Raw genomic sequence first — 72,089 nt, 5'->3', positions numbered from 1 at the left:
GTGGCCGGACACCGTTACGCGGGGCAGCCTATGCCGAGTGCCGAGATTTTGCCGAGAGCGTGGCACTCGGCAAAGAAGTCCTTTGTCGAGTGCCCTTTTTTGCCGAGTGCCGCACTCGATAAAGAATGTCTTTGCCGAGTGCCCGATTTTTGATACTCGGCAAAGCAGTTTGCACTCGGTAAAGGCTTTGTTTCACGTAGTGTATGTTGACGAATTGGTCCAATTAACAAACTATCAATTTCAGGATTGTTTGGCCACTGTCGACAGAAAACCCAAACCTCTGACTTTAGTTTGAGGAAACAGTCTACAAACACACGCAAAATGATTAAATTCATAAACTAAAACCCAGATGGATTGAACTAATCAAACACAAGAGCATGCACAGGATCAAACTGCTACTACTACTTATCAAACTTGAGGATCGTGGCGAGCCGGCCTGCTGGTGATGCCGTCGTGCAGCAGCAGCGCCCACAGGAGCGTGATGACCTCGCCGCTGCGCTGCGGGACCTCGATGTGGGCCTTGACGTTGTCGGAGGGCGCGACGTAGAGCAGCATCTCTGACCAAAACTCTGCCAGCAGCTCCCACACTGCGGCTTCAGCTTCAGCTCCGTCTCCGGCCCCGGCCCCAGCCTCTCCTTCTCCTGATCCCCACGTTCCAGCCTCGTCCACCAGCAGCTTTCCGAGCCTTGAGCCTTTTCTCAACACCTCGTGCGAGCTCTCGCTGCCGAAACAACCAATCAGGTGATGGTAGAAGCCTCCGGCCTCCTTGTCAACACCCCTGCTGCGCCACGACAGCAGCGTGGGGTCGATCTTCTCCTTCACCTCCTTGTAACGACGTTTTGTCCAGGCGGCGTTGTCCGGCAGCAGGTCAGGAGCCTCCACCACCAGGTACGCCGACGCGCAGTAGCGCGATAAGCTGTCGGCGCCTTGGCGGTCCGCTTGGAGGAGGACGAACTCGAAGAAGCACTTGCAGAGGAACACTTGATCTGAAAGAGGCTGGTGGCGATGCACCACACGAGGATGGCGTCGGTGGTGGTCGTGAGCTCGCCGCCAAGGCACGCCCAGGTGATGTCCTGGTGGAACGCTTCACACAAGCGATGCGCTGCAGCCGTGCCAGCCCTGAGCTGCCCGCCGCTGCTCCGGAAGGCGCGGAGAACGGAGGCCTTGGCTTCTGGGGCCACCTTGGTCACCGGCATGCTTTGCTTCTTGAGCAGCAGGTCGATCTGCCCGATCTCATCCTTCCAGTGCGCTTGGGAGATGGGAGTAATAGAAATCACGTGCAAATGCGAGCTCAACGGCGATCACTCTGAAGATCCTCTCATGGTCGTCTTCCCTTCCGAGCAGGCCGTCACGGACGAAACGGAACGCCCAGCTAGAGCCGGCCTCGCTGGGCTGGCACCCGGCGAACCGCCTGCGCAGGCACTTGAACAGAGCGAAGGAGAGGCATAGATCCCTGAACCGCTCCTGGGCAAGAAGAAGAGGGCCACTCTCTGTCTCTGACCAGACGCGGTCCAGTGTGATGAGCATACTACTACGTGGATCATCCAGAGCGGAACGCTTCACACGGTATCCCAGAGGGCTTTCTTCCATGTCCTGTTTGCTCTCTCTGGTCACTATGAGACGGGGTACTAGTAGCCGCCGGGACCGGGACCAGGAGATGCTCCTCCTGGAGCTGCGCGATGTAGCCGTCGATGAGCTGCACGGCCGAGTGCCCAGGACACGGTCGCCCTTTGGAAGGAGACGTACCTTAGCACCATCCGGCAAGCTCCAAGAATCCAGAGCGGCGACATTTATGTCAGCACCACTGCTCCGGATGTCACTGATCGAAGCTGACGGCGGTGAAGGCAGCCGGGCTGCTTCTGAAGCTGGCCCAAGGCCCAAGCGTCAAGCCCGACCCAACAATAGATTCGCTGGCCCTGAGTGGGATGTGTAGCTATAAGCTTGCTGTGCGCGTCGGAGTCTGTAACGAAGAATAAAAAACTCAAACTGAATCCAAAGAAACGTTCCTCGCCGCTGTTCTTCTCCTACCTCCGGCTTCGTCCGGCTTCCCCTTCCTCCTCCCTCCTCTGGTGCTAACAATCTGGTATCAGAGACTCGTTCTCGCAATCCTGGACAACCACCCTCCTTCCCACCCCCACTACACCCGCTTCCAGAGATCCTGCGGCGTGATGGATCCCAACTTCGAGCTACGAACTGGCGAAGCTAAACCGCCGCTTCGACGAGCAGGATAAGCGCTGGAGTCGGCGCTTCACGGATCTGGAGCATGGCATCTCCGAACGTTCGTCATCCACCTCCGCCCGCCTCGATGCCCTGGAAGCCGCGCGCTCTTCCTCCATGGACAAGCTCTCATGGCGCGTCGCCGATCTAGAAGCCGCGCCTGCGGATCCCCAACCTCTCGCCACGACGACCCGTCTCGCCACCCTCGAGGCGAACTACGCCGACCCCGACGCCGAGTTCAGCAAGCGCCTCTCGGCCATCGAAGCCCTCCGTGTCGGCTACTCCAAGGACGCGCCAATCGACCAGGTGGCGACTCTCGAGGCCGTGGCCGCCGACTTCGCCGCGTGGAAGCCGGGCGTGGACGGTCTCCTCGACGACGTCCGCATCGCGGTCCAGAAGCTCGAGTCCCACCAAGGCGGCCGGGCAGCATGCTGCCGGGCTCACCGCCGAACTGCCCGTGGTTGGGCACCGCGTCGACTTGACTCCACGGGATTCGGGATCCGGGGTCGTCACGACCTAGGTCCTGTCCCGGCCAATGGTACGTTGCAACACCCACCAACCCCTGTCCGTACATCGCAAGTTCTGCCGCATGGTCATGGTTTTGCTCCTGTTTTTACCCACGTCCTCCTCCACCGAGCACCCAACCCACATGCATTCTTCGGCTATTCTCCACCTCGCCCCCTCCACTTGATCCTCATCGCCTTACAAATCCCAGGCAAACTGCCTCAAGTTCCCTTCCCTCTTCTCGATGGCGACAATCCCCGTCGCCATGGGCGAACCTACAGTTGTGCCCGGGTATTTCTGGGCATACCCTACATTTTTTGGCAAAATTTTAATAGTTTTTAGAGGTATATGTATGTATAATATAGTTAAGGTGTTAAAATTGTGTTTCTTTGCCATTTTATGGCTGTAATTCACGTGTAAATGAAAGCAGCCCACAGGCCACGCCTATCTGGACGGCCCATGGCCCATCTAGCCTTTCCACTCACTTCCCCACTCCCCCAAATCCACCGTAGGGGTAGGGCAGCTGCCAGCAGCTTCGTGCTTCGACTGATTCCGCGAATCGACGGACGCAGAATCGCGTCGCGCCGCTCGCCCACGCGGCCGCTCGCGCCGCCGCTTGACACTCGGCAAAGAAAATTTCAAAGCATATTTTGAAGCAGTAAATTAATTCAAATGAAAAAGTTTTCAACTACAAAGTTGTATAACTCATCAAGATGTACAATGTTTGTTTTGGTCTTTTCTTCATATGACAAAGTGAAAGTAAATTTGTTCACAAATCTAACATATCTCCCTTGTAGTTTATGAAACTACAAGAGAGATATATAAGATTTGTGAACAATGTTAGAACGACCATGTCGGATGAACAGATGACCAAACAACCAAAATAAACTTTGTAGATCTCGAAAAGTTATGAAACTTTGTAATTGACAACTTTTTGATTTGAAATCATCTTGTCATGCAAAACAGCGTTTGAATTTCAAAATTTTAAAATTCAAATTTTGTAAACGACCTCGGATGGAAAAACTTCCTAAACTAAAAGTGTAGATCTCGAAAAGTTATGAAACTTTGTAGTTTACAACTTTTTTATTTGAATTCGTTTAGGGCCTCAAACATGCAATTTACACTTGACAAAAAATCCTTCTTTGTCGAGTGTTTTTTTAACACTCGGCAAAGAGGCTCTTTGCCGAGTGTTTTTTTTTGACACTCGGCAAAGAGCTTCTTTGCCGAGTGTTATTTTTTTTGACACTCGGCAAAGAAAATTTCAAAGCATATTTTGAAGCAGTAAATTAATTCAAATGAAAAAGTTTTCAACTACAAAGTTGTATAACTCATCAAGATGTACAATGTTTGTTTTAGTCTTTTCTTCATATGACAAAGTGAAAGTAAATTTGTTCACAAATCTAACATATCTCTCTGGTAGTTTATGAAACTACAAGAGAGATATATAAGATTTGTGAACAATGTTAGAACGGCCATGTCGGATGAACAGATGACCAAACAACAAAAATAAACTCTGTGGATATCGAAAAGTTATGAAACATTGTAGTTGGCAACTTTTTGATTTGAAAACATTTTGTCATGCAAAACTGCATTTGAATTTCAAAATTTTAAAATTCGAACTTTTCAAACGACCTCGGATGAAAAAACAACCAAAATAAACTCTGTAGATCTCGAAAAGTTATGAAACATTGTAGTTGACAACTTTTTGATTTGAAAACATCTTGTCATGCAAAACTGTGTTTGAATTTCAAAATTTTAAAATTCAAATTTTGTAAACGACATTGGATGGAAAAACTTCCTAAACTAAAAGTGTAGATCTCAAAAAGTTATGAAACTTTGTAGTTTACAACTTTTTTATTTGAATTCGTTTAGGGCCTCAAAATGCAATTTACACTCGGTTTAGTATAATATATTAGGAACTAAAACGGAATCCAAACATAAGTGAGAGTGTGGTGTAGTGGTAGATGAGGTACGTGCACAGCGGGTGGTCTCGGGTTCGAATCGCGTCGGCCGCGTAGTCATGAAATTTACCTCCATCGATAAAAAAATTCCATTTTTTTGGGGTAAAAATTCTCATTTTTTCGGGTTTTTTTCGGTTTCAACTTTGCCAAGTGTCGGCACTCTGCAAAGGCTTTGCCGAGTGCCCGACAAAAGACACTCGGCAAAGACGCCTTTGCCGACGGGTTATTTGCCGAGTGTTATTTACCGAGTGCAGCACTCGACAAAGCCTTTGCCGAGTGCAAATTGGGCTTTGCCGAGTGCCTCTGGCACTCGACAAAGCCACTGATTCCCGTAGTGTGCTCGCCGTCGCTTGGAGGTAATAAAAAATCAAATCCCTTTGTTGTATGCGTTGGCAGACTAGTATTGCAATCTTGTAGTATTTTTTGTAAGACCTTATATTACAGCTAAAGAATTTGTATTGTTATGTATGCAAATTTCAAACTTATTTGTTGAATTTAAGTTATTATGAGAATTTGTAGATATATTATATTTTTAACTGAATCATTTACGGAATTTTTGTATTAGATTATACCATATTGGATAATAAAGTTTTGGTTAGGCATACCCTGGATTTAAATCCTGGGTCCGCCGCTGCCCGTCGCTGGCGTATACTTCAAAATGTATTTCGTTGAACCCTCATTGTGGATTAGTCTTTCAGAGATGCATTTTGATGGTCCTGCGTCCCTATGGTGACAATCTGTTGAGTCCCAAATGTCTGATTGGACTTGGGATGATTTCTGCGCCCAAATTCATGATCGTTTTGATCGAGATAGGCACGAGTCCCTTGTTCGCCAGCTATTCCATGTCAAACAAACCTCTACTGTGACTGATTATCTTTCTCGCTTCACTGAGCTCATGGATCAGTTGAAGGTTTATTCGCCCAAACATGACCAACTCTATTTTACCATGCGGTTCATAGATGGCTTGCATTGTGATATTAAGTCTGTCGTACTTGTTCAACGCCCGAAAGACTTTGATACTGCTGCTACCTTGGCATTGTTGTAGGAGGAGGTGGCCGTGACTTCTTTAGTTACTTGGCCTCTATTAAATTGTTATTATAAGAGAGTGTGATACGCACTACCGGAAACAGCATATTTACCGAGTGTATTCTATCGGGCACTCGGCAAGCAAGCTCTTTGCCGAGTACTGCAAAAAACACACTCGGCAAAATAATGGTACTCGACAAACAAACTCTTTGCCGAGTGCTGAAAAAAACACTCAGCAAACTAAGAAAAAACACTCGGCAAACAGAGACACTCGGCAAAAAACCACCACGTGGCGTCAGTCAGTGTGTCGGTTGTTAGGAGTTTGCCGAGTGTCCGTTAGTGGCACTCGGCAAAAAAATAAATTTGCCGAGTGTTTTTTTTTCTAGCACTAAGCAAAGAAATAAGTTTGCCGAGTGTTTTTTTGCACTCGGCAAATAAATAAGTTTTTTTTTACTTCTGGCCTTAAAACTTTTTCTACTATCCACATACAGCATGTGATACTACATGTTAAGATTTGGAATATTTCTGTCACGTACGATCTATCACGTACGATCATACATGGAGGCCGTGGTAAAAAATTGAGAAGGTTTCGCATAATCTGTCACGTACGATGTTTACAAACTGAAGTATCTTAAAAGAAGAATCGTAGCGTTGAGAAGGATTCGGTAAGATTTGGAGTCAAAGTGACGATCGAATTGAAGTTTGACTTCAACACTTTTTGTATAGGCAATAGCGAACATAGATTGATTCATGTGTAATTTTGGTAATTTTTTAATCTGTTTGACAATTTTAATTTATTAAGTGCAATTATACAATTTTAATTGATATAAATTGAATTTGAGCTATAACTGCATGAAATAATAAGTTTTTTTACTTCTGGCCTTGAAACTTTTTCTACTGTCCACATACAATATGTGGTCTCCATGTTAAGATTTGTAATATTCCTGGATCTATTTGCTATATTTAATTAATTTATTGCATTTCGAGGAATTTTTTGGTATAAGTCAAATTTGAACCGCAAGTGATTCAAATAATAGAATAAAATAAGTAGAAAATGATATTCATGTTGTTTAGTCCAATGTGAGGCCTTACCCGGGAAATGAAAAGAAATTCCGAACATCTTGTTCAAGAAACACGACCACGAACGTGTGGCCAAATGGTTTTTAAATTCTAAAAAAAACAAACGAAGTCTGAAAATCATGAGATTTGTTAAGATCTCGTGATATCATACATGGAGACCGTGGTAAAAAATTGAGAAGGTTTAGCATAATCTGTCACGTACGATGTTTACAAACCGAAGTATCTCACAAGAAGAATTGTAGCGTTGAGAAGAATTCGGTAAGATTTGGAGTCAACGTGACGATCGAATTGGGGTTTGACTTCAACACTTTTTGTATAGGCAATATAGAACATAGATTGATTCATATGTAATTTTGGTAATTTTTTCGATCCGTTTGATAATTTTAATTTATTAAGTGCAATTATAGAATTTTAATTGATATAAATTGAATTTGAGTTATAACTGCATGAAATAATAAGTTTTTTTCACTTCTGGCCTTGAAACTTTTTCTACTGTCCACATACAACATGTGGTACTCCATGTTAAGATTTGGTATATTTCTGGATCTGTTTGCTATATTTAATAAATTTATTGCATTTCAAGGAATTTTTTGGTATAAGTCAAATTTGAACTGCAAGCGATTCAAGTAATAGAATAAAATGAGTAGAAAATGATATTCATGTTAATGAGTCTGGTGTGAGGCCTTACCTAGGAAATGGAAACAAATTTTGAACATCTTGTTCATGAAACACGACCACGAACGTGTGGCCGAATGGTTTTTAAATTCTAAAAAAAACAAACAAAGTCTGAAAAATCATGTGATTTATCAAGATCTCGTGATATCATACGTGGAGGCCGTGGTAAAAAATTGAGAAGGTTCCACACAATCTGTCACGTACGATGTTTACAAAATGAAGTATCTTAGAAGAAGAATCATAGCGTTGATGAGGATTCGGTAAGATTTAGAGTCAAAGTGACGATCGAATTGGAGTTTGACTTCTACACTTTTTGTATAGACAATAGAGAACATAGATTGATTCATGTGTAATTTTGGTAATTTTTTTGGATCCATTTGATAATTTTAATTTATTAAGTGTAATTATATAATTTTAATTGATATAAATTGAATTTGAGCTATAATTGCATGAAATAATAAGTTTTTTTTCACTTCTGGCCTTGAAACATTTTCTACTGTCCACATACAACATGTGGTACTCCATGTTAAGATTTGGTATATTTCTGGATCTGTTTGTTATATTTAATTAATTTATTGCATTTCAAGGATTTTTTTTTGGTATAAGTCAAATTTGAACCGCAAGCGATTCAAATAGTAGAATAAAATGAGTAGAAAAATGATATTCATATTATTGAGTTTGGTCTGAGGCCTAACCCAGGAAATGAAAAGAAATTTCGAACATCTTGTTCATGAAACACGACCACAAACATGTAGTCGAATGGTTTTTAAATTCTAAAAAAACAAACGAAGTCTGAAAATCATGAAATTTGTCAAGATCTCGTGATATCATACATGGAGGCCATGCTAAAAAATTGAGAAGGTTTTGCACAATCAGTCACGTACGATGTTTACAAATCAAAGTATCTCAAAAGAAGAATCATAGCGTTGCAAAGGGACGGTCGGATTAGGGTTTGACTTCAAAACTTTTTGTATAGACAATAGAGAACATAGATTGATTCAAATATAATTTTGGTAATTTTTTTGATCCGTTTGATAATTTTAATTTATTAAGTGCAATTATAGAATTTTAATTAATATAAATTGAATTTGAGCTATAACTGCATGAAATAATAACTTTTTTCACTTCTGGCCTTGAAACTTTTTCTATTGCCACATACAACATGTGGTACTCCATGTTAAGATTTGGTATATTTCTAAAACTGGTTGCTATATTTAATTAATTTATTGTATTTCAAGGAATGTTTTGGTATAACTCAAATTTGAACCGCAAGTGATTCAAATAATAGAAGAAAATAAGTACAAAAACGATATTCATATTATTGAGTCCGGTGTGAGGCCTTAGCTAGGAAATAAAAAGAAATTTTGAACATCTTGTTCAGGAAACACGACCACAAACATGTGGCCGAATGGTTTTTAAATTCTAAAAAAACAAACAAAGTCTATAAATCATGAGATTTGTCAAGATCCCGTGATATCATACGTGGAGGCCGTGGTAAAAAATTGAGAAGGTTTCGCACAATCTGTCACGTACGATATTTACAAACCAAAGTATCTCACAAGAAGAATCGTAGAGTTGAGAATGATTCGGTAAGATTTGGAGTCAAAGTGACGGTCGAATTGGGATTTGACTTCAAAACTTTTTATATAGGCAATAGAGAACATAGATTGATTTATGTGTAATTTTGGTAATTTTTTGATCCGTTTGATATTTTTAATTTATTAAGTGTAATTATAGAATTTTAATTGATATAAATTGAATTTGAGTTATAACAGCATGAAGTAATGGAATAATATTCCTAGAAAAATCAAATATATATTGTTCAGTGAATTTGAGAAGGTATTTTCAAAGTATATCGGAACAAATTGAGAAAAACATGTTATGGAAAAGAAGGAAAATAAAAAAAATAAGTTTGCGAACTTTGCCGAGTGTCCCTAAGATGGCACTCGGCAAACATGGGGTTTGTCGAGTGTCAGACCTAGGACACTCGGCAAACAGCTTCAGGGCCCGACACACGTGCAATACTTTAGGATTTGAAAATGGAAAAAAAAATAAAACAGGTTTGCCGAGTGCCCGCGATCTAGCACTTGGCAAATCTGTAGTTTGGCAAGTGTCAGAACTGGGACACTCGGCAAACAGCTTTACGGGCCCCACACACACATAGTAGTTTAGGTTTTGAAAATGAAAAAAAAACAAAACAGGGGTTTGCCAAGTGCTAGGTCATGGGCACTCGACAAACCTCCCTCATAACCACCCCCAGTGCCGCACCCGGCCGCACACACACACGCACACACTCACACACACAGCCGCGCCCACACCAGCCCATGCCGCCAGCCCCGTGCCCGCGCCCGCCCGCACTAGTGAAAGCTCTAGTTTGGTTTTGGTGAATTGATGAAACCCTAAGTGCTAACCTAGTTCATCAAGTGATCATGAGATAGGTAGCACACTTCAAGTAGAGAAGCAAATGAAGATCATAACATGACAATGGTGATAGCATGGAGATGATCAAGGGCTTAAACTTGAAATGAAGAAAGAGAAAAACAAAAGCTCAAGGCAAAGGTATAAACCATAGGAGCTATTTTGTTTTGGTGATCAAGACACTTAGAGAGTGTGATCATATTTAGGTTTGATAGCCGTACTATTAAGAGGGGTGAAACTCGTATTGGAATGCGGTTATCAAAGTGCCACTAGATGCTCTAACTCATTGCATATGCATTTAAGATCTAGTGGAGTGCTAACACCCTTGATAATATTTGTGAAAATATGCTAACACATGTGCACAAGGTGTGTGCACAAGGTGCTTCGGTGCTTTCGGGAAAATGAAATGCCTATTTTCTATTGCGCCGGATGCAAATTCTTGGTGGTTGGCACATTGGAGCAAGGGTGGAGAAGATAGAAGTGAGAACAGAGCTGATGCCAGCGTCGGTCCAGTGACCGGGCGCTGGATCCAGAAGCACCGGACGCTGACTGCCTGCGTCCGGTCGCGTTGACTGTCGGTACAGTGGCTAGGGTTTACCACCGGACGCTGGCTGTGTCCGGTCGAGGTGGACCGGACGCGTCCGGTCGAGGAAAACCAGGTTTCGACCCTTACTGTACTCGACCGGACGCTGAGGTTCCAGCGTCCGGTCAGTTTTAACCGGACGCGTCCGATCGTGGTCGGTACCTTACTGGAAACGACCGGACGCTGGGGGTTCAGCGTCCGGTCAGTTGAAGCTGCTGCGTCCGGTCAGCGTCATAGCCGTTGGAATCTGACGAACAGCGTTTGAAGGCAATGACACGTGGCGTCCATCGGGCGACCGGACGCTGAGGGCCAGCGTCCGGTCAGTATGACCGGAGCGTCCGGTCAGAGCGCGTTTTGCCCAGTGAAGGGGTATAACGGCTCTATTTGATTGGGGCTCTATTTATAGCCCCATGGCCGGCTCAAGGGATAACTCTTGCACATTTTCATTGACATAACAACCTTGTGAGCCTAGCCAAAGAACTCCCACTCATCTACATCATTGACTCATCATCATAGTGAGATTGGGAGCGATCCAAGTGCATTGCTTGAGTGATTGCATCTAGAGGCACTTAGTGATCGTGTTTCGCTGCGGATTTCGCTTGTTACTCTTGGTGGTTGCCGCCACCTAGACGGCTTGGAGCAGCGAGGATCGTCGAGCGGAGGTGGTGATTGTCTCCGGCTCCGATCGTGGTGATTGTGAGGGGTTCTTGACCTTTCCCCGGCGGAGCGCCAAAAGGTACTCTAGTAAATTGCTTGTGGCTTGTGTGATCCTCATCTTGTGTTGGTTGTGCGGCACCCTATTGAGGGTTTGGCGAGTGATGCCAATCAGCGCGTGAACCTCCAAGTGAGTGAATCGCCACAACGAGGACTAGCTTGCCGGCAAGCAAGTGAACCTCGGTAAAAATCATTGTGTTCATCATTTGATTCCGAGGTGATTGGTCATCATTGTTATTCATCTTCGTGATTGATTGGTTCATTCATCTACACGGCGGTATAACCCTCTTGATCACTCTCTTTACTTTACCGTAAACTAGTTGACAAGCTCTTTAGTGTAGCTAGTTGTGAGAGCTTGCATGCTTGGTTGGTGTGGCTCTTTAGTTAGCCTTTGAGAGCACACTAACATAGGGTAGTGTCATTGCTCTTGTGTGAATTGACACTATCTAAACTAGAATTGTGGTAGGTGGCTTGCATTTTTGAGTAGGCTAGCGCAACACTCGCTTCGCCTCATAATTGTCTAACCATTTGGTTAAGTGTTGTTGTAGAAATTTTTATTAGGCTATTCACCCCCCCCTCTAGCCATTAGGACCTTTCAACTAGCCCCCCGGTGCTCGGCCTCCCGCACCCGGCGCCCCGCGCCCGGCCCCCGGCCCCTGCACACCGACAATGCAGGCTCTGGTGCCCGACCTCCCGCGCCGCCGCTGGCCCCCGCCCCTGGCGCTCGGCCTCCCGCACCCCGGCGCCCGGCCCCCGCGTGCCGACGATGCAAGCTCCAGCGCATGGCCACCACGCGCCGCCGCCGGCCCCTGCCCCTGTAGGTGCTTCTTCACCTGTTTTTATGTTTGTTTGTTTCTACAGCAGGGTGTGAAAATCCTATTGTATGTAGCAAAGTGTGTTTCTTTCTGTGAGGCTGAAATTCTATCACGTTTTTTGAGTTGTCTGTTTCTTGATATGTCATTTGTGATTACTCATGAAGGCTAGTTTATACATCATTCATACGAAGAAACATTGTACTGCGCTATTTGATTGCTATTTTATTGCTTCTCTTTTTTCTTAGCATGCGTTACTTAGAGATGTTATTGCTTCTGTTCAAAAGAGAATGCCACTGTAATTATCTAGTTATTCATGCAGGGCAACTGATTGATTTTTATTACGAAAAGATTGAAATGATTGCATTCTCTGTTTTTTATTGTATTATATCCCTGTTCATCAAGTTAAAGTTAGGAAGATTGCACTAATGGGTTACTCCCTCACTTCCCTGGTAACTAACGATTCAGTTCAACTGTGCACTTGGGCTCTCTGCCTTTTTGAAAAATAGAATAAAAACACTATCCTGATGTAACCCTACAATTACGTACCTCCCAGCAACTCTACAGCGCCGGTGTATTGTAATTTGTGGCGTCTACTGATTTTTTTTTGGACTAATGCAAATCAGAAGCACGCATTGCAAAGACCGGGTCAGCATAATTGACAAACTTCAAATTTAAACCCTATGCTATGCAAACATCAACACTTTGCGATGCAACCACCGCACCAGATTAGGCTGCAATATCACATCCGAGGAACAAAGAATTGTACTTCGCAGTGCAAGTGCAACCATCACAGCAGATCAGGCTGAGATATGCGCCTCCACTAACCACATACATGACCCTCACTCAAAAAGTTGCAAATAAGTAGAATGCAAGGAACAAAGAACGGCAACCAACAGAATCCATTCAGAGAAGAACCACGAGCTAATCGTCGCAGGCAACCACAGCGGTTTAAGTACATCCATTGGTTAGATCAAAGGTGCAAAGCGTCCTACATTCCCAAAACAGGGCAAGTTACTGAGCAAAGGCATCGGTTAACAACAGTTAACATGGTTACAGTCATTATAGCTAGTGGGGTCGAGCTTCTCAGCCCTCATTCTAAGTATGTTTTTGTTTATTTTGCATCTATTTTGATGTATTATCTGTGCTAATTAGTTTACTCTTTTTAACTGCAGGTGATTGAACAATGGTGGGCGGTATGATGAGGATAACGTCGCTTTACTCAAAAGCGACATCGACGCGTAAAGGGTGCGATGCAGCTGACGGGTACGGAAAGAGACCTCAGGGTAGACCCAAGGGTCGAGGGAAGTGGAGGCAACACGAGGCCACCGTCGCCTGTACCTTCGTCGCCGTCTGAGTTACCTTCCGCTCACTCATCCTCTGAGGAGGAGAGGTACAGGTGGAGGAGGAGGCAGGGGTGGAGGAGGAGGCAGGGTGGAGGAGACAGGGGGTACCTCTTCCTCTACTTCGTCGCGTGTGTGGTTGTGAGGTCCCTCGACCCTCCCGAGGTGACCGATACCTCTTGAGAGACGCCCGCTGATTCGACCCGATGGAGACAAGTAAGTAACTTTATATGTTATCACTAATTTTTTGTTTGATATATTAAAAATTACAATAGAAACTAATAATTTATCTTAATCACTTGGGCGGGGGTTGGAGGAAGGTCGGTGGGGGTGATCATGCACACCATGTGAACGACATCCTTGGGCTTTTGATCAAGGAAAAGTTCCCTGGCTGGTGCAGTTCAGCGGAACTATCGAGCCGGCCTACACATGGGCCCACTATGCCGCCGTCCCCGACACCCCTGATCGGGATGGCAGGGTATTCACCGACAAGGCGCAGCGTGTCAAGGCCAAGCTTTGGGTAAGTCTTTCTCACACTATATTGCTCAATACATCACATTGATTGGACATTCTTGAAATAATGACTGAATACATCGTTTCTATATGCAGGATTTCTTTAGATGCAAGGAGGGATACGAGGCCAAGACGGATGTTATGGCTGACAAAGCCGCCAAGAAACTCGTCAAGGAAATGCACTACGAGGTGCGCATCTAGGCCGTGATCCAATACCACGCGGAAATTCTTAGAGAGAGGATCCCTAAAAGTGTAGCAAGAACCATGAGCCTGACCCCGAAACAATACCTGAAGGTAAATATAGAACATTAATACATATTTTTTCTAAGATTAGTTACGCTTAATTTTATATTCTTATATGTCATATACTTGATAACGTAGGTGCCTCCGTGGTGATGCGCCTACAATCTGTAGTGCTGGGCCCGGATGGTGGACAGGTGGTGCAACCCCACGTGGGAGGAGAATCATAACGCTTGCTGGGAGCGGCGTTTGCTGATGCCGGGTGCACCACACCATCAAGGCAACCTCAACCTCTTAGAATATGTGGCTAGATGGGTACGTGAATTCATTTCTTTATTATAACGCTCAACTCTGCATAATTTCTAATCATATTACGTTTTTTTGCAGTCGGCGGCACATGGTGGCGAGGCTTGCTCTAGTTCATGGCATATGCTTTGGCCCATAAGGACAAGGCGATGGCCGACGTCGCCTACAACCCAGAGGACCCGCCCTCGACGTACAACAACGAGTTTGTCCATAGCCGCCTTGATGAATACACATCGATGGCAAGGGTGGTCCATGGCCCAGAGTACGATCCGAGCACCCATGACCTTGATGGAGAAGTGGTCATTAGGGCGGGAGGAGGCAAGAAGCATGGCCGGTTCTGGATTGGTGACGGCACAATGGACACGGTCAGTACTCCCACTCTCTCCTAGATTCGAGCACGGAGCACTCATTCCAGCCCGGCGATACTTTTGCATTGCATTGTAACATTGCGATGAAATATTATAGGCTCAGCTAGAACAAGAAACGAGGCGCCGGGAGGAGCTAGAGGACAAGATGGAGGCAGAGCGGCAGAGGGCAGAGGCAGAGCGGCAGAGGATGGAGCCACAGATGTTTGAATATATGAGGGGTGTTTACGCTACAATCGGTCAACCTCCGCCATCGATGCCAGTCCCTCCTCCTCAACCTACTCCAAATACTGTTTCAAGCACTGTGAGTCACTTTACAACCTTATAATCACCGTTTCTAGTTTATGCAGAATTAATCTTACAAAGATGCCCAGACACTAGAAACTTAGTGACTAATGTACCAACTAGTACTTAAGCAATCATACTAGAGCACAATGCAACTGAGAAGATATTGCTGATAGTTGCAAGGGTTATACTAGTTACGCAACAGAGAGACCATACATGTTGCTTAATCTTGTCTCACACATGCAATCTCTTCTCCTTCGTGCAGCATCAATCGGCGGCATCGAGTGAGCCTCATGACCTAGCGTGGTCGCAGTGGAACTCGTGGCCTAAGTGACTACTTGTGATTTTATTTGCATTTGCATTTGTGGATTATCTGTGACTACTTGTGACTATTTGTGGTTGTGAATGAACCTACTAGTGATTCTGAAGTTTATTTGCATTTATGTGTTGTTGATATATCTATATGAACTACCTATGATGCTTATTATGAACTATGTGTGATGCCTGTAATGTTTATTTGAGTGGTGTATGTTATACATGACCGGACAATAAAAACAGGGAATATATGGTCGCTTTGCCAAGTGTTACACTCGGCAAAGAGGTATTTTTGCCGAGTGCTAGGGTAAAAACACTCGTCAAAGCGGGCACGTGGCCAAAATATGTGCATTCTGGGATTAAAATGTCTTCTTTGTCGAGTGTCCGCGCTGTGACACTCGACAAAGAAGCCAACATTTATATGTTCTGGGCCAGTCTTTGTCAAGTATCCAGTATTTGACACTCAGCAAAGATGGCAGGTTTGCCGAGTGCCCGGGATTTGACACTCGGTAAAGATGGCAGGTTTGCCGAGTGTCCGGGATTTGACACTCGGCAAAGAAGGCATGTTTGCCGAGTGTCAGATATTGGACACTCGGCAAAGAATTCGGGTTTGCTGAGTGTTAGGTCCGAGACACTCGGCAAACGCGCCGTGACCGTCTCCGCGTCGTCACGTTACTTTTTCCGCCGAGCATCGGTTTCAGCTCTCGGCAAAGTATTCGCCGAGTGTCCGATAGAAAACACTCAGCAACGAGACGTTTGCCGACACTGTAGATGGCGTGTGCTGTTTGTCGAGTGTTACACTCGGCAAATCTTTTGTCGAGTGTTTTTTGGTCTTTGCCGAGTGTCTGTGGCACATGGTAAAGTCACTGTTTCCGGTAATGACGAAGGCTAGATTAATTGTTAGTCCACTCGTCGTACAGTGTTTTTTTACCCAAGTCATACATTGGTTGTTAGTCCATTAGTCTATATATAGGACTTAACAAAACTAGTTGTTGGTTACCTGGTCATAGTCCATCAAACTGGTTCTAAGTTAACTACTTGCAGCAAATTTGCTCGTGCAACCTTCCATGTTTGACCTTCCTTGTCGGGCTCTGTTTCCTAGCATTTGTTTCAACATTCTCCGCGATCCGTTCTTGAGCTCTGAGCCAGCGTCAAAAGGCCACTTCTTAAGAAATATCAAAAGATGAAGGCAAACATATCCAAACTAATTGCATCATAAAAATGATATATTTTTATACATTGGATTTAATTATCTGATATAATGTTTTTCAAAAAATAGCAGGAGCACTGTTACAGTTCCTTCGTTCTAAGATGTTTTTGTTTTTATAGATACATAGTTATTGCTGTACACTTAGATATATAATAAAAACAACGTACTCAGAAAAGTCAAAACGTCTTATATTTTAGAAATGAGGGAGTATCATTTAAGTAACTGACTAAACTAGAATTTTACAACTGTTTATTACTACCTCCATCTCTCAATAAGTCAATTTCTAAAATTGTCTTAAGTCAAATTTGTTTAAGTTCGTCTGATTAAAGATCCCAAAAATTTTAGACACTAAATTAGTATTATTAGATACATCATTTTAAACTATATTTTCATAATATGCTCATTTGGTGTCATAAATATTTATGTTTTTCTATAAATTCAGACATACACAAAAAGATTAAACTTAAATAACTATAAAAATTAATTTATTTAGGTACGGAGAGTACTACGCAATAAGAATAATACACAAACATAGCACAAAGGGATCGGAGCCACCTCATTCAGAAGCTACAGGAAGTCCACAAGCACATCTCATCAGATGGACCTCATCCTTTTTATGAGCCCTAGAAATCCGGCACAATTTAACAGGAAAAATGAAGATGCAGTACAACATCATCATTAGTTCATATAGCTCTAGCGATAGTTCCTCTAATTGTTTTCTTCAGAAGGGCTTTAGTGGAAATAAGCTAGTTGAAAGGAATAACTTAGTAACAAGAGTCCTCAATATTAACTCACAAGTTGGAGGATTTATGTTCTTTTGGCTCCTTAAAAACAATGGTGAGTTCATAGTAAATTCTATGTATAAACACCTTGTCAATACAAGTAGTAAATAAAGTTTCATAGGATATCTGAAATTAAAATCACTAGTGCAAAATATATTTTGCTGACGCTTACGATTTTTTTCACCGGCGGATCATAATGCGTAGGCGCCACTAGAAATGACACTATGGGACCATGGCTATGAATCGGCAGTGTAAATTCATCTTTACTCGATGTGTTCTTATCACTACCGGAATCCTCAAATTTGCCGAGTGTTTTTATGTTTGCCGAGTGTATTCTCTCGGGCACTCGGCGAACAAGATCTTTCTCGAGTGCTATGATAAAAACACTCGGCAAAAAAAACACTCGGCAAAGAGGTTGGTTTGCCGAGTATAAAAAAACACTCGGCAAAGAGGGGGTTTGCCGAGTCTCAAAAAAACACTCGGCAAAGAGGGAGTTTGCCGAGTGTAAAAAAACACTCGGCAAAGAAATAAAATCTTTTTTTCTAGAAAAGGAGAAGAAAAAAATGAAAAAAAACTTTGCCGAGTGATCAGATCTAGAACACTCGGTAAAGGAATAAATCCTTTTTTCGAAAAAAAGGAGAAGAAAAAAAACTTTGCCGAGTGCCCCGATCTGGGACACTCGGCGAACAAAAAAATATCTACATAACCCGGCCCCCAGCGCCCCTCCCCTTCTTCCTCCGCACCCTCCCCTTCTTCCTCCGCATGCCCGGACCCCAGCGCCCCCTCCCCTTTTTCCTTCCCCCGGCCCCCAGCGTGGGCACCCGGCCCCCAGCGCCCCTCCCGTCCCTCCCTCTCCCGGGCCACCGCCCCTCACCTCTTTCTCCCCTTCTCCCCTGGAGCCGCCCCTCTCCGGCCTTCTTCTTCCCTGGCACCGCCCCTCCTCGGCCTTCTTCCCCGGCACCGCCCCTCCCTCTCTCGGATCCGGCCCTCTCTCTCTCGGATCTAGCCGGTGGAGGCCGATGGCGGTCGGATCTGGGCTCTGGTGGTGGCGGGCGTCGGGCTTCGCCCCTCCCGGCCTTCTTCTTCCCCGGCGCCCCCCTCCCCAGCCTTCTTCTTCCCCGGCGCCGCCACTCCCTCTCCCGGATCCGGCCGGTGGCGGCCGGATCTAGGCTCTGGTGGTGGCAGGCGACGTGCGGCATGGCGGCGGGCTTCGTGGTGCTGGCGTGGTGGTGGTGGTGGTGGTGCGTGGGTGTGCTGGCGGTCGGATCTAGGCGCTGGTGTTGGTGGCGGCTGTGGTGGGCGGCGGCCGGTGTGGCAATTGCTTTTTTTTATTTTTTGTGGAAAATATTTATCGAGTGTTTTTTTTGGCACTCGGCAAAGTCTTTTCCGAGTGCTCGAAGAAAAACACTCGGCAAAGATTCTTTGCCGATAAAAATTTTACCGAGTGCCCTTTGTTGAGTGTTACACTCGGCAAAGGGTTTGCCGAGTGTTTTCGTGCCTTTGCCGTGTGCCCCCGTCCCGGTAGTGTATGTCGACCACTAGTAGAAATCATGTATTTGTATTGACGGTTCTCATAACCTACCACCACTAAAGATGCAGAATACTAGCGGTTTTCTAAAGTTAGGGCCACTAAATCATTAGATTTTTTTTTTGAATTTTTCAAATGATCTCAGATGAAGAAATGATCCGAATGAAGGTTGTAATACTTGAAAAGATCTATAACTTTGTAGTCGACTACTTTTTCATTTGAAATTATTTAGAGCCCAGAATTATGTTTTAATATTAATAACTTTGAAATTCATATTTTTTTTAATTTCTCAAATGACCTGGGATAGAAAAACGATCAAAGGCAAAGATGTAGATTTTGAAATGATTTAAAACTTCCTAGTTGATTTTTTTCATTTGAATTAGTTTAGGACCTCAAATTTTTATTTCAAAATCTGGTAGAGTGAATACGAGAATGTTTGTGCTGTTGAGTCACAACTCGCATGTGACTTTGGAGTGCAATAGTTAAGAGGTAAAGGGGAGTAATGTGTGAGGCCTGAGGTTCTATAGGCCCCGTTCGGCTTATCCAGAAGCCGGCTTGTTTGGGTTTTTTTTTCAGCCGGAACAGTATTTTTTTCTCACAACAATTCAGCTAGAATAGTGTTTTTTCCAGCCAGCTTCAGCCAAAATTCAGCAAGCCAAACGGGGCCATATAAGTTTGATTCATGGAACCGCACTAGCATGTATTTGGCTACCAATTTTTTCCACATGCACGCGTGGTGATGCTTTGACCTGCACGCACTAGAAGACAAGAAATTTGCAAGTGAACTCACTTGCCGCCGCCGTCATTGCCAGGGATGATGAAGCAGGTGGCGACATTAGGGCCTTGTTTAGATCATCTCTAAATTCCAAGTTTTTTCACTCTCTCTCCATCACATCAATTTTTAGCCGCTTGCATGGAGCATTAAATGTAGGTAAAAAAATAACTAATTGCACAGTTTAGTTGGAAATCACGAGATGAATCTTTTGAGCTTAGTTGGTCCACGATTGGACAATATTTATCAAATAAGATGAAAGTGCTACTATTCATTGGGTTGAAATTTTTTGCAATGTCTAGGTTTTTGGGGGATGAAGCAAGATTTTTTTAATCTTTTTTTGTAGGCTCTTCATGTATAATTTGTCGATCCACAGAGGCTGTAAATGTAAAGCTCCATGCATTCTGTGTCCTGATACAAGCATACTGGTACACGTGTACAACTCTAGGCTGCCTACATCACGGTATATCTAAGTCTCTGTCTCTACTAGGGTTGGAAGAACGTGCATTGATTTTTGAATCCTTCCAGCACGCTCATCGGACCAAGAATTAAATCTCTCATGATGCAATAATTAATAATAGTAATAGCCTAGCTAGAAAGGCCCGGACGGACCATTTGGCGCCACAACAAACTCGTGCTTTTTCATCAACAACACATAATAACGACCTGAGTTTATGGTGACCATCGACGTGGTGCTAGCTACCGTATGACGGGTCATTGCGAAAGTGATCACGTTCACACGGCGGCCTGATGACGGCGAACGAACTTGCCGCTCGACCAATATGTTTTAATTTGCAGCTAACTCGGTCATATCACATTCCGTTCGGTGGTGTGGCGATGGATGGCCGATGGTGACCTATGTCGTGTACGTGGAAGGGATATATATATATATATATATATATGATATGACCGAGTCTGTGGATATATATATATATATGCAGCTGGTTATAGAATAACTTATTCTGTAGCCACTTTGAGTTACGATAATTACTATGTTAATTTACGAGATTATAGTAACTCTTTACTAAGTGGTTTATGTTATGCATCTAGATCGTACTAGGGGTAGATCCGAGAGGCTACTCGCTATTTGATGAACCAAAACCTAGGACACATTCTAGACAGACAGATATGGACACAGAGAGGATGGACAAGGGCTATCGAACCTGACACCGCAGAGGGGGAGGGTTCAGAGGACGCCATCACATTCGTCGATATAGTCTGCGCACGGGCAGCGACTGTCGGTGAAGAGGGCGATGAAGACGTCGACGTCGATAGAGCGGGCGGCGCGGCTGGTGGCTTCCCGTCACTGGCTGCGCCCCTCTAGATCGGATTAGGGTTTACGTGTCAGTGGGGAGCTCGGCTCAGACGAACCTCGTGACTTGAGCCACCAGCCCCCACCTATATTTATTGCGCAGTGTGACAGGGACCCTCCAGCCATAGTGGGCTAGACGTCCCCGATCAGGGCGTGGATCAAAGGCCCAACTAGGCCGTTGGGCCCAGTTTGGGATTGAGATCAATCTAACAATCTCTCCCTTGTGCCCCATTCGCTGGTCTGAAACTTGACTGAAACTGGCTGGTTTTATGAGAGAGAAACACTGTAGCGGCTGGTTGATGAACAGTATTTGCCTAGGGGATCAGCCGGCTGATCTAGACCATCCAGACCAGCGAACGCGCCCTTGATCTCCTACCATCTTTCAATTTCATATCATTTACTTTTGTCCATTCCATTACAGATTAGCGCGTAGAGCATGTTTCATCGTCATGGTCAATTGTCGATAGATTTAACAGCTACAACACACCACTCTGTTCTGAAATAAATACTTACCTTTGGTCCTTCTTTTGTCCATGAATTATAGGCTTTCCCTTAAACCCATGCCGGCTACATGTTCTCTGAACACGTTGGGTGGTAAGCCTTTTGTAAGCGGATCCGCGAGCATCTTTTCGGTACTTATATGCTCAAGACTTATGACATGATCCCGGACTTTATCTTTATCAACATAATACTTTATGTCAATGTGTTTGGCAGCACCACTTGACTTATTGTTGTGAGCATACTGTACTGCCGGATTATTATCGCAGTATAACTTAAGTGGTCTATAGATGTCGTCAACCACCTTCAAACCGGGTATGAACTTCTTTAGCCAGTTCACCTGCCCCGTTGCCTCATAACACGCTACAAACTCGACATACATTGTGGACGATGTAGTGACGGTTTACTTTGAGCTTTTCCATGAAATAGCTCCCCCTACGAGAGTGAATACATATCCAGACATGGATTTTCTATCATCTCCTGCATAATTAGAATCTGAATATCCCACTATATGGAGTGAATCAGATCTTCTATACGTCATCATGAGGTCTTTCATTCCTTGCAAATATCGCAAGACTTTCTTTACTAAATTTCAGTGTTATGTTCCAGGATTGCTCTGGAATCTACCAAGTAACCCGGTAACAAATGCCAAGTCAGAGCGCGTACATACTTGAGCATATTGCAAGCTTCCGACAGCTGAAGCATATGGAACCGCTTTCATTTGATCGATCTCATATTGGTTCCTGGGGCATTGAAAATCCCCATATCTGTCGCCCTTGACTATAGGAGCAGGTGAGGGACTACATTTGTGCATACTGAATTTCTTTAAGATTCTTTCTATGTATGCCTTTTGTGACAGTCCTAATACCCCTTTACTTCTATCTCGGTGAATCTTTCATATCAAATTTTGAGGACAAAAACTTCTTTGTCTCCAGTAGTAGACTGACATCACTACTAGCAAGTAAGATATCATCCACATACAGGACAAGAAAGATAAACTTTCCATTGTTAAACTTTACATAGACATAATTGTTCTCAACATTCTCTTTAAACCCAAAATTCCTTATTGTCTGATCAAACTTCAAGTACCACTGTCTTGAAGCTTGTTTTAATCCATAAATGGATTTCTTTAGGCGGCATCCCATTCGTTCTTTTTCTTTCATGACAAAACCTTTCGGTTGTGCCATCTATACATTTTCCTCCAAGTCCCTGTTGAGGAATGTCATCTTTACATCCATCTGATATAATTCTAAATCGTAATGTGCCACTAATGCCATTATGATTCTGAAGGAATCTTTACATAAGACTGGAGAAAAGGTCTCATTGTAATCAATCACTTCTCTTTGCGTAAAGTCTTTTGCCATAAGTCACGCTTTATATCTCTAAATATTCCCTTGAGAGTCAAGTTTTGTTTTGTAGACCCATTTACAGCCTATTGTTTTGGCTCCTTTATGAATTATTTCCAAGTCCCAAACTTTATTGGCATTCATTGATTTTATTTCATCTTCCATGGTCTCAAGCCACTTTGATGAATGATCATTTCTCATGGCTTCTTCAAATGAGGTGGGATCATCCTCTATTTGAAATTCCTCAGTGTTGTATACTTCATAGTCAGCAAGAATAGCTGATTTTCTAACTCTTTGAGACTTTTTAGGGGCCTCCACATTTGGCACATCTTCTGTTTGAGGCTGTTGTTACTCCCCCTCATGTGTGGTAATAGGTTCTACAGGATCCTGAAGAACAGGTTCCTCATCGGCATTCATTGTTGCCACAGGCGGAATAACAACAGGTGCTGGCACCACAGTATCTTGCACTGTCGGTGCAGCGACAGCAGGTAGTGAGAAAAATGGCTCATGAATCATCAGAGTGGGTGCATGCACCCACTTCTCTTCAAGGTCAATTTCTCGGGCTACCATGCTCCCTCTTATTATTTCATCCTCTAGGAAGACAGTGTGTCTCGTTTTCATAAACTTTGTATGTCTGTCTAGACAGTAAAAAACAAAAACATTTTGTCTTTTCTGGGTAGCCAATGAAATGGCAACTTACTGTTTTGGGATCTAGTTTCCCAATATTTGTGTTAAATACTTTAGCCTCAGCAGGACTCTCCTACACACATAAGTGGTTTAGTGAGGGTACTCTTCCTGTCCATAACTCATACGGTGTTTTGGGCACCGACTTACTTGGTACTCTATTGAGAATATGAATGACGGTTTTTAACATATCCATCCACAGGCTCAATGGTAAGGTGGAGTAACTTATCATATTACACACCATATCCATCAGGGTACAATTGCGCCTTTCAGCTACTCCATTCTGCTGAGGTTCGCCCGGTGTAGAATACTGGGCTACTATGCCATTCTCCTGTAAGGACCTTGCAAAAGGTCCAGGAACTTGACCATATGGGGTATGCCGACCGTAGTACTCCCCCCCACGGTCGGACCTGACTATCTTAATCTTTAAATTGTGTTGGTTTTCAACTTCTGCCTTAAATATCTTAAATTTATTCAATGCTTCTGTTCTTTCTTTGATTGGATAAATGTAGCCACAACGGGAGTAATCATCTGTGAATGTTATGAACGAATCATAACCATCCACACTCTTTACAGGAAACGAACCACAGATGTCTGTGTGAATAATCTGTAAAATTCCTGCACATCGTTTGGCATCTTTCTTAATTTTCTTTACATACTTTCCTTTTATGCATTCTCTGCATTGTTCTAAATCCGAGAGCTCTAATGGAGGAAGAATATCAATCTTAACTAGTATTTCTATTCTCCCCCTCGAAATATGGCCTAAACGACAGTGCCATAATTTCGACAACGCATCGTGAGCTCTCTTTCGTTTTCTATTTACATCTGCAAAGGAGGATACATTCTCATTGTCGCACGCAACGTTCCCATCATCGCATACAACATTCACATCATCACGTAGTGATAACAAATAAAGCTCATTTTGTATGATAGCAAGACTAATACATGCATTATTAAATGTTATCTTACATTTGCCATTTCCAAAATGGTAATCATATCCATCATTGTCCAAGCATAAAACAGTTATCAAGTTTCTCTGTAAAGAGGGAACATAAAGTATATCTCTAAGTAAAAGGGTGAAGCCATCAGCAAGCTCTAGAGAAAGATCGCCAATGGCTTCGACATCTGCTCGGACTCCATTGCAACTTTAACGTGTCTTTCTCTTCTTTGCGTAGTCCTCGTCGAACGGAATTCCTGTAAAGAATTAGCAACATGAACAGTTGCACCTGAGTCAATCCAACAAGTAGATTTCGAATACTGTACATACAGGGATTCATTTATGAACGTAATAATGTCCTCACCTTTCTTTGTCATGATCATCTTTAAGTAATCGGGATAATCTTTCTTATAATGTCCCGTCTTCTTGCAATAGAGACACTGGTCTTTCTCTACTATGAACTTGTTCTGCTGAGGCTGATGCAGCATGGGACCCTTTCCCTTTGACTTTGAGGAGGAGTTAGCATTAATATTCTTTTTCTTGTTGTCTTTAAGATAATTGATAGTGCCACCATTAGCAGCTTTCATTCTTTCCTCCTCTTGCACACACATAGCCATGAGCCTCTCCATGTCCCACTTCTCGGGCTGTATGTTGTAGTTGACAACAAAAGTGTCAAACTCTTTTGGCAAGGAAGCAACAATTAGATGGATAAAGAACTCTTCCTTGAGAGCCAGATCCATTGGTTTTAGCTTGGATGCCAAATTACTCATCCTTAGTATATGCTCTCTTATGCCACCATTACCAGAGTACCTCTCTGTTGCTAGCTGCTTTATCAGCTGGGTAGCATATGTCTTTGAAGAGCCAGTGAACTGACTATTTATTCTATCAAGGCACTCGGTGACCATGTCACACTCTGAGATTGAGCCCACAATTGCAGGCTCAATCGTGTTCTTTATCATAGCCAAACATTTCTTGTTGGCAGTGACCCACTTCCTATGCTCAAGGTCATAGGACATCTTTTGGGATGTAAAATCCCTCTCTCTGGTTGCCCAAGCGACATCAACCTCGTTTGTCTCCCTCACCGATGCCACAAGCTCTGTGGGACACAGTGAGGTGACTACCCAGTCCACCTCAGCCAAGATGAAGACCAGGTCAATCTTTTTCTTCCACTCCATGTAGTTATCACCTTTGAGAGTGGGGATCTCTTTGATACAACCCATTAAGTTGTATCCGCCTCAAAACACAATTCATATTGAGTGAGAACATAAATAATAACAATAACAATTGCATTCCTTAGTTTCAATATTGATCAAAATTAAAACATACAATTGTCCTCTACACTAATTCTACATCACCGTTTGACAGAAATAGAATTAATGCATGACAAAACTCATCATAATATTGTCATCAATCAATGTTGGTCAGAATAATAACAATATTATAATAAGTTAACAACATATCCATTTTTCAAAATTAAATTCTCCCGTTGGTTCGAATTTAATAATGAAAATAACAACTTTAAATACACAGTGGAAAAATAATCTCAATTTTATGAATTTTACCCACTGAAAAATTCTCTTTTCTATTTTCTTTAAGCCATTTATCCATTTTCTAGGAGATAAAACTTTTACTGGAAAAAAAAACAAAAAATGACTCAAAATGAATATAGTTCTTTAGCCCAGCCGGCAAAAACGGTTCGGCCCACTTCTCTGCGCGCGCGCTGCCCGCACCCAGGCCACAACCTGGGCCTGGGCCAGCAAAGCCTCGTGGCGCGCTCGCCTGCCTGGGCCGCGATGCGGCCCGTGCATCCGGCGCCGTTGGATTTAATCGGACGGCCGAGCGGTGAGATCAGGTGAACAAAACCGCCGACGTCGGCCTCCTCCCGAACCCTAACCCTCATTCGTGCCTCTCCTTCTCTCTCACACTCTCTCAGCCACAGCGAGCGCACCGAGCGAGCTAAGTAGTGGAGCGGGCAGCCATGGCGCCGTCGTCGGCCCTCTCGCCGGCGTGCGCGCTCCCCAGCGGGTGAGCGCGCTGCCGTCGAGCGGCCTTACTGTGGCGCCCCCTTGGTCGAGCCCGGCGAGCAGCTCCCCGGCTCGACCCTTTCTTCTCCTCGAGCGCCGGCGAGGCAGCAGCACTGCGCAGCGGCGAGGTAAGCCAAAACGGCTCTTCCTCTTCTCCCTTTTTCCTTCTTTCTTCTAGGATTAACCTTATTTAGGGATGGGGTCAAAAATTAGGGTTAGGGTTTTAGGATGGGCACTGTTCTTCTTCCCTAGAGGGACTCTATGATTTTAGGGTCCGGCATCGCGTGCCGAGCCCTCCTTCTCTTCTTTCTTTCACCCAATTAGCGTTAGGGTTATACCGAACCCTCTATTCTTCTTAGACCCACATTGGATCTAACCTTCTACTTCCTTTTCTAATCGGTTTCTAGCCTCTGCCATGATCTACACCTTGCAAACTGGCTCTGATACCATTATTATGCATCTAGATCGTACTAGGGGTAGATCCGAGGGGCTACTCGCTATTGGATGAACCAAAATCTAGGACATGTTCTAAACAGAGAGACATGGACACAGAGAGGATGGACAAGGGCCGTCGAACCTAACACCGTAGAGGTGGAGGGTTCAGAGGACGCCATCACGTTTGTCGGTGTAGTCTGCGCATGGGCAGCGACGGTAGGTGAAGAGGGCGATGAAGACGTCGACTTCGATGGAGCGAGCGGCGCGGCTGGTGGCTTCCCGTCACTGGTTGTGCCCCCTCTAGATCGGATTAGGGTTTAGGTGTCGGTGGGGAGCTCGGCTCAGGCGAACCTCATGACTTGAGCCACCGGCCCCCACCTCTATTTATTACGCAGTGTGATAGGGGCCCTTTAGCCATAGTCGGTTGGGCGCCCCCGATCAGGGCGCGCATCAAAGGCCCAACTAGGTCGTTTGTCCTAGTTTGGGATTGAGATCAATCTAACAATTTACTATAACGTTATGGTAAATATCGTCATATGTTATAGTAACCCAACTGTCGTAAATATGTATTGACATTATCGTAAATTAGTATATAAAATTATCATAAATGGAGGTGGCTACAGAATAACTTATTTTGTAGCTGGCTACTGAATATACTCTCCCTATATATAGCCACCTCCATTTACGAGGCCACCGCGGGCGCGGTCGTGCGGGGACCGGTGCGAGCATAGCTGCCGCCGGAGTTGACATAGAGATGGAGGGGGAGGAGCGCCGCCGTGGGGAGGCCAGATCCGGCCTCCACGCCGCCACCAGAGTAGGGGGAGGAGCGCTACTGTGGGGAGGCCGGATCCAACCTCCACGCCACCGGATCCGGCCTCGACGCCGCTACCGGAGTTGAAGGGAGAGGAGCGCCGCCGTAGGGAGGCTGGATCTAGCCTCCACGCCGTTGCTGGAGTTGAAGGAGGAGGAGCGCCACCGTGGGGAGAGGGCCACCGCCACCGCTCGCCTACGTCGCCCGCGTTGCCCGCACCGCCGCCGCCTTGCCCGCTCCCGGATCCGGCGGTGAGGGCGAGGAGGAACCCGGATCCATCGTCCCCACCACCGGATCCAGCTTCCCCGTCGCCGGATCCGGCCTCCTCGCCCACATCGCCTGAGGGAGAGAGGGAGGGGAGAGGGCCGTCGCGCCGGAGGGGAGGAGGGGCGCGCCCGCCGAAGGAGGAGGAGGCAACTGCGCGCGTCCGCCGGAGAAGGAGGAGGCAGCTGCACTGTGTCTCCGCACTATGTCTCTCCGCATGATAATGTTGTGTGAATCAATTTGCTCATTTTTTTGTGATGTATGAATCGATTTGTGGATGGGTTGATTTGTGATGTGTTGAACCCTTCTCCTTCGTCTGCGATGCACGAATCGATTTGTGGATGAGTTTTTCTGATGTGTTGAATTCGTCCTTTATCTGTGATGTATGAATTTTTTTCTTGGATGAAATGCTTGATGTAGTGGCGGCGGTAGCCAGCGAGCATGGTGGTGGCAGCGGCGGTAACGAGCATGCTCCAGCCAGCATGCTTGTTGGATTGCTTTTTTGTTTTTCTAAACCTTATCACTACCGGGTGAAGAACCGGCAACAGTAGCCAGCGAGCTTCACTGACGATATGCTAGTGCCGGTTCAAAATCTGACAGTGAAGGGAGATTTTGAACCGGCGGCAGTGATGACGAAAACTGGGGTAGTGGGTAGCCGCGCCGCCGTTGTCTTCCTCGATTTCCTCCGATTCGTAACGGACTCTCGGATTTTTTTCACGGAGTTCCGATACGACTCCGTAGCGTGGGCGAGCGACTAAAGCGAGCGTGGACTCTGCCTGGGGGAAGCGAGCACGCACACGACCGTAGCCTCTGGGGGCCGGGCGCACACACGAAGTGCACAAAACCGCCTCTCCTTTTTTAGGTGGTACTACCGGCAGTATATATATATATCAAATCTGTTTCAAATTATAATTAGTTTGATTTTTTTTACTCTAAGTTTGACCGCTTGTCTTATTAAAAAATTTATATAAAATATTATTTCTTTTGCTATGGCTTACTTTATTAACAAATGTTCTTCAAGAATGACTTAAATTTGATTATGTTTGCATAATTTTGTTTGAATAAGACGAATGGTTAAATTTGAAGTTAAAAGAAAAAAAGTCAAATGAATTATAATTTAGAACGGAGAGAGCGTATACTTAAGGATCGACATTGATCGAGTAGTTGTTTGTTCAACTTGGAAGATGCATGAAATGCGTGCAACGTTCATGTACGGATGTACCATACCTGGTCGTTAACGTGTACTCGCTCGTTCAATGTTTCGTGGTGGATCCACACCTCTGATGCAGGACGTGCGGCAGCAGGGTTTAATTACCCATTTACCCCGGCTGGGCGTAGCTGTGTGCGATCGAGCTCCGCGCTGCAAGGAGAGGACGGCCGGCCGGGCCAGCCAGCGCGGACGTTCCTTTCTACGAATCAGTGAAGCATGGTCTTATAAGTCGTATTTTTTAAGTTAACGAACAGTATTTTTTTCATAATAAATCAACTAACAGTACTTTTTGCTATTACTTATCAGCCAAACGAACAGTGCAGATGTCCTTTTCTATGATGTATCGAAGGACAAATTTGATGGATAGGATCGGAGGATTCAAGTCAATTGTTGGGATCCTTTAAGTTTAGTCAACTGACTAAATTTTATTCAGCTTTTAGTCACCTCATTTGGTATTTTATAGGGACTAAAAGTAACTAAAGTTTAGTCCCTAAAATTTAGTCACCCCAAATCGAACAGGCCCTAGTTGTGCATGTGGTCAAATTGAGCAATATACCTGCATAAATTGGACGCACTGGACGGGCAGGTGTGTTACACTGGAGGTGTATTACGCTCCCTAGCTATATAATTATATTCTGTTATTGCTCAGCGTGAGATAATTTAATATTTAAACTGTTTAGTAGAGACGATCTGAAGTCTGAACCGGAGCAAATTTCTCCTACAAGTAGAGATGGGATTGGTCATAGGTCGTTAGTCAAGTCACGTAACGGAAGACCAAACCAGCCACACGCATGCAGCGTCGTCACGTCACACGTAATGATATATCATCTAGATGGAGAATATACCAGTATTTCCATTGATAATATGCGAAACCACGTCTGTCCATTGCACATGGTAACTTATCTGGGACGTCTCTGATGATGTGAAAATAACATGCACCCACGCACGTCTCTGATGATGTGAAAATAACATGGCCCCGTTCACTTCGTTGAAAAAACAAGCTGAAACACTGTTCCGACTAATTTGTTGTGAGAGAAAAACATTGTTTCGGCTGAAAAAATAAACTGAAAAAGACGAATTATAAGAGAAGCGAACATGGCCAGAATCATATAAGAGAGAGAAAACACTAGCAGTGTGTCAGTCATGACAATAATGGAATTGAGAAATTTTAGGAATTTGCAAGAAAACATCACTTAACTAATCTTTATTTCTATAATTGTGGCCATCAACATGGGTCCAATTCTCAGTTCAAAGCGTATATTGTTAAATTCAATATACATGAACAAAAGTTTACTACTAAGTTCATCGTTAACCAAAGTGAACTACATGAAAATACACTTCTAATAATATCCATTTTGCACTCAGTCCATATTTTTGGAATTACAAAATTATTAACAAGTAAACTAAATTATAGTGGATAATATTTAATAAAATAATAGGTCAAGTGGACAAATTCAAAAATAAAAATGGTGGAAAATAAATTTCCATTTTGCTTTATCAATATTTTTGGAATTACAAAATTATTAAGAAGTAGAGATTACAGTATTTGTGTATATAACATATACTAGGATAGCTCATAAAAATAATATAGTTATTAATACTATTATAATAACTAAAATTATCAATTAATCAACCCTGTTATTTATATAAATATTTATCATGAAATTATAAATTATATAAAATAATATACATCAATAAATAAATTAACTAAAGTATTAAAATAATTTACACAACAAATGTATTGGGTTTAAACTAAATCAGAAACATGCTAAAATTAATTTAATGTTTATGTATCATTAATAATTTTAATTCAATTAATACTAAAAGTATTTATAGATATACTATTAAATGGTTTCAATGCATCATTTGTAATAATAAAGTTAAATAATTGGTCACTCGTTATGGAGAGAAAACTTTTAAATAGGTTCATGATACCTTGATTTTTTTTGATACAGAGGACATTGTCGAAAACGGACTAGAATCGGATAGACAAAAACACTAAAAATGAATTCCTATGTATCCATTTAGTATTCATGTTAGAAATGGATACGAATATGGGTATCCATACTATAAGTTTTAGCGGATACAGATATCGGATAATTCAGAAATCCATTTCTATTTTCCATCCCTAAGTAGAGATGGGATTGGTCATAGATCGTTAGTCAGGTCACGGAAGACCAACCCAGCCACACGCATGCAGCGTCGTCGCCACACATAATGATATCATCATCTAGATGGAGAATACCAGTAGTGTTTCCATCGACAATATGCGAAACCACGTTTTTCCACTGCACATGGTAGAACTTATCTAGGATCTCTCTGGGCTATATACTGATGGGTCTCGTGATGTGAAAATAACATGCACGCACCCACGCGGCCACGCACGTACTTAAAACCATAGAATCGTTGGAGAAAAAAACTAGCAGTACGTGTCAGTCTCGACAATAGCCTGTTCGTTTGGCTGTGGCTTGTCGTAAATGATCGTAAATTTTCAGTCGGAACAGTATTTTTCTCTCACACAAACCAGGCAGCAGTACTTTTTCACGAACCAGCAACGATACGAACCAGCCAACCGAATAGGCTATAACAATGGAGTTGAGAAATCTTAGGAATTCGTAAGAAAACATCACTTAATTAATCTATATATTTCATTTCTTTAATGGTGGCCATCAACATCCGTCCAATTCTCAGCGCGTGAAAATAAGATTCGTCGGCGCCACACACAACACAAACTGTAATACTTTCTTAATATAAAGTAGCAGTAATTTTAGCATAGCAAAACCATCGCAAAATCGGTGTAAATTGAAACTTGAAAGCTAAGCTAAGAAAAGCGAGCCAGCTAGAATCCGCCGGAAAGGGAAATCTGTCCGCCCCAACAGGAAACCGGTGCCCCGTTTTTCAAAAGCCCGTTCCGTTCTAGAGTGCGTGTGGCGGCCATGCATGTGGCGCCGCACCTCAACCACCTGCATAACCCACGCTCATTTCTTCATCTAGAAGCCCAGGACTTTTGCTGTCCTCTTGCTCATCCTCCCCTCTCCATCAAACACGCACATACATACATCTGTGTGGGATAGCGATGCAAAAAATGACAGTTGCAGTAAAAAATTCAAAGTTTGTTCAAGGAAGATTTCGATTTCAAGTAGATGTCGGCCTGTCGTCTCGGGACATTATTAGAAATTGGGTTGTACTAGTAGATAGAAACTCCAGAGAACCAGACACACAAGGCACTCTCCGTACACGTTTGCAAGATTTATTTGTCTAAACTTAAGGGGCGTTTGCTTTCCACATCCTAAAATTTAGTTCCTGTCACATCGACTACCGTAAACATGTTTGACATAATTTGAAGTATTAAACGTAGACTAATTATAAAACTAATTATACAGATTGAGACTAATTTGTGAGACGAAACTATTAAGCCTAATTAGTCCATGATTTGATAATATGGTGCTACAGTAAACATGTGCTAATGATGAATTAATTAGACTTAATAGATTCGTCTCACGAATTAATCATTGCTTCTGTAATTAGTTTTATTATTAATATCCGAACACCCGATGTGACAATAGATATGATATCCGATGTGACACATATTAAATTTTAGTCCTGGATCAAACAACCATCACACACGTGCACGTGGCTCAATCATACGCGTACTGTGGCTCAATCATACGCGTACTGTATGCATTTATCTCTCTTGTCCAGTTGTCCTTTTGGACAAGGATACAGTCTTTTCGCCATTTGCTAATAAATATATAAAATATTAAAATGCATGGTTAAATTAGGACAACGTATTGGGATGTTTTTCTACTTACGAACCTTCTACGTTGAGTTACGAGGTTCTTTTCTCGAATAGATAGGTGGACTGAGTATCTTTCTACTACCTCTGTCCTACATAGAATTTTAGGTTTACCAAAAAAATCAAACTATTTTAAATTTAATCGAATTTATAGAAAAATACTATTAACATATATGACTCCAAGTAAATATACTCTAAAAATATATACGATCAAAAGATGCTTATTTAATACGATAAATACCAGTATTTTTACATAAATTTAGTTAAACTTTAGACCTTTGACTTGACACTATGCTAGAATTTCGATCATACTTTCTAGAAAAAGAGAGTATTCGACATTGTTTATTACGCAACGCGTGGCCTCTAAAGACGCACACAACACAAAACAATGAGATAGCTCATGCTAACAGTTATATTAACGTTACATAACTCATGTCGTACAGCCGATAATCGTTTATCACTTGAGTTGGGCAAAAGAGGGCCGGGAGACCCTGTTCGGCCGATGGTTTTTTGTGGCTGATAAGCCAGCTGATGCTGTTTTGTTATGAGAGAAAAACATTGTATTAGTGTCGAGAATCCTCCTGTCGAAGCCGCCCCTCTCCCTACATTCCTACGGTCCACCTCAACCTTTTAAAACAAAGACACTAAGTACGATATATACAATGAAGAATGATACAACACTTGCCCCACTGAATGACATGCCATACCTACCTGAGTTTCCGAATTTTTGGCATTTTGATCACTATCATCCACCAACATAAGTCATTAGGTAAAACACGCAAAGGTACACTATCTCCGCTTTCACAAGATTTGTTCAAGCTACACGTGGTGCATCGACGTCATACAATACAATCAGTGGAATTTACCTAGTCCTTTTGGATAAATATACTATGTTTCGTGAACTTTTTTTTTTAAAAAAAGATAAGTCTATGTTACTCTTTGATTGTTGACTATATAAATCTATCAACCATAAAACCAAGTATATTGTAGCTCTTAAAGTGTGTAACACTGCAAAACAATCTTTGGATAATTTGAACTGGAAGTAGCACTGCAAAACAAATTTTGGAGTTATTTGAACATTATTAGATATTTAAAGTACTACAACACCTAATTTCATATAGTTGACCAAGGAGTTATATAGTTGTGGCCGTCATTATGTCATAGGTTATATAGAAATTTTTATTTAATTTCTATAGATAAAATGCTGGAACTTTCATTGCACTAAAAGGAACTATGTATACCTAAAAAATTGTCAAAATATTTATAGCATAGTATTATATACACAGTTATGCTATTAAAGTTTTGTTGAGTTGCATCAGAGATAAGTAGAAGAGCTTCAACTATTTTGGTAGCACTTATAGGTGTTCATGTTCTTTGACCTTTTATGGTGCTTGTAATTTTTTTAGTTTTTTTAGGACTTTATTATGCTTTTCATTTAGCGATAGTGGACGCTCCTGTAACGAGACTATTATATCAACTTTGGCCCCGTTTAGAAGCCAAAAATTTTTGGTTTTGGGTACTGTAGCTCGTTTGTTTGTATTTGGTAATTAGTGTCTAATTATAGACTAATTAGGTTCTAAAGTTTCGTCTCACGATTTCTCACCCAACTGTGTAATTAGTTTTTTTTTCGTCTACATTTAGTACTCCATGCATGTGCCGTAAGATTCGATGTGACGAGTACTGCGCAAAAAATTTTGGGAACTAAACATGGCTTTTGTCAATCTCAAGATCTAGTGGCCCTTTATTTTGATTAAAAACTCAAATAATATAGTATGCATGCGAGCATTCATAAGAAAGTGAATATGTTTGGTCTGTAACCTGACAGGCAGCTTGTCTGCGACGCAAGGGCCCTGCCCATTAGGGCACTCCCAACCAAGAAACTGATGTTTTCTATCTTCATTAATTATGGTGCCAACTAAGAAAAAGATGATGTGGCACTCTAATAAAGAAGAGAGATAAGGAAATGTTTTATTAAATAAGAACCATGTTTACATGAGAACCAAGATATAAGGATATGTGATTGGTAGAGGATGGAGAGAGAAGATATGTGATTTGACAAAAAAAAATTCTGTGAGAACTATCCATTAGAACCATAGTTTCTATATGTAGTGTCTACATAAATTAATAAAGATAGAAACTACACATGGTTTTTAGCATTGGGACTGCCCTTAGGCAACCAAATTTGATGGCCCGGTAAGATTGCCTGGCAGCAAACCCAACACACCTAGGGATGGAAACGGATCGGATCGCATGCAATCGGATCCAGATGTCACCTCTACCACATTTTTATTCGGATTCAAATACGGATACAAATCTTATCGAATACGAATACAAAACAAATGTCTCGGATTAGGATTTTTATTCGAATATTTACTCAATTCAACAAAGATCTAATATTTATCAATTAAATTAATATATCAATATATTGGTTAATCAATTATTATTTATATAATATTTATCATGAAACCATACATTATATAAAGTAATTTACATCAGCAAAATTAATATAAAATAATTTACAACAACAAATATATTAACTTTACAATAAATTAGAAAAATACTAAAATTATTTTAATATTTATGTACAATTAACATAATTAAATTAGTATTAAAGGTTACGTATAGATGCACTACTAAATAGTTCCAATGCATAAGTAAAAATATTCCAATTATAAATAATTAGTCACTAGCCATGAAAAGAAAAACTTTTAAATAGATTCATTACACCTTGTTCTTCGCGGATACGGATAAATGTCGGATATTCTATATATTTTTGTCGAATAATATGGATCTAGAATCGGATAGAGTAAAATAACGAAAAACGAATTCAGATACATCCATTTAACATCCACATTAGAAACCGATGCGAAAAGGGATATCCATATCACACATTTTAGCGGATACGAAACCGATCGGATAATTCGGATCTCCAGGCACCCGTTTCCATCATCACCCAGTGTGCATATATGCATGCGATCAGGCTAAAATCTACCGTGAGTGCTACTCCTGGCCCTTTAATAAACACTTGATAATCCGTTGCGTAAGACACACACGAAGATCATATTATATATTATATATGGTGCAGTCACTTGCGTCTTCTTTTCACCAGCGTGTAAAAGTAAAACAAGCAGGAGTTTCTGAATTCTTGGCATTCCGATTATTCTGTGCCCAACACGTGGCGCCTGGATCCCTACCTCCCACTCCTGCCCACTCACTCCCACGGTGTAAAGTGTGAACCGTGCCCTGTCTTCATTTATTACTGCCCCCGAAAATTGAAACTAATAAAAAGCCGCCACGTCGTGCCGTGCACTTCCCATCGCAGAAGCCAGAAAACGCGAATTTAAAGCCGCCGAAAATCAGCGCAGGTTTTAAATCCCCGCGACGACTCCGCGCCCGGCGCCCGCCAACGCTTTCCGCTCACCTCACCACCCTCTCCCTGGGTGCGGCTCGACGGGACGCCGCCGTTATTACCCAACCGTCTCCCCCGCCTCCACCTTCCCCTCCCCACGCGCGGGACACACATCTCTCTGTCTCTGCAGTCTGCACAGCAGCTGCTCTGTACAGGGACCGACCGATCGACTCCTTGGCTGGCCAGGCCATGCATCGGCGGCCGGAGTTCAGCTTCCCGGGCTCGCCGGCGCCGGCGCGCGGGGGGCTACCGCCGCGGCCTCCTGCAAACCACCCGATGGCGGCGCCGCGGTACGGGGACGACGAGGAGGCGCGGTGGCTGCAGGCGTCGCTGCAGGCCTCGCCGGACCCGGACTACTACAGCTCCGGCGGCTCGGGGTCGGGCACGCCGTCGCCGCAGCTGTGGGCGAGCCGCCCCGAGCACCACCACCACCAGCTCCACCGGCAGTACCCGGCGTCGGCGGGCAGCTCGCCGTCGCGGGCGCAGGCCATCGCGGGGTACCGCCGCGAGATGCTCGACCTCGTCCGGGGACTCCCCGAGTCCGCCTACGAGCTCTCGCTCCGCGACATCGTCGAGCACCACCACCCGTCCCCGCCCCGCGATCCTCCCTCTCCTCCTCATCCTCCGCCGGCTAGCACCGCCGGGGGGCGCCCCACGAGCCGCGCTGTCCCCGCGGGTGCGCAGGAGAAGAAGGACGAGCCCGCCGTCGCGGCCACGGCGGACGCCGAGGACGGCGGCAGCGGCGGCTCCAGGGGCAAGAAGAAGCAGGGGAAGACGCAGAGGACGGTGATGCGGAAGCAGCGGAGCCGGAGCATGGAGCGCAGCGTCAGCCTCGACACCGGCCTGCTCATCAAGCTCTTCCTCCCGCTCTCCATCGGCGGCAAGAAGAAGAAGGTCTCGCCCAAGCCCGACGCCGCCAAGGACGGCAAGAAGAAGAAGAGGGAGAAGAAGCAGGGGAAGAAGGAGGAGGCGGTGGCGGTGGCGACCGCGGCGGCAGCGCAGCAGGAGGAGGAGTGGTGGACAAAGAGCGAGTTCAGCGAGGCCGGGAGCAGCAGCCGGACCAGCAGCACCGGCAGCAGCAACAGCAACAGCAGCGCCGCCAGCGTCAGGAATGTCGTCAATGGCGGTGCCAATCCCAGAGCGCCGGCCAGGAGCTGGAGCAGGTAACTAACTCCCTTGCCTTTCCTTCTTAATTCGTTCAGTTCATGTTTTATTGAACTGATGAAGAATTTTTAGCAGTACATCAGGTAGTTTTGCAGATCTTTTTGTTATTTCTTTAGAAATTCATCTCGTTTTTTATTGAAAAATATACAGTACAAATTTGTTTCGGTGGTTCTTAGATCCTTGGGAAAGAAATAAGTTTCAATATAAAAATGCCATTTGAACAATTTTAGTTCAGGAAGGAACCAGCATAATTCAATCTCCCTATTGTTCAGTTTTCCTTGAGAAGCAGAAAAGGGAGAGAAAATTTTGGTTTGGACATTAAAGATAGAGAGAGATAAAGATAAAGGAACTTTTTTCAACAGATGAAAGAGACAAAAATCTGTTCTAGAAGAAATTCATTTTCTATAAAAAAAATGGAGCAAACAAACTTTTTTTCAACAGAATGGAAGAGACAAGCAGCTGTTCTAGACTTCTAGTAGTCTTCTAGAACGTGTATTTGTAGGTTAGTTTAAAAAACAAGACAAAACAAAGAACACAATTTTGGAAAATGCCAGCTACTGAAGTCAGAGGTACACACTGAACCACCTATAAGGTTACAAGGATGGAGAAGGTAGTAATAGACTGGATCAAAGCACAGCCATCTATTTTGTCACTGAATACGTCTGGCGTGAAAAAACCCTGCACGTTTTAGGCTGCTAAGCATGCCACGATTCCCTGTGAAGTCAGCAAGCATGGAACGGAGAAAAAAACCGGTCAACACGGCAGATCGAGTCGTCGCTTGAAGTCAATTCTTGTTGCATCACAATCTAGCTTTGCTGTCAATTCCTGATGCTCAGGTTTCTTCTTTCTTGGTATGAACTCCAAAAGGGAGCACGAGCACGACTTCACATGAAATGCTTTCTATGGTCGTCTTCTCCTCTAATCCCAGAGATTCTTGATGGTTTTACTAGAAGATTCCACAACTGGGCGTTCATTTTTGAAGTCGTGGCATTGCCTGATAAAATTTTCTTATGAGCTCACTAGCTAGATTTTAACACAGCAGCTTAGCGTAGCGCTGTAGCGAGAGATCTGACCCATCCTCCTGCTACTGATTGGCTTAATATCATGAAAAATCATGATTACTTCGCTTATGTGACTTTGCTTCTTCAAGTCAGATGATCCTATTCCTGAAATAAGATGATCAGATAATCACCTGCAACGGTAGTTAAGTTTTTTAATATAAAACTGCATCTTTGTAGCATCATTTGAGTAAGTGTCTGTTGGATCAATTCATCTCTTTTTGGGACCTATCTGTTCATGTGGCCTACTTTGGCCCCCCTTTCTGTTATTGCCACCTGATGAAGCCCAATCATTGCAGCAATGCTTTATGTCTCATTCCGCTGTTGCTAATTCAATCATCACATTAGCACTAAGACTACTAGGGCATATCTGATTGAGTTCATGAAAGGGTCTTGCTAGTCTAATCATCACTGACATAATGAGCTCTTCTTTGTTTGGCGCAGAAAGCGGACTGGGTGCTATGCTTTCTTCAGGGCAAACAAGGGCAAAAACGGAGTAAACCAAGACTAGAATGATGACAAGGCCACCATGGAAAGGGAAAATGCTTCTCCGGTGAAATGTTCATGGAAACCATCATCAGCACTGTCACACAGCACAAGAAGCTCAAGCAAGCAACAGATATCCATACCTAAATTGATGCTATGCAGTGCCTGATTTTTGTAACCAAATAGTGGCATCTCTGCATTGTCGTCCTTTTCTTTCTATTTGGCATGTGATCTTCATGGTATAAACAAAAGGACATGTAATGTGTAGCATACAATAGTTTGACTGGTTCACACTTCATAGAGAACATTAATGTACACTGGATCGGAGGCAGTGACGCCAATGAATGCTTGCAGAATCTTCTGTAGTTTCTTGACTCGGTCACATTCCCTCCTGTACTATCTTCTATTTGCACATATCCTACTACATTTTTCGTTACTGAGAACCTTCAGTGCTAATGTACAATCTTTGTCAGTTGTTGTTAATAGAAAAAAGAAGTGGACGATGATGACGCATCAGCACATCAATATTTTTTTTTTGACGATGATGATGTACAATCTTGACGAGCCATTCTCTTTCTTTGAACTTGTGTCCTCCAAATGATCAACGACAAGATCCACGAGATCTACAAATATCTTTGTTTTTTAGGTCCTTTTTGGATCCTATGGCCCAATGCATATAGTATAGTGTTTGCTTCGGATGATACCTACCCTAACAATATAGGACAAAATAAGGCGACTTTCTAGACCTGATCATTTCTTGAAATGGAATGGAGCGGGAAGAACAGATCAGCACAACGGCTGATGATGCTTTGCCGGTGAGACTTCCTGGTGGAGCCCAGGAATCCCGCACTTTTGTTACTAACTAACTAAACTTCGGATGATTAAGCAAGAGAAGTGGCCCAACCTCTTGGAATGAATGGATGTTGAACAGAGGATCTGGTATAAATTCCATGATCCAACAATTTCTTTTCAGAAAGCTAAACAATACTCGATTTTATCCGGAAATCGCCGAATGCAACGTGCTTGGCTTCTCCTATTCTTGAGGAAGAACTCCAATTCTTATCTTCCGGTAAGAAGATTAAGTTGAATATAGGCTTAGAATTTAAAATGGCTAGAGGCAGTACCTCACCATAACAAAGACCTCACCATAAATTTGAAGACGAACAGGCTTATATAGCTAAATTTTTTACAATGGCTAGAGGCAGTACCACCATTCATATTTATGGTGAGATCCATCTCTGTTGCTGAAAAGGTTCTCCCTGCAAAATTCTTGCGATACATGGACAAGGATACTGTATATTTGGAGTGCTCCTTCATCTTGTTGCCATGCCAATTTTTCTTGCCAAAGTGGTTTAGCCAGAACCACCCAAACCGATGATAGAAACTATACAGCCATGCATAGATTGGTGAATAAACTATTCAGCCAAAGCAGAAACTTAACAGTAAATGTAAACTACATTAGTTCCCAGGGGATGCAGGCAGGTTTAGCCACTGTTTAGGTAAGTTTATCATCAGAAATAGAAAAAAGATCTACTTGTATGAGAAATATGTAACAATAATCATCAGTAGCTAGTTCTCAACGAAAGAATAATAAATTTTACCCACTTAAATCTAAATTCACCTGTAATCTGTCCAAATGGTAATTATGGAATTCAAATCAAAACACTTTAAAATGGTAAAAAAACAAAATTAGTATGACAAACATCCATGATTTGTAGCACCCTGATACGGGCCAGCAAACTCTGCTGTCACAGCATGTGGATCCACATACAAAGACAGAGTTGAATGGTTTCCAGAAGCAGAGGTGAATGGTACTCACAAACAGAGTTTTTTTGAGGAACCGAAACAGCAAATATCCATTCCAGCTCTTGCTAGCACCGGATAGCCTCCACTCCTTATTGATCAGATGCTAGGACCATCTTGTCCTCAAAATGTCTGATTAGCTCGAGGGTGGGGTGGTTGGGATGGACCTCTGCAGCGTGTCTCAGTGCAGCCTCTGCTTCCTCCACCTCCACCACAGAGGCACCCTGGCAGCCAATTCTGACAGTGACTTTCTTAAGTGCGGTGAGGTATTCCAAACCAATACTGCTGCAGTAACCGTTGCAATCCTTCATGGTCTGGACGAAGAAAAAGAATTCGAGAAATTCAAGGCATGGCATAATGGTAGGTGCTATGCTGCCTTCACCATCATTTTTAGTACCAAACGGCATAGCATCCTCCCCATTCCACATATGAAACAAAACGCTGGAGTCCTCATTTCGCAGGAACTGGGCCATTGAAGAAAGCATCGAACAGGACCTCAGCTTCTTGAAATACCCACCTTCGGCAATGTTACTGATTGTCACCGTGGAGCTTGTTGGAAGTAGGAGATCATGGAGCTCTGGCATTGTACCAATGACTTTGAGGTCCTGCTCATCCATGTCAACCACATGCACACACAATTGTGATAGGTTGGGAAGACAGGAGGGATTAATCCACGGTGGCAGACTTGAGAAGACAATGCATCCTAGCAGCAGACATCTGAGATGCCGAGGGAGGACAAAGCCTTCAGCCTCCCAGCTCACTTTACTCATCCAGGGCGAAGCATCCACAATATCATCAATACCTGGAAGTATAATTTCTAGTTGTAGATACTGGATCTTCCTCAGATTGCATAGTGACTTCACCAAATCTCTCTCCATGTTCTCATCTAACACAGCAATGCCAGCACGGAGGACTCGCAGTCCTGTTAAGCTGCCCAGTTCCTTCACAAACCGCCTCGCAGACCTGTCGTCGGCACCACGGTATATCCGTAGGTGCTCCAGGGATGTAAGCATCCCTATCCAATTTGGTGTTCTCGTCTTCCAGTCAGCACGTAGGCACATCAATTGTGGCAGCAACCGGAGGCTTGATGGCAGTTCTTCTATCCCCGTTCCATTCAACAGCAGTGTCTGCAAAAACCTCAAATGTCCTATTTCTTTCGGGAGCACACGGATGTTTGTCTCTATTAGTCCAAGGTACCTTAAGTGAACTAAATTCCCAAGATGCTCAAGTTGGTAACCTTCCTTAAACTCGCAATACTCAATAGCTAGCACACGTAATACTCGAAAGCTCAAAAGTGGGATCATCTTGCCAATAGCACAATAACAGGTAACAAATGACCTCAGTTGTGGCATGCTCGTATTTCTAGCTTGAGGGTTATGTTCCACAGTTCTATTTTGGTGGGATAGCCTGCGTACGCTGCTTTGTCGTAATGTTTCTTCTCTGTCTAATCCATCTAATATACAGAGGAAGTTCTCTTCATGTGACAATGAACGAATGAGATCAAGCACCATATCATGAACTCGACAACCTTGTACGATGCCTTCTTGTTCTTCTAATTCCACAGCCTGGATCATGCTTCTATTTATGAGTTCATTGAAATATTGCTCTCCAAGCTCAAATAACCCAATTCCTTTTTCATTACGAACAAAACCTTCTGCTATCCATTTCCATATCAAAGGATCTTTACTGATAACTGAATCATCTGGAAACATACTTAGATATAGTAAGCATGTCTTTAGATGAGAAGGCAAATCATAGTAGCTAAAAGACAATATTCTCATTGTACTCTCAATGTGATGGTTATCTTTATGGCTACTAAAGGCAATAGAGTTGTGCACTTCAGGCCATTCCTCAATTGGTTTACCCACCAACAAATTAGCCATTGTGACGATAGCTAATGGTACACCACCACATCTTTTTAATACCTTATCAGACACTTTATCTGGTAAATTACCAAGACAATCAGCTTCAATTCCAAATATCCTTGAATAGAGCAACTTTCTAGATTCATCATCTGAAAGCGGGTTTATATTATAAACTTCACCGACTTCTGTGGCAACTCTGAATTTACGAGTAGTTATAACTATTCTACTTCCACAATTGTTCTCAATCAGAGCTAGCTTGATTGTTTCCCAAGATTGTGTCTCCCATATGTCATCAATAACAATGAAGTACCTATGCATGACAATGCAAAGAGCCCTGATTTAGTAAAACTATGTTGAACACTGAAGCAATTAGTGGATCGTTAAGTCATAAAATCGTTATTATCAATTATAAACATATAAAGATAGTATATTTTCTGATGGAGTTTTCCAAACTGAGCAGAAGAGGAGTGATTTATACTTCATAATGCCATCAGGAAAACAGCAGTTGCTCATGTCTGCCTTTAGTTTAAAATTTAATTGTTTTGTAGTGTACTATAACTTAATTGTGTTATAGACTAATCTACACTCAGAATGTTTATGGTCTTTTTCCATTGTACTGCAATGATGGTTTTATGTTGCTGGTGAACTTCATCTACATATCATGTGATCTGTGACCCACATTTTTTATTTTTCCTTTCTCTCCACTTCCTGACATCAGCAATAAAGGAATATCTACATGAGTGCAATGCACATAGCACCATGTGGAAATATAATTATATTTGAAATAATGGACCATTTCGTTACAAAGTATAGTTACTTGAATTAATCAATCTACTCTTTTGTGCTTATCTTAATCAGCCAAATATTACTTCTGATATATATGTGGGTAGTGTTATGACTGTTTGAGCTTTGGACAGATGGGCCTATATGATGTATATATGTGAGCATTAGGTACTTGCTACTAGAAATTATATGAAGAGCCTATCCAAATGCTGATTCGATTCAACAAAACATCGTAATGTTTTAATATGCTAGAGAAAAGGCATCACTTGAGTTTAATTGACTCAAAATTTCTAGACTTTTCAGAAACAAACAAATCAACCTACATTTTTTTTCTCAAAACAAGAATATCAAAGATGCTAGGTTTCAACTCTATTGCTTCTGCTGGGTTTCAACTCTAGCCTACCCCAACTTGTTTGGGACTTAAAGGCTTTGTTGTTGTTGTTGTTGTTGTTGTTGTTGTAAGAATATCAAAGATGCATGATTGTAGAGGATATCACACAAAGTAACATAATGAAGATAATTGCATTGGGACCTACAACATAACAAGATTTATGCAGTAATTGTACAATTACTGGAATAAAGAAAAGCACTAAAAACATAAAACCATTGGGTGGGATGATTTGCACCTTTTTTAGAGCGAATAGGTCTCGGGGATTGATTAAATAGATTAGCAGTAGTACAGGGTACAATATATATAGGCAAGGATCAGTAGGGTTTATAGAAACACCCAATCAACGGTGATCCTTGCCTTATCAATGTAATCTATCTATCTTAACCCCTAAGGCAGCCAGCCTAACAGGCTAGGCGCCAGGCCCAAGGCCAGCCCATTAGGGCGCCTATTCTAACACGCCCCCGCAGTCGAATCGTCAGCCACTCTGCACGTTTAGACTGGACCTAAACTCCGTGAAAACTGAAGTAGGCAACCCTTTGGTGAAGATATCTGCATATTGCGAAGAGGTGGGAACATGCAGAACACGAAGATCACCAACGGCGACTCGCTCCCGGACGAAGTGAAGATCGATCTCAATGTGCTTGGTGCGGGTACTGGAGAGCTCCGGCAAGGCTGCGAAAGTCTGTAGCATCAGACACAGGGGCCCCATCAGCTGCAGCAACCTTCGGATTGGTGTCAACTGGAGTGGAGCACGGCTTGCACTCTGTCATCCCTGCACGGTCCAGAATGTCCAACATATACTGATGCTGAACTGGGTTGGAGGTCATGCAGACGGCACTGATGTTGTCACAATACACCAGTGTGGCGCGTCGTAGAGGGGCATGCAGCTCCAGAAGTAGCTGGCGGAGCCAAGTAGCCTCTGCAACTCCGTTGGCCACCGCGCGATACTCGGCTTCAGCACTGGATCTTGACACTGTGTTTTGGCGCTTCGAGGACCAGGAAACAAGGTTGTCGCCAAGGAACACCGCATAGCCTGAGGTGGACCTGCGAGTGTCCGGACAACCAGCCCAGTCAGCGTCGGTGTAGAAGACAAGATCAGTCGAAGTAGACGGTCGCAGCAGGAGACCAAGGTGAAGAGTGCCTCGAACGTAGCGAAGAATCCTTTTCAGGGCAGCAAGGTGAGGCTCTCGAGGATCATGCATGTGGAGGCAGACCTGCTGAACTGCATATGCAATGTCTGGGCGGGTGAACGTCAGGTACTGGAGAGCTCCGGCAAGGCTGCGAAAGTCTGTAGCATCAGACACAGGGGCCCCATCAGCTGCAGCAACCTTCGGATTGGTGTCAACTGGAGTGGAGCACGGCTTGCACTCTGTCATCCCTGCACGGTCCAGAATGTCCAACATATACTGTCGCTGTGAGAGGAGGAGGCCATCACCACTTCGCTGAACCTGCATACCAAGGAAGTGATGCAATGCACCGAGGTCTTTCATGGCGAACTCCTGCTGAAGTGCTGAGATAATCCGCCGAAGGAGACCAGGTGAGGAAGCTGTGAGGACAATGTCATCCACATAGAGCAACAGGTATGCTGTATCGGATCCACGGTGGTAAATGAAAAGTGAAGTGTCTGACTTGGCTTCAACAAACCCAATAGACAGCAGCAATGAGGCCATCCGGCTGTACCATGCGCGAGGAGCCTGCTTCAGGCCGTATAAGGATTTCCTCAGAAGGCAGACAAAATCCGGGTGAGCTGGATCTTCGAACCCGGACGGCTGCTGACAATACACAGTCTCAGACAGATGGCCATGAAGGAAGGCGTTCTTCACATCTAGCTGGTGGATAGGCCAGGTGCGAGAGAGCGCCAAGGAGAGCACCGTGTGGACAGTAGCGGGCTTCACCACAGGACTGAACGTCTCATCGAAGTCAACACCAGGCCGCTGGGTAAAGCCGCGAAGAACCCAGCGGGCCTTGTACCGCTCAAGGGAGCCATCGGACTGAAACTTGTGCTTGAAAATCCACTTGCCAGTGACGACGTTGGCCCGAGGAGGTCGAGGCACGAGGTCCCAAGTGTGATTCTGCAAGAGAGCACGGTGTTCGTCGTCCATAGCCGCTCGCCAATTGGACTGAAACTTGTGCAGGAGAAGTCAGCGGTTGGGGTCGACGCGTGTAGTGGTTCGTGAAGGCCCGTTCCGATCGGAGAGGTGGGAACCTAGGTGGGGGTCCTGGAGGTCAGAGAAGCCCTGGAGCAGCTCGTCTAGCTGCGATGTCGTGGTCACGTGGGCAATGGTCGTGGTCGGCCCTGCCAGACCACTGGTTGTGGTCGGCCCTGCCAGACCACTGGTCGTGGGCGGCCCTGCCAGACCACTGGTCGTGGTCGGCCCTGTGAAAGGTCCTTGTTTGGTTTTGGTAATTGAGTGACAACTTAGGTGGACTAATTGTGTTTATATGAGATACACAGGTGATTAGTCCACAGGTATATGTGTGTGAGCAACACATGCCATGAAGGTAAAAATGGCTTAGAGATGTTGCAAAGCTCACACATGTGATGATGAAGGAGCTTAAATGCACATGAGACATGACATTGAGTCATGTGATCAAGGTGGAGAAGATCAAGACAAGACTTGACTTGATGGACCGGTTGCAAGCGTGAAGGACATGTCGAAGGCTTTAGAGTGATGGACCGCGTGGCGGTGAAGCTTGAGCAAGACTTGGCGCCGATGGACGAAGGCAACGGTGAAAAACAAGTGATGTCAAGATCGATGAACCAATATGATCACGTGATGATATGAAGTGGATCATATCATTGTTGATCATGTTGGTGCATGTGTTGCATCAACATTGGAGGAGATGGAATGGAATGCGCAAGGCAAATGTATAACCTAGGGCATTTCATTTCACCGGTCATAGATGCGTAGAGAAGTTTATGACCGGGTTTAGGATAGATGACCGTACTATCAAGAGGGGCAAACTTGTTTGCATATCGGTCATCTAGTGCCACTCGAGTGATCTAACTTTGCATCATCGCTAGGATCGAGTGGCGTGGCAAGTTGAGTGGCTAACATCCTTTGGGAAATGATTGTGAAAAGCTAACACACATACACATGGTGGTGTACACTTGGTGGTGTTGGCACATTTACAAAGGAGATGGGTTTGGGATTCGGTGCTTTCGGGAAAATGGAATGCCTATTTTCTATTGCGCCGGATACAAATTCTTGTGGTTGGCACATTGGAGCAAGGGTGAAGAAGTTAGAAGTGAAAATGAGTTGATCGCGAAGACGCTGGCGTCGGTCAACTGACCGGACGCTGGGTCTGAAAGCATCGGACCCTGGCAGCGTGCGTCCGGTCAAACTGACGGGTCTGCACAGTACCGAGGGTATTGCACCAGACGCTGGTCTGTGTCCGGTCAAGGTGGACCGGACGCGTCCGGTCAAAGAAATACGCCTCGGGGAGCTTACTGGAAACGACCGGACGCTGGGGCTTCAGCGTCCGGTCAGTTTTACCGGAGCGTCCGGTCAGCTTCGTAGCCATTGAAATCTGACGAACAGCGTTTGAAGCTAGTGACACGTGGCATGAATCAGTGGACCGGACGCTGAGTCTAGGGTCCGGTCAATACGACCGGAGCGTCCGGTCGGCCCGATTTTTGCCCAGTGAAGGGGTAACGGCTAGTTTAGCCCTTGGGGCTATAAATAGAAGTGGCCTTCGGCCATGGCTGGGAGTGAGCACCTTGGGGGACTTTGTGTCCATGCTTGAGAGTGCTTAGGAGCCCTCCATCTCACACATACTTGATAGTGATCATCCGATTGTGTGAGTGAGCGATTCTAGAGTGATTGCATCGTGAGGTTGCATCGAGTGACACTAGGTGATCGAGTTGCAAGCCGGTGGTGCTTGTTACTCTTAGAGGTTGCCACCTCCTAGACGGCTTGGTGGTGGTCTCCGTGGAAGCCCGCAAGAAGCTTGTGTGGCGCTCCGGAGAAGTGCTTGTGAGGGGCATTGTGCTCGCCCCACGGGAGCCGCGAAGAGCAACTCTAGTAAAACGTGTCATTGAGCTACCCTCACTCAAGGGGTAGGTTCTTGCGGCGCCCGACGTGCGGGCTTAGCGGGTGATGCTAATTAGCCGCCGAACCACCAAGTGAACGGTCGACACAACGGGGACTAGCGTGTTGGCAAACACGTGAACCTCGGGAGAAAAATCATCGTGTCAACCTTGTTCTTCCTGTTGGTTTGCATCCCCATTACACAAGCTTGCAATTACTCTTATACATATTAAGCTTGTGTAGTTGCTCTTGTAATTAGATAGCTTGTGTAGCTTGCTAATTACCTTCTTGCTTGTGTAGCATAGAAGTAGCTCCCTTGCGTGGCTAATTTGGTTTTAGTAACCTTGTCAGTCACATTGCTTAGTTTGTGTAGCTAAGTATTTGCGTTCTCTAATTAGGCATTGGTTGCCTTGTTATTGAGCATTGCTAGTAAGCTTAGTTTGCTTTGTGCTTTTGCTTACTAGCATAGGTAGGAGCTCCCTCATAGCTTAAAGTACTAGTGGCATAGGTTTGTGTAACATTGCTCCTAGAATTGTTTAGGAGAGCTCTGGCTAGCCCGGCACCTTAGTTGCATCATTAGTATCTTTGCAAGGTGCTAGTGAACATATATAGAGGGGTGTAGTCTTGGCTAGACCGATAGTTTTAATTCCGCACTTGTTTCGGTTAGCCAACGTGATTAAGTTTTAAAAAATGACTATTCACCCCCCTCTAGTCGCCATCTCGACCTTTCACCCTGTCAGACCACTGGTCGTGGTCGGCCCTGCCAGACCACTCGAGCACAGCTCGCGGCCCCGGTGGATCATCAGCAGCATCAGCAGGCAGGGGCGCCCCAGGCACAGTCGCAGTGGGACCGGCAGGGGTGCTGGAGACATCAGCGGAGCTAGGTGGTGTTCCTGCAGACAAAAACTTGTGCATCGATCCAATAGGAGGGAGCACATGGTCAGATGTATCGTCATCAAGGAACTGTAGGTCCGCTGGAGCACTAGGACCATGGCGCTCAGCAAAGGGAAATGTCGTTTCATCGAAGATGACGTGCCGGGAGACGATGACTTTATTGGAGAGGTCAAGGCAGCGGTACCCTTTGTGATGAGCGGAAAAGCCTAGGAAGACACAGAGGACAGACCTAGGAGCAAGTTTGTGGGGTGCAGTAGCCGACGTGTTTGGGTAACATTTGCAACCGAAGACTCGTAGATGATCATATGCTGATGGCTTGCCGAACAGGGCAAGGTGCGGCGTGGAAAACTGGAGAGTCTTGGTGGGCAGTATGTTAAGCAGAACAGTGGCTGTAGAGAGGGCCTCTACCCAGTAGGACGGAGGCATGGACGCCTGAAAGAGCAGTGAGCGAACAACATTATTGATGGAGCGAATAATGCGTTCAGCTTTACCGTTTTGAGACGATGTGTAGGGACAGGACATGCGAAGGTGGATGCCCTGAGCGAGGAAAAACTAACGGGAGCTAGAGTTGTCAAACTCTTTCCCGTTGTCGCACTGAACAGCCTTGACCCGGGCGCCAAACTGGGTGGAGACGTGAGCGATGAAGTGAGCAAGCGTGCTGAAAGTGTTAGATTTAAGTCGCAAAGGAAACGTCCACAAATAATGAGTGCAATCATCAAGGATGACCAAGTAGTATTTATAACCAGAAATGCTGACAACTGGAGAGGTCCATAAATCACAATGTATAAGATCAAACTTGATAGACGCACGAGAGGTGGACTCATGAAAGGGCAATCGAACATGACGCCCTAACTGACAAGCATGACATAACTCGGAGCAATCCTGAATATGACAGGAGACACTAGACGCGAGCTTCGACAACGCCTCATGACCGGGGTGGCCAAGACGTCGATGCCACAGCGGGGAGGAAGCCTGGGCGACAAGGGAGTGTGCTGGTGGTAGGCGCAAAGGGTATAGCGGCCCAGAGCTATTGCACCTGACGATCTCGGTCCGAGATGGAAGAACCTTCACAGAACAACCAGCGAGGTCAAACTCAACAGAACAATTATTGTCGATAGTAAATTGGCGAACAGAGATGAGATTCTTAATAATTTGTGGCGACACAAGGACATTACTAAGACGTAAATTACGGGACAAATCTGTAGAGCTAGTGGCAGTGACAGGAAGAAGAGAGCCATTACCGACAACAATGGTGAGGGAGAGGGGTACCGCGGGAGAAGAACATGTGAAAGAGATGAGGACTGAGATGTCATATGTGAAGTAGCACCTGAGTCGAAGTACCAGTCGTTGGACGTAGGAGGGGTCAGCGATGTGGTACTGAAGGCGGAGGCGAGGGCCGTCGGGTCCCAAGAGGGGAGGCCAGCCACCGGGTTGTAATACTCGGGGGTGACCCACTGTCCAGTGCCATCAGGAGCAGGGAGGGCAGCGGCCTGCTGGTGGGCAGCGAGGGCGTGCTGCTGCTGTTGGGCGAGGAAGGCCTGCTGCTGCCCCTACTGTTGCGCTTGTTGTTGGGCCTGCTGCTGTGCCTGCTGCTGCGCCTGCAAGTGAGGAGGCACCGAGATGGGTGCCAGCGGTGGACGAGGTCCCCTTGGCCACATCTGAATGGTCCCGGTCCAGGGGTTGTAGACGCTGGGCCATGGCCGCCCGCTGCTATTGGTGGTGTGCGCCACCAGTGGGGCGTGGCCCCTGTTCAGGAGGGCCACCACCGTTGTTGCCTTTGCCGCCCCCACCGCGCTTGCTACGACGGTTGTTGGGCGGCTTGCAGTTCCCACCAGTGCCCGTGCCGGAGGACGCAGGGGCAGGGCTGGGAGTGGTGGAGGCGGTGAGCGCAGTGGCAGGTGCGTCCTTGCGGGTCTCCATGGTGAGTTCCTCGAGGATGAGATCGTCACGAGCCTCTAGGAAGGTGGGGAACGGTCGAGCGCGACAAAGGAGCGTCCCGACGTGGCTGAAGCGCTCGTTGAGGCCACGAATCACATTGAGGGGACAAGCGTGCGGTCGGTGACAACCTCGCCAAGGGCCGTGAGATCATCGGCCATCTTTTTCAGCTTGCGGCAGTAGTCGGTGACGGAGAGGTCGCCCTGGACGAAGTTGCGAAGCCACGTCTCGAGGTGGATGGAGCGGGCCTCGCGGTTGCCAAGGAACTGCCACTCGACGGCGAGCCAGGCATGCCGAGCGGTGGAGCCCTGGGCAGAGATGATCTCGCCAAGGTCGTCGGTGAGCGTGGCGACGATCCAGGACTTGACGACGCAGTCCATCCGGGCCCAATCAGGAGAAATTGGGGCTGGAGGGTCCTCTCGAACGTGGTCCTGGAGAGAGAACTTGCCGAGGATGAGAAGAAACTGATCATGCCAACGGTTGAAGTTACCGGAATCAACGTCGAGGATGGTAGTGACGTGGTTCTGGATGTTGCTGACCGCAACAGCCTGAGCATGGAGCTGCAGGAGGGCAACGGCCTCGTGATGCAGCATGGCAGCCCGAAGATCGGGTGGCGGCGCTGAAAGGCCTCCAGGTGCGGCGCCAGAGGATTCCAGAGCAATGGCGGCAGCAGCGGCCGCCCGCTCCTGGGCGGCGCGCGCCAGGGCCTCGGTAGCGCGCTGGGCGGCAGCGTCGCGATCCTTAGTCGCTGCTGCAGCCTCCTCCTCGGCCTGTAGGGCGCGTGCTAGGGCAGTATCACGCGCATCCTGACGCTCGCGCTCGAGACGCTGAGCAGCGGCGGCCGCGTCGTTGGCCTTCTCCACGGCAAGGCATTGAGCGACGGCGTCTGCCTGGATGGTGGCAGAGGAGGCTTCCAGAGTAGCCCTAGCCCTGGGGGTTGCTGGAGGGGTGGAGGGCATGGTGGCGCAGCACGGTGTGGACCGACGCGCGGAGGGGCGCAGCGCGGCGAGGGGCCGGCGCGCGTAGAGTGGGCAGCGGAAGAGGAGACCTAAACCTAGGCGGCTGATACCATGAGAGCGAATAGGTCTCGGGGATTGATTAAATAGATTAGCAGTAGTACAGGGTACAATATATATAGGCAATGATCAGTAGGGTTTATAGAAACACCCAATCAACGGTGATCCTTACCTTATCAATGTAATCTATCTATTTTAACCCCTAAGGCAGCCAGCCTAACAGGCTAGGCGCCAGGCCCAAGGCCAGCCCATTAGGGCGCCTATTCTAACACTTTTGTTCTTGAGAAATCCTCGAAGCTCATCAATGAGTTGCCTTTCATCTAGTATCATCATATTGAAACATGTTGTGTAGTGTTGCTTGTCAAGATCAATGAGAATGTCCTTGAAAACTTTCTTAATGTCAGGATTCCGGCCAACAGGAACAAAGGCCCCGCAGCCAAAACCTATTTTAAGTTTCTCATACACTGCTTTGGCCAGAGTGGTCTTGCCCAATCCACCAGGTCCAAGAATAGAGACTTTCTTCACCTTGTCCATCATGTATGCCCCATCATCACATTGGGGTGAGCATAGATATGAGGCCATCGCTTGCCTTGTTGATACCAACAAGCTTTGTCACGTCATTATACAGAGCCGATAGGCGAGGATCAACAATTGTTACAGTAGACTTAGCAATAATATCACCAACCATGTACCTGCCACGCCGGTCAGCCACCTCCTGGAGCTGCTTTTTGATATCTTTGATGGCGGTGGCGATTTTATGGCGTGCCTTGGTTTTGTTGAACAGTTTGGCCATCTTCTCCAGGAGGCGTTTGAACCTGTCCATGGTAGCAGGCTCATGCCGCTCCACGCAAACCAGGAAGGTGTCAAGGATGTCTTCCATGTCATATGACACCTTCCTTACTTCACGGGCCCATGCCTTGACCTGCTCATCGAACTGGTCCGGCATTAGCTGGGCCACCTTGTGGAGGACAATACTCATGCTCTCGAGCTCTAACTGTAAACACTCCACTTGCTTCCTCACACCCTTCTGCAGCTTGTATTCCTCTTTAAGCAGCTTCCCCAGCTTGGGAACGAGGTTACTAATTGCCCCAGTCACAAGATCCATGTTTAATGTTTGCCCGTGCTGCACTCAGGATAAACTATTATATTTGCTGACTATCTGGTTTGATGCGGATACAAGCAACTGTGCTCCATTGAGCTGCTGAAATCAGACCTTGTTGTTCATGATGCAGAGCTACAGAAGGTAGGTGCAGCTTAGCTAGATGGTCTGTTTTTCTGATACACTTTGCTATATAGCTGGAAAATCATGCGGCTTTTGGTAGCTCCAAGTGCAATACTTCCTGTCATCTATACTTGCTTAACAACAAGTGCTTTGACATATTTTCTCTAGGATATAAGCGAATGAGGAACAGAGATGCCAACAACTCCTGGATGATCCAGTCAAAGCACAAATGGAAAACGAAGGAGTGACGATACTTGCCTGCCACATAAAAAAATATAATATGCTGCAATTAGCTTTGCAGTGGATGATTGAAAAGTGTACTTTCTGATTAATTGTGCAAAGGAAGTGTAGCTAAAGCTAAGTTAGGTCAGTCTCCAGTGAGAACTTCAGGAATAGACGAAGAAGTTAAGAGTGTTACAAGAAGACTTACAAGCAACCTGAAGCAAAAGCTTAAGTCTAAATTTAGGTCGGTCTCCAGTGAGAACATCAGGAACAGACGAACAGTGTGGTGAAGGCTTACGCCTATCGTGCACCACACAGGAAAACTTCTCGATCCTGAAAATCGTGTTTGCCATAGAATATGACTGCCACATTAAAAATTAACTGAACTATTTGGGGGAAAAGTAACTAAATTGAATGCAATCAGAATTTCACTAGCCCTGTAAACAGTGAACAACATAGCAATCTTGTGCCAAGTGATGGAGCAGATGAGCCCAGGTGGCTACTTTCAAAAGGCATTAACCCTTAAAAAATGCTTCACAAGACATTAAAAGTCTCCAAATGGCTGCAGGAGGTTTCTTAAGGATGCTAAATATGTTTCCAAAAGGCTAGAGCAGCGGCAACTGCAGTATGGCACTTGTGCTGATTAACAGTTCAAACTTTGACCTGTATGTGTGGCCCTCACTGAGAAGAGTCAGAACAAAGCAGCATGTGGTTACTGAAGAAGCAAGCAGGAACAGATGAAGTCGTCTGCTTTCATAGTTTCATCTATTACTTACAAACTTACAAAATCTGCTGGTAGGAGTTCAGACTTCAGAGCAAGTACCTTGAATCCCAGCTTGGATCAGCTTCTCTGCTACTCCTACTCCATGTTCCCAAACTCAGCTTCTGGGGTTCAGGATGCAAAGCTGCAGAAGGCAGGCGCTGCAGCTTAGCTAGATTGGAGAGAGACTGCTGATGCTTTTGGTAGTAGCTCCAGTGCAGTTCTTCCCTGTCACGTATACTTGCTGAACGCCCCAAATGTAATGGCGGATGCGGATACTTCTATTCTATAGATTATTATAATGACAAAAATATATATAAAAAAAAAGATAAAGGAGACTTGGAGGGTGCAGTCAACACAATGGACAGGGGCAAAGAAGGCACGACGAAACTTCATTCAAGGAAAAATCAAACTGTTGCCATGAGGAGCTCAAAAGTGGTCCCACACTCCCACTCCCACATGTTAAAAGGCAGACCAAATCCATTTAGCCCTCTGCAAACGCATGAGACAAGTATGCATCTTAGCTCATCGTAATGCTGGCAGGAATAGATTGATGACTACAATAATTAGGTCAATATATGAAAAAAGAAACAAAAACAGAGGAAACAACTTGCCTCCGTGCCCTTGTTACCCTTAGGATGATAGGCTTCCGTTCCAGAGGCCACGGCAGAGGCAGGAGAGCAAGCGTCCAGGTCAAAGCCATATCGTCCGGTGGCAGGATGGACAGTGCGTGCTGGAGCAGCGCGCCATGGGGTGATGATGCCGACGCCATACTCGCCCTCCGAAGCAATTTGTGTGCGCCTATTGGGGTTGGCATTCCATCGAGCAGGAGGCGGGCGCGTGTGGTGCTTGCGGATGAGGAGAAGGATAAAGCTAACATACACCTGACCGGAGAGGAAAAAGAAGGGAAACAGAAAGCTTTCGATGCTTCGCCTCACTTTACGGCTTTCGTCGGGACCCTCAGCGCTTGCGCTCACCGGTGGCCACCGACGCCGGTCGCCGGGAACACAAGAGCACCACCGGACGGCCAGAGAAGGCCAGGGCAGCCCGCCCCGGTTGCATTGCAGCAAAAAGCTAAGTGATTTAAATGGGCCCTGCAATGTGAAAAATACTACATATTTGAACAATTTAGGCCCACATTTCAATTTGGGAATTACTAGCGTCCAGACTCGGGACGCTGCTCTAAATATCGAACGATTCCGTCCGGTGTAAGGATGGCAACGGATCGGGTTTGGTGCGGATATCCGCGGGTTTTGGGTTCTGCGGGTTCGGGTTTGGGGATGGTTTTTCACCCACGGTTTTCGGGTTCGGGGCCCCGAAACCAATCGGGTTCGGTTTCGGGTTTGGTTTTCCACCCGTGGATATCCAATGGATATCCGAAATAAATCATTTGGAATTAAAACTCATGTTTTATAATATACTAATAATAATTTGTTTACTTAGATTATTAAATTTATTTAAAGTTGACTCATGAAAATATTTATTATTTATTGCCTCTTGTTTATACATGTGAATATGTGTATATATATCCGCGGGTTTCGGGTATCCATTCGGGTTTCGGGTATCCGTTCGGGTTTCGGGTATCCGCGGGTTTGGTTTTGGTGATGGATTTCCACCCGAATCGGTTTTCGGGGCGGATTCGGGTTTTGATTTCGGATTTCGGTTTTGGGTGCACGGAGACTCCACCCGATCCGAACCCGACCCGTTGCCATCCTTAGTCCGGTGACAGCGCACACGGCCCGCACGACCTTTCAGGTCCACACGACGGCCCCGGTAAATTATAACTATAGACTACTCCCTGCCGTCCCAGAAATATCCGTCGTTCTTGCTTTCCGAGAAACAACTTTAACAAAAATATATATTAAAAAATATTATTATTTATGATACATAATTAACATCATTGGAAAGATCTTTGAATCTAGTTTTTTAACAAATTTATTTGGAGACACAAATGTTACACATATTTTGTACAAATTGAGTCAAAGTCGTGGCACGGACACAAAAAACGACAGATAAATCGGGACAGAGGGAGTAGTACACATTGTCTTACATCATCCATTTGCATCAACCTCGTAGACCCATGGTCGTTCCTTCGCGTAATGCCGTCGTTTCCCGCGTCTACGCGGAGCCCACGCCACCCTGAACGTTGCTGGCATCGGGAGGAGGAGGACACATCAACAGAAAGCGAGGCATGAGATACAACACTCGATCTACTTTTGAAACATCTAGATACATTTGCAACATACGTCTAGAGGTAGATGAAACACTTGAAACGTGTATCTGAAATACTTGCAAAAACACCTAAAAAACACTTAAAAACCATTGTAAAATATACACAACATTCCAGATAAACACACTTGTAACATATGCGTGAAACATATACAACATCCAAATAAACACACTTACAACATACGTCTGAAAAAACAAAACATTTGGAATAGACGCTTAAAACATACGCGTTGCAACATCCCGATCTACTTTTACAATATCCACGTGAAACACTGCAGCAGTTTTGACTGAAAATATATGGTGAAATTACCGTCAACACCCACCGGGTATTTATAGGGCATACCCGAGGGTGCAGTAAACTTACAACCTGCCTAATCGGGAAGAGCACCACTCTCACAGGGATACAAATGCAGTTTAAACATTTCACGCGCCCACTCCAATTACTCTTCTGACGCCGTAGGGAGCTCCGTCTCTAGAGACGGACCCCTGTCTTCTGTCCTCCAACTTACGGCGGCGGAGCTAACCCCGCGAGGATTCCTTCCCGTCTGACCGGTCTCATGAGCGATGCTCGATCCGCAAAGACACCAGATCAAAGTTACCTTTGCCAGGAGCGTTAGCGAGGTGTCTTCACCGCTATCCATAGTTGGGGGCACCATTCAGGGGCGAGGAGACGAGGTGCCCTTCGATGAGGGCACCGCTGAGCGGGGTGGCGTGGGTCCTGCTCAGGGTAGTCCTTGGGCCGTGACGGACCTAGCCAAAGTAGCTACTTCCTTGGGTGTGGGGAAAAAGAGTGGTCGAGGGTTCAGCTTTTAGATGAGGCTAGGACGGGTGGCGCGCCAAGGGCGTCCCCCAACAGTTGATAAATAGACTAAATATGAACTAATTAAAATTTTCTTTTTCTAATGAGTTCTGCTCATCAATTAGCCTCTATTAATTTTCGTTAGACCTTGATTAGTTAATGTTTAGACCTTTTATTTGGCATCCAAAAGATGGACTAAAGTTTAGTTCAGTCCATCCAAACACGCCCTTGTAATAATTGATAATAATAATATTTCAACCATATTATATAATTTTTTAAAAGAAGAATGTAATATCTTGATTCTTTGTGAGATGAAAATACAAAATATAAAACCTCAGCACAGAAATATGGCCAAGCTATTTTTATGAATCACCTTACTAGATATACAACAATACCAATAGAACAGTGTTAAAAAAGTCAGCACATAAGCCGGGAAGGTTTTGAAACACCGCATTAATTAAGAAAAAAACATGAACTACATTATTGGGTTTTTTTTTATCTCAACCTGGCCCTCATGGCCTTTCATTGATAGACGTAACCTCGACGATATCACGAGTTACAAGACTGTTTACAAATTCTGAGAGGGGATCATTCCACACATTTATAAATGTCCATGCAACCCGAGGCACGGCGATACGAAGCCCGCAATTTTGACCCGGCCCAAGCACGGCACGACCCGATGGTCAGCGGGCTCGGGCTAGCCTGGCCCGAGGGAGCAGGTCGTGCCTCGCCCACTGCTCAGGCCCATGGGCTGGCATGGCATGGCCCAGCCTTCAACGGTCGGCCTGGTAGCGGCCCGGCCTCCCCCCGCCCAGTCCCCCACTCCCCCTCCTCCCCAAGGCCCAGCGCGAAGCGGCCCAACGGCTTCCCGCCTTCCCCACCTCATATATAAGCGGCACACCATGGTGCCCTCTCCCTCACCTCGAACCCTAGTTCATTTCACCCGTGACCCACCGCGCCGCTCATGTCTCGCCTCGCGCCCTCGCCTGCTCGACTCCGGTGAGATGACCTCGATAATTCGCCTGCCGCCGGCGAGCAGCTCCCTACTCCTCCTACCTGATCCCCTCCCTCTCCTCCTCTCCCTTCTCCCTATTCCTATCTCCTCTCTAGATCTCGGTGATTATGTGAGTTAGTACCCTCGTCTGTCCCTCCTCCGCCGCTCGCCGTTCTTCTAACCGGTGTGTCATCTTCTTTGGGTGGCCCTCATCTTCTCCGGCACTGCGCTCCGATTGCGTAGGTACAACCCTAACCCTAACCCTAACCCTTCTCTTCTTCCATTGATGATTGATCTATTCTGATATGTTCTTTTCCTCCTCCTCCATCTCTTTGCACAAGTCGATAGCCGATGTGTCGTCCTCTAGCTATGGCATAGAGCGACCAAGACAGCCCCGCGCACCGTTGAGGAACGGTGCTGGAGAACCCTCCGCGGTTGAGGGCGCCATGGCTGGTGCTAATGACGAGATCGTCTGGCCGCTCACCTACAATGACGATCTCATCATGGCAGGCCTGACCCCTAAGGATGACGATGACACTCGTGAGGAAGCTGTTGCCTTGTTCGATATCAATGTTGGTGTAACACCCCGGTGTTATGACCAGCATTTAGGCACTGCAAATCATGCATATTATGCATCATCAAGCATCCTAATCATACATGTCTAATCATGTAAATAATAACTGAAACCCTGCTTCGAAACATATGAAACATGCTCGCGGAACATGAATGTTGCATACACTTGTTTGAAGTTGCTTTTGCCCAAATTATGCTTGCTAGGTTAGTAAAACATGTTTGGCTATGATTGTAAATCATCTAGAATTATTTAGCGCAATTTTTGGAGCAAAGTTTGTATTGAAATTATTGCCAAATTCTGCTTTAAAAATAATTCTCCAAAATTAGGGTTTTGAGTTAAAATTGACTTTAATTTTTAATTCAAAATCTATCAAGAATTGGACTTTGGTCATAAAAGCAAAGTTGTAGAGGATTAAATTCTAAGCAACTTTTATTTTTGGGCCATTTTCAAAAGAAGTCATTTTCTTGCTCAAAAGGGTATTTGAAAACTGCTATTTGAAAATTCCTTGAAAATAGAAAATTGAAAAATGCTTTTCTCCTTTCACGGGCCGCCGCCTCGCTTCTCGGCCCACGGCCGAAGCCGGCCTGCCTCCGCGCCGCTCGCCCATGCGCGTCTGGCCCAGCAGCCCGCCGCTCGCCCGCGCGCTTCTGGCCCAGCAGGCCATCGCCTCGGCCCAGCCCCGCGCCTCGCCTAGCCTGCCTACGCGCGCGCCGCGCCGCGCCGTGTCCCGACAGCGCCAGAGCATGACCGCCGCGTGGCGACCATGCGCCGGCGACGCCCGCCGCGCGGCAGCCACGACCTGCTTCGCCCTCCACGCGCGCGCCTACACCTGCCGAGCAGCGCTGCCTCCTCCTAAATCCTCCACTTCACTCTTCCGCGCGCTCAGCAGCAGCGACAGCAACAGCGCGCGCCCGCCATCGCCACCGCGCGCAGCGCCTCACCGGGACCAGCTCGCCTGGCCACCACGGCTCGCCGTTGAACCCTCCATCTCGCCCGCAGCACCATCACAGCGTGGAGTCAAGGCGCGAAGTGACTCGAAAGTATCGACGACATGCCGACAAGGACAGGCACATGACGAGGCATGGAAAACCGCTAGCGACTTGATGGTAGCTAGATTGGATGGCGAGAAGAGCGCCACGTCGATCCGACAGCGGCCACCAAGGCACTAGCCTGGCCCTGCGTGTGGCACAGCAGCACGCGCGCGGCCAGGACAGCACGAGGGTGCAGGAAGGCGAGGGGCGCGCCGCGGCGTCGGCCGACATGCGGCAACGACACGCGCATAGGCCGAAGGAGAAAGCCGCGGCCAGCAACAGCTAAGCCCGGCGCCCGCCACACGCGTGCACACGGTGACCGCGAGCCCGGATAGGAAAGTGACAAGGGTGACGTGCATGAGTTTTAAAGCAAACGAAAAACTGTGCCTAACCCGACCCGAGACCAACCAGCTATCCCAACTCACAACTGGGACTATCGACTAGCCAGGGAAGTAATCCCTACGCCCCAAAAGCGACTAGAGATGAAGATACAAGCCTGCCAACATGAGCTCGTTGCCCGATCATGGGTTCACGAACAGAACATCCACGACGTAGTTCACAGCGCGTTCTGATGAGTTTCGGTTAATTTTTGTGAGAACAACGTTCTACCCACACCACAACTACTCATACTACGCTGATGTACTCGCCGCGATGCAATCGATCATGCAAAAACATAGACATATTGCTTACTCTGTTTTTGTTGGAATTTAACTGCCAAAAACTACACCTTCTATCATTTCCCACTTAGAAAAATTAAGGGTTTAGTTAGATCTACAACTTTTAACACTTTTGCCATAATTTTCAAAAGGTCTAAATCTTGTTAACTTCAACTAACTAACATACCATGACCTAGTCCATACTTCGTACTAACTCGTAGGAAAAAAAATATTAAAGCACTCTTTAAATATGTTCCACTATATAATTTACCAAAGATAGCTCTTTAAACTTAAATCGTTTGTTTGCCGACTTAACCGTGAAGAGTGGATTTAATTTTAATTTGATTTCCGAGCTTCCCAAAAATACTAGCTGATATTATTATTCTCCAAGATTTAAAATTGCATGCCCAGCTACGTAACTTGCCCTCAAATCTTTATTTCCACCCTATACTCCAGTTATAATTGGTCGTTGTTCATATAAATTATTTTCATGCCAATAATTAACCTAACTCATTCTATTCTTTTTGTTAGGAGTTTTCATCACCATCTCTTTACGCTAAGTAAATGAACTCACCATATTATTAGATCTATCTCTCAGGCCATAATCTTAGTGCTTAGTGAGCTCGTAACACCAGAGGTGTTACAGAGGACTCCTTCAAGAATCTGTACCTTGATGAAGATGCAGATGGGGCTACTGGTACTGCTAGTTCATCTAGGGCTGGGGCTGGTTTATCTAGGGCTGGTACATCTAGGGCTGCTGGTAATTAGTGTTGAGAGCAGATAGAGTGTTATGTTAATCTGTTATCTCCACTCTGTTTCTGTCATCTGTGACAGGGACTTAAGACCTTTGAACAATGATTGAAGACTTAATTAAATGTTGTGCTGCACTCTTTTTTTCTTTCTAGGGTTTCTCACAAGGGTGAGTTTTACCTAGAAAGGTTTTTAATGAGGCAGAATTACACAAACAACTCATTTATCTTTTAAATTCTCCTATGTGGCTCTGTTTCTTATTTTGTTGGATTTGAGATTGCCTGAATTTTTTACTTAGAAGTTAGAACAGTTCAATGTTTTGACAGATTGTGCCTTTGTTTGAGTTGTGACTTGTGAAAGTGGTTGGTTAGTGAATCTTTTTGAGGGATTTTGAGGTTACCGGGCTGTGGGCTGGCACGACACGTAATTTTGGCCGTGCTAAACGGGCCGGCACGGCACGAATTACGGCCCGTAGTGCCGTGCTTGGGCCAAAGGCCTGGCACAAGGCCCAGAGAGGCACGGCAGAGAGACACGGCGTGCCGTGCTGGCCCGACACTGTGCGAGCCGTGCCTGGCCCGTGCCGTGCCGTGCCGAGCCGGCCCGTTGGCCAACTATACACATATTGGATTGACCCGGGTTCTAACTAAAAGCTAACTTAGCGATCTCGTGCGCACACGAGTTACGTGAACGTGGAATATTTACAATCTTATTACAAATAAAATGATCATGAAGAAGCTCCCCAATACTTGGAAACAACACGCCACAAGCTGCCAAGTCTCTATCCTGTGATGTGTCCCGCAGCTGGCTGCAATCCATTTCCAGTTCAATTTTAGAGATGCCAGCCTGTTCTGTCGACTCAAGCGCAAACAAGCAGGCCACCGTTTCAGCAGAAAGTGCATCACGCACTGGCCTGATTTTTGCATCACCTGCAAGCACTGATTCTCCGATATGGTTGCGGATAATAAACCCACAGGTTCCGGTTCCATCCTCCTGCCTGAAGCCCCCATCGATGTTTATCTTTAGAAAGTCCTGATCAGGAAGTTTCCAGGCACGCCGAGGGGCAGACATTCGGGCCGGCTTACACATCTCATCATTGATATCTCTGAACATAGAGTTAACTGCACAGACCACATCCAGGCATGAGGGGACTTGTTCACCGGCATTGGCTTTGTTCCTTGCATCCCACCATTTATGCAGGAAGATACATATGCGCAGGCATTGATCATTCTTCAGACCCAAGATAGCTTGGACAAACTCCTTGGACGTTGGAGCAGTCATCAGCAAGCAGCGAGCCTCTTCCAATTGCAACTCCCTCCAACAGTGGCGTACCTGCTTGCATTTCAAGAAGCAATGGCCTCCATCCTCATCGAAGCGCCAACATACAGGGCATCTGGTATCTAGATCAATATGGCGCCTCCTAATATTCAATTTGAAGGCCAAACTATTATGTGCAACGCGCCAGATAAATTGCTTGATTCTTGGCGGACATTTCAGTCGCCAAATCTCTTTCCATAGTTTATCTTTAGACTCACTGGCACCCATCATCGATGTTTCTCCATGCTGGGTCTGTCTTCCTTGTTCTACCACGCCTTCAAGGACATGATATGCCGACTTCACCGAAAAACTCCCTTTCGGATCAAAATGCCAGGCAATTGTATCCTCTCTCTGCGGCCTAATTGGTATAGCAAGGATATTTGTAGCGTCCTCTTCCCAGAAAGTATCATTGACCAGCAGATGATCCCAATTACCCGTTACTGGATCAATTAGTTCAGCAACTCTAGTGTGGAGAGTCTCTTGGTGTTCTCGGACATCGCGTGACACCTGCAGGGATCCACAGGTCCTCCCAAATCCGAATCTGCGTACCATCTCCTACACGCCATATGATTCCATTCTCCAACGCCCTGAGACCTCGAAGCAAGCTGCGCCATGAATAGGAGATTCCCGGACCTTCCCTTGCTCCAACTAAATCACCATTTGGCCAATACTTGGACTTCAGCAGCCTAGCACATAATGAGTCTGGGAACTGAATTAAGCGCCACGCCTGTCTGGCCAACATTGCTAGATTGAAAAGGTGAAGATCTCAGTATCCTAATCCACCCTTCTCCTTTCTGCTCGAGAGCTTTGGCCATGACACCCAGTGAATTTTCCTCTCCTTATCTTGTTGAGCCCACCAATATCGACAAATCATTCTGCTAAACTCATCACATAGTTTTTTTGTGAGATCAAAACAAGACATGGCAAAGGTGGGAACGGCCTGGGCGACTGCTTTGATCAAGGTGTCCTTACTCGCACTAGATAGCAATTTCTCTTTCCAACCTTGGATACGTTTCCATATCCTATCTTTCAGGTAGTTGAACATCTTTGACTTGGAACGATCCATATAAACCGGCAAACCAAGATACCTTTCACTCTTAGCCTCCTGTGATACTCCCAACATTAGTAGGAAATCATTCCTCTCTGTTTCTCCACAATTCTTGATGAACAATATAGAAGACTTCTCTTTGTTTATGGTCTGCCCCGAGCAATCTTCATATAGCTGTAGCACATTCTGTAGATGAGTTGCATTCTCTTGGGGCTTGTTTAGTTTGCAAAATTTTTAGCGAAATGGTACTGTAGCACTTTCATTGTTATTTGGCAATTAGTGTCCAATCATAGTCTAATTAGGCTTAAAAGATTCGCCTCGTGAATTTCGTCTAAACTGTGTAATTAGTTTTGTTTTTTATTTATATTTAATGCTTCATTCATGCGTCCAAAGATTCGATGTGACGGGGAATCTTGAAAAATTTTGCAAAATGAAGTGGAACTAAACGGTACCTTGGTTCACTTTCATGAGAAGTAGTGAATCATCTGCAAACAATAAATGAGTGATACTCAGCGCCCCCGCACATATCGACACCCCTTGCAATTTTCCTTCTCCCTCTGCGGCATTTAGCAAAGATGAAAAACCTTCAGCACAAATTAAGAACAAATACGGGGAGAGGGGATCCCCTTGTCTCAAACCTCGAGATGGGATAATTTCCTCTATGAACTCACCATTAACCTTGATCTTATATGAAATTGTAGTGACACACTTCATAATCAGCTGTACCCAGAGATCATCAAAGCCGAACTTCATCAACATTCTAGCTAGGAAATCCCACTCAACCCTATGATAGGCTTTGCTCATATCCAGTTTTAGGGCTGCAAACTTATCTGAACCACTCCTCATTCTGCAAGTAGTGAGTTAACTCATAAGCTATCAATATATTATCTGTGATCAGTCTACCGGGAACAAATGCACTTTGATTTTCTGAGATAATTTCAGGGAGAATCAATTTCAGCCGGTTGGCAGTACCTTTGATGCCACTTTATATATTACATTGCATAGACTGATCGGACGCAAATCTTTCAATTTGTCCGGATTCTGAACTTTTGGGATGAGAACCACCACTGTATCATTCCATTTGCTTGGCATGTGGCCACCATTCAAGAATTGTAGTACTTCTCTAGTGACATCCGCACCAACAATGTGCCAGTGCTTTTTATAGAACAGCGAAGACATACCCTCAGCACCCGGTGCTTTCAAGTCACCAATGGCATCCAGCCCGGCTTTCACCTCCTCTTCTGTGAATGTCCGAAGAAAATTGGAGTTCATATGAGCCGTCACTTTGGCCGGCACAGTTTGGAGGAGTTCCTCCATTCGGTTTCCTGCACTGGAGGTGAAAAGATGTTTGTAATAGTTAGATACATGCACTAAAATCTCATCTTCCCGCTCCACCAACCTCCCATCATCTAACACTAACCTATTTAATCTACTTCTCTTCCTTCTCTCCGAGGCATATTTGTAGAAAAAATGAGTATTTCTATCTCCCTCTCGCAGCCATTGGACCTTGGCCCGCTACCTCCAATATATATTCTTATGCTCCTCCAGCCTTGACAATTTAAACCTCAACACCTCCTCTTTCGCCACTCCTTTTTCATTTATCCTACTTCGTCTACACTCCTCTAGAGATTTTCTAACATGTTTGATGCCACTACTAGAAATATCTACTTCTATAACGATCAACTTTTATCATTGAAGGAGCCAAATTCGTCACAATTTCAGTTTTATGACGAATTTATGACGAAAAACGGTTCGTCATAGAAGTCACGTCATTCTTACAATTCTATGACAATTCTAGAAATTCGTCATAGAATTGGATAGATCTATGATGAAAACTGATCGTCATAGAACTGTTTTGGTATGCGTGGCAGAGGGCAGCCACGCTGGCGGGTGCTTCCGTTGGAGATGCTTTCCACGTGTATATACTATAGCCAGTTGCATTGGAGATGGTTCGGGTACGTGCCACCTTCTTATTGCACAACGTGGCCATCTCTGGTTCTTGCACGTTTCAGGTTCTTACTGGACCACGTGTCGGGACCCTGTTGTTCCACATGTTAGTTTTCTATTGGCACACGTGTCGTGTTGAGGTTGGGTCACGTGTCACTTCTTCATTAGACCAAGTGTCGTATTTTTTATTGGTCCACGTGGCATTACCACAATACCCCGTGTTTCTTTCTTTTACTCGACCACGTGTCTTGATGCTATATGTCCATGTGTTAGTATTTTATTGGGCCACGTGTCGCTCCCTGAGTTACCCACATGTCTTTTTCTGATTCGACCACATGGTAGGATGGATTTGTACCACATATTTTATTTGTATTGGCCCACGTGCCCTGTCATGGCTATTACATGTGTCATTCACTGGTTCGTTCATGTGTTAGATTCTTATTTAGCATGCCTATGCCGAATCTATCACGTGCACACCAATCATTACATCAGAGAAAATGATTTCAGATCTAAACTGCTGCACAAAATGACTATATGCAGAATTATATTGAACTTGAATCAAATAACAGCAGCAAACCACTGACAGAGTTCACATATCAAGCCACCAAAATTTCACATCAAAACAACAAACAAACCACATGTTCACTGCATCAACAAGACTAAAAGTTACCAGCGCTTAAGAGCATGATATGCTCACGGAGCTTATTGTACTCCTGTTGCTGTTTCTTAAACTTCTCAAACTCCTATCAGTGTTTTCTGCCTCCCTCTTCAGTTGATCCACTTGTTCGGCGAGCACACCTGAACTTTCCTGATGAGCAGCAAGTTGTTCTAGAAGTCTGGAGCAGCTTGTCCTAATACCAACATTCTTCAAAGAAAAGGTGTTGCAGCTGGCCTAGAAGAGGACCTTGGAAACAATATCAGCAACAAATTCTGCTCGTATAGTTTTCATAGCTTCCTGCGAAAACCAAGGAGTAAACATTAGGAAGATGACTTAAATTGTAGAACCAAGAGATTATTTCAGTACAAGTAATGCATAGGTCTTCCTCAGCCTACTGCCGACAAAGATTCATAAGCACAATGCATAGGTAACATATTAACTATTGTAATATTACAACTTCAAAATGAGCCACTTTAGGCTCCTCCTACTTTTCCTTCTTTTATGGTAATGGCTTCAGCAGATTTCAAGGAAAGAAAATGAAGGTACTTACCACTGCTTCACTTGTAGCATCGCTCAGTCCTGTGTTGCTACTGGTATGGAAGTTGTTGAAGATTCCCACTACATCAACATCTTCAAGAGGTCGATCATGTTCTTCATTGAGCACTTCTTGATCGTGTCCTGCGTTCTTCCTGTTTTTGTCCTTCTATTAAAGTTGCACATGCCTTTCTATTGATACAAAAGGCATTGTGCATTTGATATAAAAAGAGTAACACTACCATCACTTACATATGCCTATAGGTGGGCAATATAGGAGCGAGATCCTGTAACCTAGTGGCACTTGACTTTTGCATGGTTTCGCTTGTTCTGCTCTGAGACTACGTATAACCACAATTGTGTTAGACTGTAGCACAAGTAGACCACATAAAGACTAGACAAGAAATAAATGAGTTCACACACACACACATTGTTCTTGGAACTTAACCACATGTGGACAAGTGCAAACCACTGTGTGTCATTCATGCAAGATATAGAAGAGGTATTTTTTATTTCATTAGCGAGGATGCCGTTGAAGTAAGATTGCTTGAACCTATACCGTGTCTGCCATACAACAGACTAGAATATACTGGTGCATACTTCTTTTGTTGTTTCATCATTGCCATCAATGGCTAGCCTCAACTGTAGAAGTGTGAATGCAAATTAAATCCATTACTAAGTTGCTCAAGGCAGAGTTGAATGTCAACAGAGGATATACATACTTACAGATAGCTTGGCCACAAATCCATTAAGATGTTCGATCTGTTGCTTGTAATGTTTTCAGTGTGGGAAAATTGGTAATTAAGACCTGACTACTACACCTGCCTCTGAGGCAAACTTAGCAACTTTCAATGGATCATGTGGCCTTCTGTTCAACCGAGATGGACATCCTTGTTCCCATTGATTAGGTGGTTTTGTGAAGCCCAACCCCCTTAGCTGCTTGCCTCGACTTTCTCGCTCTTCTCTGCAATGGTACTACATAGTTTTCATACATTTAGATTGTTAGAAAAGTAACATGGATTTCAAATAGTGTGACTTGATTTATAGACATGTCTAAGGTAGTACCAACCTTCGCAAGTTTGGTCATTCTACTGGTGGGGAGGTGGAGTCTCCTCTTCGGCATGGCTAGGGTCATCTTCACATGACCAGTCCCTCATAGGGCTTTGTTCGCCTTGTGCGTGCTGATTTTTGGACCTAGTTGGAACTACAAGATACTACAACTCTGCTAGACTAGTTGGCTTCACTCTCTTGGATTGCCAATCCCTAGGACCCATATCAGTGCTGCCTTTTGCCCTGCTAGCAGGGACTTCTCTATGGCTTGTTCAACCCACAGCCTAAAATTAGAGAAACAAACTTAAGTGGCAAGCATGTAAATTGCATTGCTACCCACACAACAAAGAATTGAATTGCACTGCTACCTAAACCAACCCCCTCCCATCCCAACATGACAAGATAGAACAAGCACCTCAATTGCAAGGGGTACTCGCTCTTCTAAATCTATATTTGTATCACCATATCCCTGAACACGCTCCCCTGCTTTAGGGAGATATTTCGGATGTCAACATGTAGATCACAAAGGCATTTATTGAGTTAACCTTGTACCAAATGTCAACAAAATAGAGTAGGAGCGTGAAAATTAGGCGCCTAAACTACAGCTTATACGAAAGCCATTACTTGAATAAAGCACATGTGAACTCTTATACGGAAGCTATTATACTTGAATAAAGCACATGTGAACTACATATCAACTAAGAAACATGTAACCCCATCACTATATATCTACATGTCCTAGGTTCAACCACTAGAGTACAACACACATCATAAAAGGAATTTGGGTATCTCTTCCTATTCCTAGCTACACTGTGTCATCGGCACCACCCTCTTGTCATCCTGGTCGTGGAAGTGGTGCGGCCGACATCGGTGAAGGGGTAGAAGATATGGTGTGGTGGTTGTTAATGATGATGCTGGGGCTTGGTCATGACAGGTGCCGATGTAGGGGGTCCAGATCTGGCATGTACCGCCGCTGATGGCAGTCCTTTCGCCATCAGCGGACCTGTTGCCGACGAAGGGGATCAGATCTAAATCTAGCTCTGGCTCCGGCTAGGGTTTGGAAAGGAATGAGAGAGGGTGCGGCTGGAGAGTGGAGAGGGAGTCAAGCTACTATGTAGATATGCCTAGCTAAGGTTCGGACTGAGGTGGCAGAGGGGGCTAGGCTTTAGAGCGGTAGGAGAGACGGTGAGGCTGGTCTAGCTAGAGAATGGAGATGGAGATGATGACTCCTTGCGCTTTTATGTGGCCATCACAATACCACAAATACCCTTGTCTAAAATCGATGGCGTGGTACACTAATTTTCCATGAGAAGGGCAAAAGAGAGAGAGATCTAATTTTTGGTACGTATTGGCGGCACCGCTAGGCGCGGGGATTTCATTTTTGCCTAAAATCAATTTTTTGCGCAGGCAGATCGCCGTCCCGTCCAGCGTCTTGTGAGCAGAGATAAAATTTTATATGACGAATGGTGATGATATATACGGAATAATACACAAATGTGTATTAACTGTTGGATCATCAATATTAATCCCCCAAGTTTTGGTGGACGGTGACTCTTGAGAGCGTTTATGTGTCGGTGATTGTCGGGGACCAATACTAGGGTACTCGAAGAGGAGGAGCTAATGACCATCAACATTGATTTGTCTGTGCGATCAAGAGTGCGACTACGCCTCTTGTAGGGCTCCACCTCGTCCAGCCACCGAGGCCATGGGCCCTGCCTCGTCTGACCCCTAAGGGTTGGCTCCACCTCAGTGGGCGCTGTGGCCATGGGCTCTGCCTCGCCCGACCCCCAAAGGTTGGCTCTGCCTCGGCTAACTCCCAAGGGCTGGCTCTGCCTCGCTCGACATTTGAGGGTTGACTTTGCCTCGCCCAATGTCTGAGGGCTAGCTCCACCACGCCCGACGTCTGAGGCAGAGATCCTTACGGAAGCTCACGACAACCACTATGGTCTAGAGGGTGTGACCCAAGGTCAAACCTCTACAATCGTGCAGGGAGCGGTCACATCTCAGCATGACCCATCCCCGCGACATGTCATTCAAGGGAACTCGCATCGACCATAGTGACGGACACGTGGTCACTATGCTGCCTACTCCCTGTATGGCCGCTGATCAGCATGCTGGTTTGCCGCGCCGCCTGCCGAGGTGGAGTGGATGTGACGACCTGCTGACAATGCCAGGGCATGGCATTGTCAATGGATGGGCTCCCGGCGTGGTCTTGTCATGGTCAGCAGACATGCGCCCAGCATGGGGCTATCCCTGTCACCGCCTGCCATGTTAGCGGGGCCCGCACAGAGGAAAAGGAAGACCTAGTGACCCTAAAGGACTTCCTTTGCCTCTCATTTTCCTCGTTTCTCCCATCTATAACCCATGCTCTCCCTTGGCCTATAAAAGAGAAAGCAGGCCACCCCACTAAGGGGCATCGATTCACAACATCGCACATCACACTGCATCACAGCAGAACCACTAGCATCAAACCTCAAACACATACCTGAGCAGTGACTAGCTCTCGGCACCCATTCGATCTTTCCATCAGAGACTTGGGACCTATCCCTCTCTCGGCCATTTGTAACCCCTACTATGAACTTTTTAGTGCTAATAACATGAGCAACAGACAAACTGGACGTAGGGACATTCTGCCTGAACCAGTATAAACCTTGTGTCTTTTTAGCACACCATCCGTGCTAGATGTGCAATAATACAAATTTACTCGTTGATTTTTAATTGAAACACTGACAGTTGGCGCACCATGTAGGGACCTTTGTGCGTCTCGACATTAACATCAGGCCACGGATGGCTAGTCATAGCATTAGCTGGGTCCCGGGCACACACATGCACTTCGGGGACCTAGACTTCATCGTCACGGCGGAGGGAGAGCTGGCACGGGCACCCGTTGTCATTCAACCCTTCCACTCCACCGGCCTTAACACGATCACCGAGATGCTCGAGGAGCTATGGCTGCATGTGCTGGAGGCCCACGCCCCTAGAAGCAGCTAGCTCCTCGACTTCGACTATGGATGTTTGGAGAGAAAATTTCCTATTTGACACCAGAAATAATGATGCTTTTCTATTTGACACCGAAATTAAAATTCTTTCCTATATGTCCTCCACTTAAGTTTTTTCTTTCCTATTTGACATTTCTGTCAGTTCTATTAGCAACTAACATTAGTTGTCCAAGTGAGGCAATGGGAAAAGACCGTTATGCCCTTTGAGGGAAGCAAATGAACTTGTAGTCTCTAGGAGTCGTGGCTGTTTGTCCTCAGGGATGGCCGTCGTGGACACGTGGGCGGTGAAACATCCTCAATTTTCTACGAAGGGAAAATTCCATAGAATGAATTATAATATGATGAAACCCAGAACTGATTCCATCATATTATCATATTTCAGTCGATGTCACAGTCATACATCGTAAGATTATAAGAATACAAGATATTACATCACTGGGAAACACACCTATTATAGAGTTAATCTAGCGGAAGACTATCGAGTGAAGGCTTCTCCTTCATGGGCCATCATCAGAGTTGGCGTAGTGCAGCGTAGATTCCATCTCCGATCCAAACTTGAGCGTAGGCACGAGACCTCCTAATCCTTCTAAAGTCAGCATCTCTGAGAAGCAGGAAATCTGCACACCGCCAGATGTGTGCAGGCCATGGTCAGCACTGATGAGCTTTAGTGGAAAAAGATAAACAAGGGATCTGGCGATCCTAATATTTGGCTGTGGTTTGCATTCTTAGCGCATGAGAAGTAAATAACAATTTATAATAATAATATCCAATTTTTAACACATTCACCACCACACCATCCATATCCATCCACCAACCATCCATCCCAAACCATCTCCACACCTCCACACCGTACCTCATCTCACACACTCAGGTCAACAGGCCAACTCCCTCTCGGCCTTGTCTTAATGGCCCGCAGCCCCTAAGGCTCACGACCGGAAAATACCCCAAACCCTGGAGGGAGAAAAGAAGGACTCATCTCCTATCTAGTTTAAGCGAAACCCAGGAAGGGTCCATAGCCGATAGGTCGGCATATGTATCGATCGATCAACCAAACACTCTGCAGAGGGTTCACATACCCACAAGATAGCCATCCTCGATGGTGCCCCGTCTAGGCAGATTCCGGCCGCTTGCTAGCCTAGAACGATGCCACCCTACCTCTCAGCCCTGGAACATCCCAAGTCTAGTCTGGGATGGCTGATACTGTGAGTTGTGGACAGAGTCGGGGCCCACCGGATGTCAAGAGTTAGGTCCACAAGGCCTCCTGAAGTCTCGGAAGGGTGTGGGGGGAATCTGCGTGCCCCGTACCTCCTTGCACACGTTCGCCTAGCAGTAGTGGCATCGCTCTACCAAGTAGTCCGACCGTCCCGCACCATATAGGGCGAGTGGGATGTAAAGGATTCCTGGTGAATCTGAGTACTAGTAAGTCCTTAGGGATGACCAAGCCAGAATGTCTTCATCAGGGTTTCCATTTTACGTGCCACCACAACACCTCTACCCCAGG

At 45.2% G+C, this 72,089-nt stretch overlaps 2 protein-coding genes and 1 pseudogene across 3 annotated transcripts; 1 reads left to right on the top strand and 2 right to left on the bottom strand.

Annotated features, from left to right (window-relative positions):
- Positions 1-408: 408 nt before the first annotated feature.
- On the bottom strand, positions 409-2,336 carry LOC136479674 (uncharacterized; annotated as a pseudogene).
- Positions 2,337-36,418: 34,082 nt separating this feature from the next.
- LOC136481755 (uncharacterized) lies at positions 36,419-39,448 on the top strand. The gene is made up of 2 exons (XM_066479059.1): positions 36,419-37,538; positions 39,042-39,448. The coding sequence occupies exons 1-2, from the start codon at positions 36,565-36,567 to the stop codon at positions 39,106-39,108; spliced, it is 1,041 nt and encodes a 346-aa protein (XP_066335156.1). The 5' UTR covers positions 36,419-36,564; the 3' UTR covers positions 39,109-39,448.
- A 1,108-nt stretch (positions 39,449-40,556) lies between these two features.
- LOC136483652 (disease resistance protein RGA5-like) lies at positions 40,557-55,079 on the bottom strand. 2 transcript variants are annotated; one of them, XM_066480777.1, is made up of 6 exons: positions 54,944-55,079; positions 54,620-54,853; positions 54,069-54,497; positions 53,454-53,578; positions 52,494-53,281; positions 40,557-43,061 (listed from the first exon to the last, which is right to left on the bottom strand). In XM_066480777.1, exons 5-6 carry the CDS (start codon positions 52,904-52,906, stop codon positions 40,979-40,981), a joined length of 2,496 nt encoding a protein of 831 aa, XP_066336874.1. In that variant the 5' UTR covers positions 52,907-53,281; positions 53,454-53,578; positions 54,069-54,497; positions 54,620-54,853; positions 54,944-55,079; the 3' UTR covers positions 40,557-40,978. The 2 variants fall into 2 exon arrangements, with proteins under 2 accessions (XP_066336874.1, XP_066336875.1); XM_066480778.1 differs by lacking the exons at positions 54,069-54,497; positions 54,620-54,853; positions 54,944-55,079 and having other exon boundaries at positions 53,454-53,983.
- Positions 55,080-72,089: the final 17,010 nt, after the last annotated feature.

Source organism: Miscanthus floridulus, chromosome 9, assembly GCF_019320115.1.
Source record: "Miscanthus floridulus cultivar M001 chromosome 9, ASM1932011v1, whole genome shotgun sequence".
Lineage (NCBI taxonomy): Eukaryota > Viridiplantae > Streptophyta > Magnoliopsida > Poales > Poaceae > Miscanthus > Miscanthus floridulus.
The sequence above is the reverse complement of the archived record's forward strand: the minus strand, read 5'-3'. Positions and strand labels throughout refer to the sequence as shown.

Excerpts from the sequence above, each read along its gene's own strand:
- LOC136481755 (XM_066479059.1), top strand. The coding sequence starts at position 36,565 with ATGCATCGGCGGCCGGAGTTCAGCTTCCCGGGCTCGCCGGCGCCGGCG. Across the intron at positions 37,539-39,041 it reads CCGGCCAGGAGCTGGAGCAG|AAAGCGGACTGGGTGCTATG; the intron begins GTAACTAACTCC and ends TGTTTGGCGCAG.
- LOC136483652 (XM_066480777.1), bottom strand. The coding sequence starts at position 52,906 with ATGGATCTTGTGACTGGGGCAATTAGTAACCTCGTTCCCAAGCTGGGG. Across the intron at positions 43,062-52,493 it reads GTGGCTGACCGGCGTGGCAG|GTACTTCATTGTTATTGATG; the intron begins GTACATGGTTGG and ends TGTCATGCATAG.